This window comes from Cebus imitator, unplaced genomic scaffold (assembly GCF_001604975.1).
Source record: "Cebus imitator isolate Cc_AM_T3 unplaced genomic scaffold, Cebus_imitator-1.0 Scaffold11, whole genome shotgun sequence".
In the NCBI taxonomy this organism is placed as follows: Eukaryota; Metazoa; Chordata; class Mammalia; order Primates; family Cebidae; genus Cebus; species Cebus imitator.
Genome location: NW_016107326.1, coordinates 9,341,798 through 9,413,886, shown reverse-complemented (window position 1 = coordinate 9,413,886; position 72,089 = coordinate 9,341,798). Strand labels below are relative to the sequence as shown.

General features: G+C 45.0%; 1 long non-coding RNA gene across 1 annotated transcript; it reads left to right on the top strand.

Moving 5' to 3' along the window:
* The first annotated feature begins 30,843 nt into the window (after positions 1-30,843).
* Positions 30,844-63,427, top strand: LOC119466866. Its single transcript, XR_005195369.1, has 3 exons — positions 30,844-30,941; positions 41,482-41,658; positions 63,353-63,427. It is a non-coding gene; the product is annotated as an uncharacterized LOC119466866 (long non-coding RNA).
* The last annotated feature ends 8,662 nt before the right edge of the window (positions 63,428-72,089 follow it).

Genomic DNA, 72,089 nt, shown 5'->3' with positions numbered 1-72,089 from the left:
GCCCCTCTGATGCTAGTGTATTGGGATTCTTTTATTTGCAGTGATGGAGAACCAAATGCAAACTAGCTAAAACAAAACAGGTGATTAATTGGCTCTCATAATTGAAAAGTCTGAGGACAGGCCATGCTTCAGGAATTGTCTTGTTCAGGGGTGGACACACTCTACTTCTCTGTTTTCCTTGGCTTTATTCTCAGAGAGCATCTTTGGCCTCCATGAAGCTCTAGGCTTATATTCTTCACTGCTGTAGAGAGCAAAAAGAAAGCCTCCTCCTAGAGCCTATAAGTAAACAGGGTCAACACTGTTTGGAGCCTCATGCCTGCTCCTAAGGCAAGCACCCTTGCAAGGCAGTGCCAAGCTGTGATTGGCCAGGAAGAGTCATGAGTCCACTCCTAGAGCTGGGGTAAGGGCCAGCTCCACTGGAGCTGAGTATGGCAGGTTTCCAGAGGATTATCTGGGGACTGCTGATGAAAGAAGAGAATAAATACTGAGTTGAGAAATAAAAAACCTAGAAGAGCACTTCAGTGTTTGTAAGGTGCATGGAATAGAGTAGTTACTCCATCAATCTCTGATGAATGATTTAAAAAATACTGGCTTCCATGATATGCTTCTTCCATGCAGCTTTCACTAACGTTCTTACCAATGGTGCCAAAGTCGATGCTTGTGGTTGTCTACAAAAGATCCATTCTCCCTTTCTCCCTTGTGGATAAAATCCGATTGAGATGAGGTATTAAGGTGAGATTTGGATGGGGACACAGCCAAACCAAATCAGTGCTTCAACTCACATTATCATAAGACTGATTTGGGTGCTATTAATATTCCCAACTTACAGATGAGAACAGCAATAGTTAGCAAAATTAGACAATTGGCCTGAGGTTGCATAGCTAGTAGCCAGGGAGAGCCTGGTATTAAGGTGAGGAGCCCTCCCTGCACACCGGAAAAGAGGATGCCTGGGGGAAAACCAGAGTGATCTGAACTCATGGTTCTCAAACTTCAGTGATCTCAGACACACCTCGAGGGTTCACTAGAACACAGTTGGCTGCCCAGCACAGGGGGTTATATTTTGCAAACCATATTCTAGAGAGATCACCCTGATGCAAGGATGGAGGACAGCTGGAAAGTGGAGAGGGCTCTAAGTGGGAAAAACAGATAAGAGGCCATCATCACAAGGTTAAGGTGAGGGGAGAGAGGAGTGAACTGGAATGCTAGCCATGGCATAAACTGAGGGGCACATGGAAGATTTTTATCTTAGAGACAGGAGTAGTTAGGTTTGTCAAAGGATTAGCCATGGAAACTGAGAAAGGAAACAAAGATGACCCCCGAATGTCCATCTTGAGTAAAGGGGAATGAAGAGGCTCACAGAAGTAGGGAGCAGAGAGGGAAGAGAACTTTCCATAGAGGTGAGCTCAATTCTGTGTATACAGAATGAGAGGTGCTGGCAGTCACCTCAGTAAAGTTGTCCAGTAGACATTTGGGTAAGTGGAGGAGTGTATTAGTTTGTCCTCGTGCTGCTAATAAAGACATACCCAGCGCTTGGTAATTTATAAAGGAAAGAGGTTTAACTGACTCACAGTTCCACATGACTGGGGAGGACTCTCAATCATGGAGGAAAGTGAAGGGGAAGCAAGACACATCCTACATGGCGGCAGGCAAGAGAGAGCTTGTGCAGGGGACCTCGCATTTATAAAACCATCAGACCTCATGAGACTTGCTCACTACCATGAGAACAGTATGGGGGAAACCATCCCCAGCATTCAGTTATCTCCACCTGGCCCCGCTCTTCACATGTGGGGATTATTATAATTCAAGGTGAGATTTGGATGGGGACAGCCAAACCATATCAAGGAGAGAGGCCCAGGTCAGATAGATAGATGTGGTGCCAGCAGCCTGTAAATGGCCACTGGGAGGCAGGGATGTTTGAAAGACCAACAAAGGGGTGAAAGAAAAGAAGAGGACTCAGAATAAAGCACCAGCCTTTAAAGAGCAAGAAAGCACACCATACAGTATATATTATGCCTATGAGGGTGGCTTCAGCTACAAGCAGCAGAAAACAAGGTCCGAATGGGCTTGGACAATAAGGCACAATCATTGCCTCCCATGCTAAGTCCATGGGCTGAGGTTTGCAGGGTTGGCTGACTTCATGTCTCTATGCCACCATCAAGGATCCAGGTGCTTTCCATATTTTTGCTCAGTGAGCTGACTTGGTCCTGCTATTTCCCCTCACAGTGGCAAGGTGGCTTTAGCAGTTCCAGGTATCATGTCAGACATGATAATCTCCAGCAGGGAGAAAGCACCATCTCCTCCTGGGTTCTCTTCTTTAATATGGAGAGATCCTTTCCAGAAGCCTCCAGGAGACTTCCCTTATTGCATGTGCCCATCCTAATCTCATCACTGGCAAGTGGAGTGGGAATTCCATGTAGTATTCTCCAAAAGTGGCCACAGACCAGTGGTACCAGCAGCACCTGGGAACTTCGTAGAAATGAGATTTCTCTAGCCCCGCCCAGACCCACTGAATCAAGTTGCTGGAGTTGGGGCTTTCTAGGTGATTCTGGTGTAGGCTAAAGTTTGAGAACCTCTGCAACGGAAAAGTCAAACAAGCCAACAAACAAAAAAGCCCGAATTGGATGTTGGATGGTGCTGATATGTCTCGGCTAAGAAAAGCTCAGCAACAGCCCTTACGCAGTCAAAAAATAAAACCCCATTTTTCTTCATGGGGCTTTCTCAGCCATAGCCTATCTTTTAGCTCTAGCCTCCCCCATATCCCTGGCATATCTTTTTTCCTGGAAGTGTAGAACCATGTTTTCATGGACTTATTTATGCCTTTGCTAGAGTTCTGGCCCATCTTGTTCACCCACTTACCCTTCAAGGTGCATCTCTCCTGAGAGCTCCACTCCAACTTTCTGCAGCAGGAACCAGGGATGCCCATCTCCTGTGAAACCCTTAAATGGCCAAACCACGCACTGAAGCATCATGGTATGTCTCTCTGTCTGGGACTCAGCTTCTGGAGGCAGAAACACCTGTCCCTTCTCCTCATCATCCAGCTTCTAGGGCAGTGCCCAGCACTAGGCTAGCCCATACTGGAGATTACTTGAATGAATGAAGTTTCCCTAGGAATAGTCTTTCATCTGTATACACTTCACCCTCTTGAGCATAGAAAGTCCCATACAAACAATGGCTCATAAGTAAGGCAGCCAAATGGCCACCAAATACCTAACCTTATGCCAGGAATTCCAAGGCCAAGAGCATGATTGTAAACATCAGACAAAACAATGTTTGATCCTGGCTCTGCCTGATTACTAACTGTGCAACTTTTGTCCAATTGTCTAATTTTGCTAAGTATTGCTGTTCTCATCTGTAAGTTGGGAATATCAACAGCACCCAAATCAGTCTTGTGAGGTGCTGTTATGGTTTGGCTGTGTCCCCACTCAAATCTCACCTTGAATTCCCATGTGTTGTGGGAGGGACCAGGTGGGAGGTAACTGAATCACAGGAGCAGGTCTTTCCCATGCTGTTCTCGTGATAATGAATAAGTCTCATGAGATCTAATGGTTCTATAAAGGGGAGTTTCCGTGTACAAGCTCTCTTCTTTTGTCTGCCGCCATGTGAGACATACCTTTCACCTTCCACCATGATTATGAGGCTTCCCCAGTCATGTGGAACCATGAGTCTATTAAACCTGTCTTGTAAATTTCCCAGTCTCAGATATGCCTTTATCAGCAGTGTGAAAACAGACTAATACTGGCACTATGCTTGCCATACAGTAAGACTCTACAAATGCTGGCTCTTACTATTATTGGTTTCTGACAACCGTTCAAATATTGCAAACAAATAGGTGCAGTGACTCAGTCAGTTCTGGTTTCAGTGGCCTCGTTTCTAGGAGGAGATCAGCACAAGATGATAAGGGGGCTTACACAATGTGGCTGAAGGCATCTGATGCTGCCTCACATAGCCAGTTGGACCCAAACAAGAAATTGCTATGTGGTACTCAAAGCTGTTCTGGGCAATCTCCTTGTGTGTGTGTTGGGGAAGAGAAGGAACAAGCCACCAAGGAACAAAGACACCTGCTCTATGGAGACCCCTTCTGTTCTGCCTGCTTGACAAGCTCTGCTTTGTCCCTCAAAATGTAATCCAGACATTCTCTCTCCAAAAGCTGTCCCTGTGTCCTGAGTGGTCACTCAGCTTCAGTGTCTCCTCTGTCCCCAGTTCTCACACTTGCTTTGGCCTCATTGCACTGTGTGCCACGGTTGCTGACCCATCTGTCTTCAGCAGTAGGCTGTGAGCTCCTTGGGCCTAGCCCAAGGCCTGGCACAGAGGAGGGTACAAAGTTGGTGGTCTTCCTCCTTCTCTAAGGAGCACCACATCTCTTTGGAGGAGATTCAATTGACCTACAAAACAACCACAGCAAGCTTTCAGTGGTATGGTGCTTACGATCTCAGCCTGGGCTCAAGGGACCTCAATCCTGTCATCTGTTCCCTGTGGATGATGGGGCCACGACCTGGGTGGTCAGAGACGATGGGCAGCCAAAGGATGGATGCATTTGTGGAGGGATAGGAGTCAGCACAGCCAGGAAGAGAGGAAGGCCCAAGAGAGGGCAGGGAAGAGACCCATAGAAGGGTGAGAGCCTCAGCCTTGTGCCCCTGGCAAGGCTGTCCCAGACTCTGTCACATCCTCAGGGCAATCAAGGCTCCTGATGCTTCAACATCTCCCAACCCCATCCTACATGGCCAGAGCACAAGTCCTAGTTAAAAATCCCCATGGGCTTTGCTTACTGGGCTCCAGCCCTGGCTCTGGCATCAGCAGTTTGTATCTCTGATCGCCAGTGTTCTTATGATTTCTGTGCTACATCAGAAACGTAGCAGCAGTGTGGCAAGGATGGAGGTGGCCATGTCAGAAAGCATCCTCAGTGCTCAGTGATGTTGCTGCTTGGACCTGTTAACTCTTTATTCTACAGGTCTGGACAGGGAGAGCATGCATAGAGGAGGAGGAAGGAGAACCAGGAAGGAGTCTCTTATCACGGCAGTTCATAATATACCCACCTAAGCCTTTTGCTTCATCCTTCATGCCCTATCTCATCCTTTATTTCCATCTTTAATACTCAACTTACCCAACATGCCAGAGGTCCACACTGCCATAAAAACCAAAAAAAGGAAACGGAAAACTGGCCATTTCTTCTTTGTTATTAACTCAACAATACCATGATCCACTATATGTGCTTTTAGAGGAGGGATCACAGAGGCTAATCCAGGTATCAGTGATCCTGATGTTTCTATCAAATGACTCATTTGAAATGAGATCTTCAGTTTATTTGAGCAGAATCATGTCAGCGCTGCTCACAATGAAAGGTGTCCACGCCATGAGTTTGGATGTGAAGATTTCATCACAGCAGAAGTATAAAGGCTTGTATTACAACCTGGTGATCCCAGCGGCTTCCAGCTTTTGGCTTAGTTGGAATCAACTTTGCTTAAAGAGAAGAAACCTGCATATAGCCAACCTAATAAATGAAAGTAGCCCAGCCCAGTTTTCAAGGTGGTAAAGCAATACACCCACAAGCCACAAAACCCCACTCTGGGGAAAAAGGAGGCAGGCCTATTATGCTTTCTATCCTTTTCTTTCCACCCCCCCTTTCTTTCCCACACACCAGCATGGTGAAAGACAAAGTGTCATTTGTACAGATCAAGCTCTCTTCTTGTAAGTTTCCAGTTAAACATTCTTTTGTAGCTGACACCTATTAATAATTTAAAGTGCTTGCTCTTTTGAACAATGATCAAAATTAAGCTATTACCCACAGGGGGATATTTACATACAGTTAGTCGGCAGCTGTTTAACAGCCTTTTCCATTCAAGATTTCTTGTGACCCTCACGTATCGTTAGTAAGCAGAAGAATATTTGATGATTGTATGATTTTTTTTCCTTCTGTGTATTTGATAAATGACCACTGGGAATCACTTAGGAAGTAAATAAGGTAATTCTTTGTGATTTCTGCAGGCTGCTGAAGTTATGGAAGAATAGCAATTACTTTTAGATCCATCTACATGCAATTTACTAATAAGCCACAGAAGGCAGAAACATGTAATTAGTAATTACTATAGTATGTAGTGATTCGAGGCTTACCCAGTCTATGGGCCTATAATCTAGTAGCAGAAAATGAAATGAGTTAGTTCACACAAGCAAGCCCCAGTATATTTAAAGGGAGTTGCTGACAATAAACACAACTGATGTTTAGAGAGACCAGGGCAGCGTATCGCACGTTGCTACCTCTGGCCCCTTGCCTGACCCCCACCCTGGGCTGATGTGAAATAGCCTCCTTGCCTCCATTTTTAATGAGAGGCCAGACTCAAAACGTGTTGAGGGACTTCCTGAGATCACAGGCTAATGAGGGGTGGGCCCAGATCCTGAGCTCCAGGTTCCAGGCCCACTGCTGTCCACGACATTATGATGTCACCTAGTCATGCTGCCAGAGTGGTGACTCACATCCTAGGACTCAGACATTATACAGGCTCCAAAGCCAAAGGTGCATATTATGATGAAATTGGAGGCTGTGAAGAGAAGGAAGAAGGACAATGGACGTGAGACAAGTGCCTAGTTTTGAGGGAGGGACACTGGACATTTAATGCATATTATGTTCTTGACAATAGCTAGGCATTATCTCCTGTATTTACAGGGGAGGAAATGGAGTTTCAATGGGGTGACTTGGTCAGGATTGCTCAAAGTGTTAAGTGTCAGAGCTGAACTATGACACTGGGTAAGTCTGACTTCAATAACAGTAATCTCTCTCCCTCACACCTGGTGGATGTGACTCCTTATTCCAGCAAACTAATGTATCTGCATCAAATATCTCAAAAAGTGTAATTTGGAACAAATAACAAAGCTCACAGATAAGAAGATCTTAAAGCAGGTTGCTTTCTCCCCAAAATCTCAATTTTAGGAATTTCCTTAAAAAAAGGCAATCCAAAAAAATTGCAGATAAAAGTTTATATGAAGAGATGTTCAACGAAGATGCTATTTATACTAACAAAACCTGGGGAAAGAATTCAAACACCCAGCAACACAGTAATAGAGAATTAAGTTACAGTTATAACTGTATGATGGAATATTAGGCAACTGTGAACAATAATGTCAATGAAGTATTTGTAATAACATTGAAGAGCCTTAAAACCTAATGGAGAGTAAAGCAAGATACAAACGTCTGTGGAAGTTAGAACATATTTATGTAAAATAGTATCTATGGGAAGAGAGACGTAGACCAAAACTATATGGTAGCTTCATGTGTATCCATATTTTAAAAATAACAGCTTAATTGATGTATAATTCGCATACCCCAAAAATCTACCCTTTTGATGTTCAATATTTGTGCGTTTTAATATATTCACAGAGATGTAAAATCATCACCTCTGTCTAGTTTTAGGAAGATCCCATAGTCCTGTACCCATTCACAGTTGTTCCCCTTCTTCCCACACTCGGCCACTGGTGAATATGGACATATTTTCTCTCTATAATTTTGCCTGCTCTGGACATTTCATATAAATGGAATAATACAATATGTGGCCCTTTGTGGTGGCCTTTCTCCACTTAGCATGTTTCCAAGGGTCACCCATGTGGAAGTCTGTATCAGTACTTCATTCTTTTTTAAGGCTGAGTAATATTCCATTGTATGGATATAACACATTTTGGTCATTCATGCATAAGTTGATAGACATTTGGGTTGTTTGCACTCTTTGGATATTATGAATATTGTTGATATGAACATTGAGGTACAATGCTTCCAAATTCTCTTGGGCATATGCGGAGAAGAGGAATTAGTAGGAATTCTATGTTTAATATTTTGAGAAAATGCCAAACTGTTTTCCAAAGTGGCTGTGCTATTCTACTTTCTCACCAGTAAAAAATGGGGGGTACAAGTTGTCTATGTCCTCGTCAAAACTTGTTATTATCTTTCTTTTTCATTTTTGCCACACCAGTGGACGTGAAGTGGTGTGTCATTGTGGTTTGATTTGCATTTCCTAATACCTTACCACAAACCATGTTAAGCAACCTTTCATGTGTTTTTTGAAAATTTGTATATTTTGTTTGGATAAATGTTGAAATTCTTTGCTCATTTTTAAATTGGGTTATTTGTCTTTTTGTTATTGAGTTGTACAAGTTCTTTATGTATTCTGGATACTAATGTCTTATCAAATGTATTATTGCAAACATTTTCTTTCATTCTATAGGTTTTGTTCTCACTTTCTTGGTAATATTGCTGACAGCACATAAGTTTTTAATTTTGAGGAAGCCCAATTTTTTTTCCTTTTGTTGCTTGTGTTTTTGATGTCATATATAAGAAACAATTGCCTAATCCAAATTCTCAAAGATTTATTCATATAATTTCCTCTAAGAGTTTTACAGTTTCAGGCCTTACATTTTCATCCATAGTCCATTTACATATAATGTGAGGTGGGAGTCCAACTTCATTCTTTGACATGTGGATATTCAGTGGTCCTAGCACTCTCAGTTGATTTAACTGTTCTTTCCCAGTTGAATTGTCTTGACGTACTTGTCAAAAATTGATTGACCATAAAAGTAAGATCTTTATTTATGGAGTCTGAACTTTATTGCATTGATCTATATATCTATCCTTGTGCCAATACCACACTGTCTTGAATACTGCAGCTTTGTAGTAATTTTCGAAATCAGGAAATGAGAGTTCTCCAACCTCCTTCTTCTTTTTAAAGGTCTTTTTGGCTATTTTGAGTTCCTTGCAATTCCATGTGAATTTTAGGATCGACTTCTCAATTTTCACAAAAAGGTAGCTGGGATTTTGATAAGGATTGCACTGAATCTGCAGACCTGTTTGGTGGGGATTGCCATCCTATGAATGAAATGATGGCGGTGCCTACTTTAAATCCCATGGCTTATATTCTGCTGTAAGTGAACACCTTCTTTGCCTGGCAAGAGCAGTGCAGCTCCGTGTAAGGTTAAGGCGGGCTTGGAAATGATATCTCTATGGAGAGGACCTATTAGGGAACAGCAGCTGCTCCCCTGAGGCCAGTTCTGGGCCACTCCATACACCACGCGTTTTCTATTACTTAATCCAGCAAGGCTTTAAATACCTCCGGGCACCCTCTCTGCCATTTCCTGTGGAATACTATTTCACAGTCTAATAGATCTTCCTAAGGGAATTTCCCTGTTACTTAGCCCACATTTTCTTTTAAGTTTAAGTCCATTGCTTCCTCAGGACCACGCCATTCCAGACTGACCTGCCTACTTGGGATTCCAATATTTCATTGCCCCAGAGGTCATATTCTTTCTGGGTTGTTGGGTAAACTCTGAGTTTTACAGATGTGGGCTCGGAAGGGGGTTCTCTGGTGAAGACTGACATGGGCCCCATTAGGCTCATGAAGCCAAGAGCAAATGTGGCTGATCCAAAGAAACCCAGGAGCCAAGGCCCTCCTAGCCAAAAACTGGGAAAGCCCTCTCTGAAGTTTAGAGAAGAATGATGTGCCCCAACTTTTGCTGTATGAAAGCTGGGGTTCTAGTTCTCCCCAAGCTCCAGCAAGAAGGGCAAGAGGCAGGTGCGAGCCAAGTGCCTGCTTGGTAAGCTCACAGAAGAGCCAGCCCCCAGGGCCGAGGGGGCTTCCCTTATCACTATAGAGGGTAGACAAGGGAGAATTAGAAGGAACCTCAGAAGACAGAGGAGTCAGAAAGGGCAAGGGCAAGGAATGAGCATGTCTGAGTGCCTCCCTTGCCCAAGATCGATGCCTGTGTTTTTCTTTCCTTATCCACTCCATCCTGCATCAGCCCACCTGGGCCGGGGGTCCTAAGGAGAAGCTGTCATGCAGGGAGATGAAGCCACCAGCCTGAGCCATACGCAAGCAAGGGAGTAAGGCAGGGGCTTAGACCTACGTTGGTCTCCAAAACCTACATTATTTCTAGTGCATAGCTATGCCTCAGTTTCTTCATCTGTGAAATGGAGCTGATACAATATCACAGAGCTGCTTAGAGGACTGAGTAAGAAAGTCTAGGTAAAAAAAATCGGGCTTGATAAATGTTATATTGCTTTCTTCCTTTCTTGCTTCTGGATGGCTGATCAGGGACATTTCTCCAAGTAATTTAGCAAGGTGAGTGTCTGCAGTCCCTCTCCTCCTCGCCTCCTGCCCTGCACTGATAAGTTTTATTAGCAAAGAGGGAAGGGATTTTCTACTGCCAAATTTCCTCTGGGCTTTTCAGGAGAAATTGATGGAACTGCCTGGTCCCTTGGCTGGCACTTCATCCTGGCGGGATTGTCTGGCCTACGGGGGTGGGGGCCGAGGGCTATGGAAACCTCTCTGGCCTGGGGAGGGAGGGCCAGACAATGTTATTCTTCTGAAGGGGAAAATCATCATTTGGATTCTTGGGTTTATGTACCCTGGGCGCCGGGGAAGCAGCTGGAATTTGCCTGGAAACCACAGTGCTGTCTGTTTGGTTCCCAATGGGTGGCTGTGGACAGGACTGCGTTTGACAGTTCCTCACCTGTCTTTCTGTTCTGCATAATAAGAACCAGTTCTCGGGGTGTCTCAGTGGCTCTGCTGAGCTGGGGCTGCTGTTGGGTTTCCTGAAAAGGGGTTGTGTCGGGGGTAGACATGTGTGCACCTGTATATATGTGTGGGTATGTGGAAGTATGTGTGTGCGTGTGTGTCTGGATATGCATGTGTCTGTGTGTGTGTGTGCATTATGTGTTTGTGCGTGTCAGTGTGGGTGCATATGTGTTGAAGGCACAAGTATGTGTGAGTATACACGTGTTACCTAAATGTGTCGATGTGTGTGTGTGTGTGTGTGTGTGTGTGTGTGTGTGTGCATCGGTGCACACACATGCATTTGTTTCTGCTTCCACTAAACGCCAGATATGGATTCCAGGAATGCCCATTGGGGTGCCCCACTCTACCAGTGACCTCAACCTCCCTTGAGAATCAGTGAGTGCCCTGAAGCCACCTTCTCTGAGTCCTGTTCTGCCTCATATCAGTCATGCGTCCCAGGCAAGGCCTTCTGTGCCCTCACCCTGATCTCATGAGTTCACCCACTCATTCTTCAAGGCTTAGCTCATGTCATTGTCTACCTCTCCTGGAAGCCCTCTCATTCTGACTCTTCCCCCATGCCCGGGTTGAAATCCTTTCTCTAAGCATCCATCTGTGTCAGCACTGAAATCTACTGTCTGCAGTAGATTCTACCCTGGGTTAGCACATGGTTCTCTCTACACATCAGCTTCCCACCCGGACCATGAGCTCCCTAAGAAGCGCCTAGTCATTGGTTCTCTGTCATCCAGGGTCTGCTACTGTAAGACACCTCCTAGACATTCAATTCAAGTATGTGGAATGAGTAAATGAAATATTCTTGATGTTTCTGGTCTTACCTGTAAATTGCAGGAACAATATTTCACATGATTCCTGGGAGGATCACATGAGATGAACTATATGAAAGCATGTTTCAAAATGCCAAGCAACATAGCAATGCAGCTCTCTTGGGACTGGGGGCACCCAACAGTTGAACAGGATAGCAGGCAACAGGCACGGTGTGGAGAGAGCTGACTTTGGAGTCGCAAGGTCCTGATTCAAATTCCGACTCCACTACCTGGCATTTGATTGACCCTGGGTGAGTTACTTACTCTCAGCCTTCATTTATACAACTGCAGGAAGGGGCTATGTAGGCATAAGAAACAGCCTTTGCAAAGGGCATGGCACCCCGTAACATCCAATGAAAGCTGGTTAAGCAGAAGAATACTCACAGGGCCGTGGGCACCGACGGCGGAGGTGGTGTGTATATAGGAGGTCCCAGGACCTCGAGCAGTGGACGATGAGCATGCCCTAGAGGTGGGAGTCTGGAGCCAGGCTCAGGGAATGGGGCTTTGGCAAAGCAGGAGGGGTTCTGTGGGGCGAGTTGGAGTGGGTTTTGCTTGGGCCTTCTCCTTTTCCGGTTTTTCTCTGGCTGGGGCAGTTTCACTCATGTTGTCGGTAACAACAGCTTGCACGCCTCTAACTTCCTTCTCTCCAAAGAGCCTGGGACACTCTGTTTCCCCTAAATGTCAGATGTGGGTCCCAGGAATGGATGGAAGAGTGTGGCCATGTGAGTTGGGAGTTGTATTCTATTAATTTACTGTTGCTGCTTAACAAGCTATCAGAAACCAAGTGACTAGAAACAACATTCGTTTAGAAAATCTCATACTTACAGGTCAGAATTCTGTACAGGGCTCAGCTGGGCTTCCCAGACAGGGTCTCATAAGGCTGAAATCAAGGCATCAGTCAGGCTGCATTCTCCCCTGAAGGTGCAACTCGGGAGGGATTTGCTTCCAACCGCCCTTAGGTGTTGGAAAAAGTCTGCTTGCAATTCTGGAAGTGAGGTTCCCATTTCCTTGCTGGCAGCTGGCCAGGGATCTCGCTCACCTTCTAGAAGCTGCCATTAGATTCTAGTCTCATGTCCCTCTCCCAACAGAGAAGCCAACCTCTTCCTTCCTTCTTACTCATGTCCGATTTCAGGAAGGGCCAAGTCCTTCTAGAAGCACCTACGCCTGCTTTAGCCAGGCCTACCCAGGGTTGTCTACCTTTTGATTATCACAAAGTCAACTGACTTGGGACTTTAATTACATCTAAAAAATCCATTCACGTTTGCCAAACATAGCCTAATTGTGGGAGTCAGAGCCCAGGATGTTTGCAGGATCTCTTTTAGAAAGATCATACAGGTCTTGTGTACTGGGGCAGCGGTGGGGGAGAGGCGGTCCTCTTGTAATTCTGTGCACCAGAGGGTTATCAAGCTGTTTTTTCTGGCTGTGCTGTGAGACTAGAAATCCATGAAGGAGGTTTTTGCTGCCTGTTCTATACCCATCCTCATAGCTGACAAGACCAGCAGCGGAAGGGTGACCATATGTGCCTGTTGGCTTACATAGCCCTGGTTTATGCCTGGTTTTTGGGTGTGATTATCAACAGTACCCCCTTTCACTATCAAAATTGAACCAGATTGGAGGAAAAAGTATATTGTCACTGGGGTTAAAGGAAGCAGCTGCTCTCCAGAGGGTCCCAGGCTCTTTGGGGAGCAGGAAGTTGGAGGTGTGCAAGCTGTTGTCATGGGCAACATGAGTGAAACTGCCCCAGACAGGGAAAACCCTTAAAAGGAGAAGGTCCAAGGAGATCAGTGTGTGCAGAGGCTGTGCCTCATGCTAGGTGATTTAGATAAGGTCTCTTATTGTGTTCTCACAACAATCCTATGAAATGACAGCATTGCCGCAAACTTATGACTGAGGAAACGGAGGCTCAGAAGATAACATTGAGCAGAGCAAGGTCCCAGATCACACCATCAGTAAGTGGAGGGCTTGAAATTCAAGTTGACCTACCTGGACCTCACATCAAGTTAGTTGCACCTGACCCCTCCAGCCACCTCCCTTTCTGGGGCCATCCCAGAAACACACACTAGGTGCCCCTCTTCTGTTCATCTGTTTCTTTTCACAGTGATATTTTCCCCCCAGTGACAAACAACAAGTTACACGGCTGATTTCTGAGAAGTGATAAACTCATATCATGGTTCCTGGGATCTGTTCATCCATGGGAAAAAACCACCAGCTTTCAAGCACTTGATTTTCTCCTGCAAGTGAAGTCAACAGACTCTCTACTTTAGAATGGGTCTCAAATGCCAGCTCTACGGGAGGGAAAGGTTTGTGTTCTTCATCGCTGCCTTCCCGATGTCTAGTAATGCTCTGGTATAGTATGTGGTTCTCACTAAATATTTGTTCAAAGGATGAGTGAATAAACCCTTGACTCAAGGGAAACTTAACTTTAATATCAAAGTCAACTTATCTCTTTGAAAATGCATTTCAACAACGAATCAAGGGTGAGGTCTTGGAGTCCAGCGTGGGGGACCGTGCCCAATGATTCTTCTACCTGTCTAGCTAAACCTTCCTTTCATAAGGCCCAGTACTGCAGGAATGCAATAATACACATTTTAAAATAACATCTAAGACCATCTATTTATATGCATTCTCCAAGTCTGAGTGAATTAACCATCAATGACCACATCCATCAACTCACGGGGGATTAGCGTGAGAGATTTGCACAGTTTTCTGAACAACATACATGGGCATGCTAGGTTTGTACGGACTCAGAAGGCATCACAGTTTGTGCAATGAGATCCCAGTCAAGCTGGAAAACCTGATGGAGGGACTTTGTCTGGAGTGAAGCAATGGTGCTGATTACTCGCCTCTCCTTTGAGTTTGCACAGGTAGTCCTGATTGATTGCAGGATGGTGTGGGCCAGACCAAAGGCTTCCTCCTCTGCTGAAGGTGAGTGGCGGGGCATCTGATGACATTTGCCACAAAATCCCTCCTGACTCAACACGCTGCTTTCTCTGGGAGAGAAATCTGCCTTGGATGGAGTTATCCTAAACTCCAATGCCCAATGCAAATAAACTCTTCAGAAACTGGGGGCGGCTCCTGGGAATCCAGGCTTCTTTGTGCTGGGAAATACACTTTGTGAGAAGAAACTGGCTGTAGAACAAAGACAAGAAAGCAAGAAAAAAAAAAAAAAAAAAGCAAAAGGAATTCTACTTCCTGTTCTGAAAGACTAGGGATGCCTGTGGAAAATCTCTGTAGGTTTCTCATCAAGGTGATTTTAAGTCAGGGCAAAGGCGTAATCGTTGGGTTCTTCTAGGTCCAGGCTTGACGCCATTTCTACCACCCATTGGCTGCGTGACCTTACGGAGAGCTGTAAATGCTCTGAGCTTTTGTTTCCTCCTTTGTTAAAGGGGGAAAATAATAACTACTCCAGTCCTTAGGGTTTTTGTAGGATGGGATCCTACACCAAGGTGCCTGTGCCTCCTCCTTTTGGGGCTTGAATGAATGTTAAATTCTTGGCCCATCAGGCAAACTCAAACAGCAGTAACAAAAGGCATATGCAGTCTGACAAAGACTATTTTAGAAAATGGTTCTAAATACATTTGTAGGAAAAGTCCTATAGAAGTATACAGATGAACTCACATCGAACATGTCACTTTTGTCAAAAATAATAGAATTTAGGTCCAGGACGCTTAGCGCTTCCCAGCCCACATGGACCGCCCCTCTCATGCAGTGGCCACGTGCGCTTAGACCAGCGTCTCAGATGTAAGTGAGCCAGCCTTTGCTTTCAGCAGAGCTAGACTGGGGTGCAACCAGGCTCCAGGCGCTTACACCTGAAAACCTTGCCTGGCTTCAGGGAAGAGGCAGCAATCAGAACAGGTTCAGGCACCTTGGCGGGGCTCCCAGCCTTTGGGTTGAAGTCTTTTTTCCTACTGCTTCCCAGTCCCCACTTCTCAGCCAATTGCTGCTGTCTTCCATTTGTGACCCTCTGCCTTCTTGCCTTGAACGTCCCCTTCCTTCTCTGTACTTGACCTTAGCTCTGCCCCTTGGAATACTGCTGCCTCTGGTCCTTTGAGAACTCGGTCTCCTCCCTTCAAGGAGAATAATAAAAAAATCAAGGGATGTGTATCCCTGAAAAGAAAAAAAAAAAAAGCATGTTGCTTTCTGCATTGATCACAGGTCAGCACCTTCTCTTTCTTGATAAGATGGATGAATGCCAGGTCCAAAGCCAAGGGAACCCAGAGAAGCAGCGGGCTCTGTGAAAGGCAGGGTCCCTTCTGGCCGCAGAATATTCACAGCTAAACCACCCAGATGCTTGCCAAGCAACGGAGTATTTTTTAATGATTATTTCTCTCTTCTGGGTCAGGGGGAAAGAATCATTTGTAGCCTGGCAACAGAGATCGGCATGTTCTCTCTTCATGCCAAGCAGTAAACACAGCCTTCCCTCTGTTCAGCCTAATGATACTAAAAGGCCAGTGACCAGGAGAAATTAGGGTGGTGATGTTGATGGCTACAGGCGTGGGTGGTGCAAATAAGCCAGAAGTGAGCGTCGCAGAATTGGCACCGTTACCCAGGGGCTTTCAGCAGAACCGAAGAGCTCATTGGAAGAGTCCCACATGAAGGGCAAGGAGTTCTTTCTAGACTCAAGGCTCTGTTTCCCTGCACTGGTCAGGGATAAGGTCCTGGAGTCCAGTACAGGGAAAACGTGCTATGGGGAAAGGCTGTAGGTGGTGGGGGCAGCCTTGCTGCTCCCTCCTGGGGCACCCCCACTGGCTCCTGCTGATGCCACCTTCTGCCTGTCCCCTATGTACCTCTCCTCTGCATTTTCCTCTGGTCCGGGCACTAGCCCTTCTCAGTGTACCACAACAGGCTTGAATGGGTCCAAGGAACATGTTCTTGAAATGAAGAAAAAAACTAGGCCAGAAACACTAACTCAGGTGAGTGTACCTCCCCCTCCCACCCATTGGCGTTACCTTAGAAAGATTATAAGGAGGAGAGGCTAAGAAGCTGGCCTTGGGGACAGACTGCCTGTATGCAAATTCTGATTACCAGCTGTGTGGCATGGCAAATGACTGACCTCTGTGCCTCGGATTTCTCCTCAGGGAAGTAGAGGTAGAAATAATTTCTATAAAATAGAGGTTCATGTAAAGCACCGAAAACAGGGCCTGGCAATAGGAAATAAGTGCTAAGGGATATTAGCCATTATTATTATTGTTGTTATTATTATTGCTATTTCTGAAACACCTGACTGTAGGCGAGTAACATATTCAGTTTTCTCCTATCAGGGTTGTGGTCAGGTTTAAATGAGCTCATGCACTGGGCTCACTGAGTACAGTTCCCGGCACTGAGTTGGTTCTGTGATCACTGTTTTCTATGGGTTCCCTCTGTGGGCTAAGCCTGTGAGAGACGTGGGCATGCCTGCCTGGCAAACCACTGACCTCTGTTGCCCACACAGAGCCAGGCACACAGCAGGTGTTCAGGAGGACACGTTCTCACCAATAACTTACTCAGCACAAAGGGAGACATGGTTATTTCACAGTGGAGAGACCAAGCAGACACCACCCTAACCAAGGGGTGAAAGAAAAAGAACATCAGAACAGACCTGCATGGCGTGCCCCGCGGTGGGTTAACTCAGAAGAACGAATCAGAGCTCAGTGGGATTCCCTCCTGCCACAGACGTGGCGCTGGAACCCCAGCTTGAGAAACTCAGAGGAACCCAATGGAGGGACAGCCTACAAAGCAGCTGCCCTGGCCTCCAAAATGCCAAGATCAAGAAAGAAAAATGAAGACTGAGGAACTGTTCCAGATCAAAGGAGATTAAAAGACATGACAATGGAGTGCAATGCATGAGCCTGGACTGAACTTGGGCTGGATACACAACTGGGAAAAAAAAAATGGATGTCACCAACATTATTAGGGTAATTGAGGAAATTAGAATGTGGGCTGTGGGTTAGATCATATTATTATATTCATGTTACATTTTCTGATTTTGATCACTGAACTGTGGTTCCATAAGACACAGTCAGTCTTAGAAAATATACATTAAAATATTTAGATATATGTTGAAATACGTAGAGGCAAAGGGTCAGGAGGTCTCAAAATCTGAAATAGCTCAGAAAATTGCATATATGTACATATATATATATATGTCACACACACACACAGTTAACACTTGAACAACATGGATTTGAACTGTACGGGTTCACTTTTATAACCAAACACGAATAAAAAATACATTACTTTCAGATGTGAAACCTGAATATGTGAGGAGCTGACTTTTTGGACATAGAAGTTTTGTAGGGCAAACTGCATGACTGAGTATACCCATATTTTGGTATATGTGAGGGTAAAAGAGAGTCCTGGAATCAATCTCTGGCAGTTACTGAAGGATATAATTATGTATATATAATTTATATATACTTTTTTTCTAAAGTGTATATTTAGTTCAGAATATATATATGTATTCTGTGTGTGCATATGTATATATATAAATTTCCCAAACCATATATATATAATTTTCTCAGAACCATATATATTGTGTATATACGTGTGTGTGTGTGTATACATATATCTGTATGTGTGTGTATGTGTACACACACACATACAGAGAAAGAGACTATTTCATCCCAGCTATTATTTTCTTAAGGATATCTTCCTTCTTTGAGCTTTTTCAGTTCTGCTTTTTTTTGGACTTTATTTGAATGAAATCACATTGGATGTATTCTTTGTATCTCATGTCTTTCTTTACTTTCCTTCTTTCTTTCTTTCTTTTTTTTTTTTTTTTTTTTTTTTTTTTTTTTTTTTTTTTTTTTTTTTTTTTTTTTGTTGTTGTTGTTGTTTGTTTTGAGACCGAATCTCTCTCTGTCACCCAGGCTGGAGTACAATGGCATGATCTCGGCTCATTGCAGCCTCTAACTCCCAGCTTCAAGTAATTCTTCTGCCTCAGCTTCCCCAGTAGCTGGGATTACAGTTGTGCACCACCATGCTCAGCCAATTTTTGTATTTTTAGTAGAGATGGGTTTCACCATGTTGGCCAGGCTGTTTTCAAACTCCTGACCTCAAGTAACCCTCCTCCTGCCTTGGCCTCCCAAAGTGCTGGGATTATGTGCCCAGCCTGTATCTCATTTCTTGGCTCAACATTACAGTTCTGGGATTCACCTGTGTTGCTGTGTGGAGAAGTGGTTTGTTCATTTCCATTGCTATACAGAATTCCATTTTTTTTTCTGTATCTGTTCTTCCACTGGCATGCATTTTGGTTGTTTTCTCTTTTTAGCTATTATGAATGATGGAGCTGTGAACGTTCTTTCACATTTTGGTGAACAAGGTATGCATTTATGCTGTGTTGATTCGTAAGAGTGAAATTGTTGATTCATATGGTATGCATGTGTTTCGCTTTAGTAGATACTGACAATTTGCCAAGTGGCTTAGACACTTTCTACTTCCACCGGAGGTATATAAGCATTCCAGTTGCTCCACATCCTCAACAACACTTGGTATTGTCAGCCATTTGAATTTTAGTCATTCTAACAGGTGTATCTTATTGTGGACTTAATTCACATTTCTCTAATGGCATTGAAAATGAGTCCCTTATATTTATTGGCCATTTAGATATACTGTTTTCTGTAGTGTTTATTCTAATCCTTTGCCCATTTTTTTTCCTGTGGGCCATCACTTCTTATTGATTTGGAAGAGTCAAATCAACTCTTGGATAGAAGACCTTTGTCAGATATGCTTGTTGTGAATGCTTCCTCCTGCTCTGTGGCTTGTCTTTTCAGGATTTCCATAGTGTCTCTTGATAAGGAGAAGTTTATTTTTTTTAATGAGGTCCACATTTCCAATTTTTTTCATAAAACCTGGTTCTAACCTTTATTCTCTTAAAGAATTAAACTGAAAAGATTGTGAAGGTGAAGAGTAAAATCAGGAAGAGTCCAATTCTAGGTCCCAGCTAGAAGGCCCTACCCAGGTGATTCCAAGTTAAGCTAGATCACCCTCCTCCTTCTTCAGGCCCTCCCAGGTATGTGTGTGGTATTACAGAGTGAGGTGCTTAGGGAAGACTGGTGGAGAGAGGAACAACTTCTCCAGGCAGCACAGAAAATCCAGAAATCGGAATTCCAGCCTCCTTCTGCCCTCTCCCCCTATCCCAGAGCTCCAGGACCATTCTTTTCGGGCTCAGGCCCAGTCCTCCCAGAGGGATCCCTCAGTGTGGACAGAGATACAGTATTGCAGTTCGTGTCACAAGGTCATCTGCAAAGGTGGGTGTTAAATGTCTTGGGGCCCAGAGGATGAGGACTCTCTCTACGGGCAGGAGGTCAGGGAGAGGAATAGATCAGTGAAGTCTTCACAGAGGAGAAGATTGTTGGGATTGGTTTTGATGGGTGTATAGGAACCTGCCAGATAGGCAAGTTGAAGACGGGCATTCCAGGTAGACAAGCACCCAGGACTCAGAAGGAGTTAGAACACCTGGGGAAACTGGAGCATCTAAAACAGGGTGTGAGGAAGGGAGTAGCCATGGCCCTCAATTTCCTCATCTGCCCATGGGTTGTTTGAATCAGCTGATCTCCTTGCTGACACTTGGTTCATTCTTCATTGGTAAGTATGATGAACATGGAGAAGACTCAGATATAGGCCCTATCTTTGACGAGGAGAAAGAGAGTGGTACAGACAAGAGCTCTGAGAGTTGAGGAGGTAGAATCTTGGAAGGTTGCACTGGAGCTAGGCCTTGAAAAATCTCCAATCTCCTTGGCTGTGGAGGATGCATCAGGGGTCTTGCTACAGGTCACTAGAAAATTCTGAGCTGGTCCCCAGTATGGCAGTACGGGCTTGGGAGTCTCTTCCTGATTCAAAGTCCCCAAATGGAGACCCAGCGGGGCAGGGGAGAAGTCTGGGTAAGATAGGGGAGCTGACCTCTGCTCCTCACAGTGGACACATCCATGGACTGTGCAGCCCTCTTCATGTGGCCATGCAGAAGACACTTGTATAAATTGCCTGTGCAAAAAGGTAGCATAAGGTTCCAGCTGCTTGGTAGTGAGCTTGCTGCACGGACCCATTCTGATAGTCTCTCACCCCTAAGCAGGGAGCCTTGATGCAGATCAACAGAAGCAAGCCCTCTCTGTAAAAGTCAAATACCAAGTTTTCCTGCAGAACACAGCCCACCACACGTATATGTGCAAGCGTGCACAGACACAAATATGCACATGCACCTTGCACAGTCTTTCTTCTTCAAGCGTCCTTAAGCAAATAAAGCTTGAAATTGGAGTTGAAATTGAATGCTACAATGCTTTATCACCCTCTCTAACTCCTAACGATGTTTGGTTTAAAAAATTGTGAGTTTCTTTTCTTTTCTTTTTTTTTTTAGTGTTTTAACAACTCAGTTTCAGATGTACATCCTCCCATCAGAGTGTACTTGTCTGTTTCTCTCTCAGTGTGTGTGTCTCTGTTTCTCTCTGGTTTCATTCCAGGTAGTGGAGACAGGACGTGTCCCTGTTGCAGGTGTGTGATGGGGCTGGCTCATACAGATTTGCGAGAGCACTTCTTTCAACTCCATAGTCGGCAACATCAAGCCCAATAGTGAAAGTGTTTACACCACAGAAATTGGCAAATTCTACAAATCAAGACTTTTTGTTTTTCTGGGAGAGCTGGTTTTATAAACTTTACCACCTGGCTTGGCTGTCGCCCATCTCACCCTGGTTTGAGGTCCACCCTTTGGTTCCCTTGTGTGTTGCCACCCCAGATGTTTTGGGCTGGCCACAGACCTTCATGACATCTATTTACTGTAACCATGAGTCTCTCATAGGCAGAGGTTGAATAGGCGAGGGAGGGAGTCTGGGGGTGACTGATCTTATGGAAGTCCGATTCCCCAAACACCTTCCTAAGCCAATTGGGAACTCCAAACAAGCCATATGTAGTGTGATTTCACATTGCTTTTCAAATATTGGGAATTTGGAGGCAAGGCAGAGCTCTGCAGGGCAGAGAATGCAGGATGGGGAAGACAGAGGTTGCCTTAGTTTTAGAACCCTCTTGCCTCAAGTCTCAGCTCTGGTCCAAACTTGTATGTTCCCCTTAGTAGTCATAAGTTCTGCTGCCAATGCTGTGCCGGCCCTCCTTAGAAATTAGGGGAGTGAGGATACGTGACAACCCTGGGGGATCTCTCTGCTCCAACCCCCCACTGCTTATAGGTGCTCAAAGTTAGCTTCTCAAACCACAGGCACTAGTCCTAGGGCAAAGGCTAGGGAGCAGTAATTCATCTGTCTTGTTGCATTTCCAGGGATGGCTTAGGACTCCTCACAGACTGGCACTCTATGCTGTTGTCCAGCTGGCTTGGCTTTCAACCTCAGGCTGTGCCTTTCCTTCCTACCTCTTACTTCCCACTCCATCTTCCATCTACCCACTCTGCCCTGCCCATCCTCCCTGGATTTGTTGACAATATCCGACAAAGCTGAAGAAAGCTCCAATCCTGGCAGTCCCAGTCCTGATCAGGCCCTCAGGCTAGGCCATTTGGTAGATCCCTAAACTACATTTCCCGACCCCTGCATTGCCTTGGTGCCAGGGAAACAACTAAGTGTGATGAAGACATCCATAGGGATGACAGAAATTCAAGGATCACCATGGCTTAGATTTCAGCCCCAGGAGCTGACTGTATGCTGTGGGCAAGACACCTCACTTCCCTGAATCTCAGTTTTCCCATCTGCGAAGTGGGGCTGCTAATTCACCTCTTTGGTTTACCAAGAGTCTTAGATGAAATTATGGCCTAAAGGTGTCTGCTATTTTATTAAATCAATATTTTCGGACAGCTCCATGTGCCAGGCCCAGAGCCAGGAGCACAGTAGATACCTAGCTGATAATTTGTTTTCCTACGTCCCTTCCTTTCATACCAAGAGACTGCAGAGATTGCAAGAAGGGGCTGACAAAATGGCCCTGCATTCTGGTCTTCTGGGCAGTGCTGGAGGAGAAATTGTGTCCAGCATAGCTTTGGTGCCACTGTCCCAAGAGCAAGCACACAGAGCAAAGTCTCAGGCCAGCACTGTCAGGCAAGGCATCCCTTGGGTGGCCCAACCATCTGGTCTCAGCAGCCAGCCACCAGGTTGCAATAAGGCAGGGAAAACAGCCTCAAATTCCTTGAAAGTCTAAACTCTCAGGCAGTGCTTTACCAGCAGGTTAAGGTCTGGCCCAAGTTCAGAATGGAAAGTCCGGCAGGTTCTGGCTTGAAGGCTTGAGGGCAGGGCCTGGCAGGGCAGAAGGTAGGGAAGCAGGGAAATTGTGCATGGAACATATCAGCACCAGTCGTGGGGTTCCTGAACAGCCCTGGGATCCAGGCTGCATGGGGTGGGAACATTTACTGTGCTCTGTACTTTCCGCATGCTATTTTAGCTAATCTTCATAAGCCCATTTTACAGATAGAAAAACTAAGCATCAGTTGGAGTCAACAGCTTGCCTGACATCACCTTGAGTGGCAGAGATGTAATAACTCAAGTTGGCCAGCTATTCTTCCTGTTCAGCACTGACCCACTCCATTGGCAAGTGTTTCACTAGCACCTTCACAAAAACTGGACTCTGAGCCAAAACCTAGAACCATCCGTAGCTAGTGAAATGATGAGAACAGAACCAGCCCTTGTCCCCTCCCCACAGCCTAATCTGTACAGACATGAAACACTGCACATCACTTATTATTTAACTGGAGTGTAAGTACCATTAAAGCTGCCATAGCCTGGAGCAGTGACTCAAGCCTGTAATCCCAGCACTTTGGGAGGGCGAGGCAGAAGGATTGCCTGAGGTCAGGAGTTTGAGACCAGCCTGGCCAACATGGTGAAACCCTGTCTCTACTAAAAATACAGAAATTAGCTGGTCATGGTGGCCAGTATCTGTAGTTCTAGCTATTCGGGAGGCTGAGGCAGGAGAATCACTTGAATCCAGGAGGCGGAGGTTGCGGTGAGCAGAAATAGCACCACTGCACTCCAGGCTGGGTGACAAGAGCAAGACTCCATCTCAAAAAAAAAAAAAAAAAAAAAGGTAGTATGCTGGACTCCAAGGGGAAATCCACATCCCCTGCTCCCCAAAGAGCTGAGGTCAAGTTGGTCAGGCTGACATGAGCTCTTAAGAGAATGGTCCTGGGTCTGGGCTGGTGGAGAGAAAGCCCAGAGAAAGGAATGTAAGGGACAGTGTCCACAGGGCAAGGCTGCTGAGCTCAGAACTAACCAGATCTGAGCTCCACATTGGAGCACTGTTAACAGCAGTTTGAAACCCCTGTCGCCCAGGCTTTCTGTACCAAGTTGGGCACCAGCATTTTTGCTTAAACAAAATCACCAGCGTGGGCTGCTCCCCAAACCTATCCCCTAATGCACACTGGATCTCTGAGCCAGCCTGGGGCCCTTCTGTCTGGCCCACACCCGCCTAGGGCTGCAGTTTTCCTAGTCCCATTGCCCGCCGACGCTGGCACCACTGGCTGGCTGTGGCTCTAGAACTGGAAATCCCAGGAGGATCCGAGATCTGCAGCCTGAAGACAAAACGTTCTCAGGGCCGTTCCCTAGCAACCCAAGCTGCTCCCAACAGCCCCAGTTTCCACAGCTGACGCCCTTCCATCCATTTGCACCGAGACGTTTGGTTTTAGGTGCTCCTGGATGCTTCCTAATGTCCCTTCAATGATCCACGAAGCCATTTGCTTATAAAATCTTCCTTCCTCCCTCCTCCCTCCCTCACCCCGGCCCTTCTGCCAGCATTTAGTGCAATGAACCCTCTGCGGCAGAGGCAGCAAATGGAGCCCTGGGTGGCTTGTTGAACAAAGCCCTCATTCCATGGTGGTAGCAGCAGCGTGGGGTGACGTCCCTTGCAGTGATGCTGCCCGCCGTGGTCTGTGCAGGGAGGGGCGGGAGGGGATGGATGGGATCCAGAAGGCAAGAAGCAAAACAAGCCCAGCGCCAGGCAGAGGTGGAGGGGAGAGGGGAGGAGGGGGAATCAGGGAGGAGGAAGAAGAGAGGAGGAGGGAAGGGGGGAGGAGGAGGAAGGAGAGGAGAGGGAAAGGAGGAGGAGAGGCCACTTCATTTATTTATTATGATGCCAGTTGTAGTGTTGGTCTCATGTGTGGGGAGCAGACTGTATTTTATGTTTTAATCCTCCAAGCTGCGTGTGTGGGCTGGGGATAATTACATTGAGAAATGTGTATAATATGCGGAAGGTTCTTTTTGTGGGGAATGGGAATGCTCCAGTGGAATATCTTCCTCATGGCAACCAATGCCTTTTCCATAAGCCGCTCAGAAGGTGCCAGTAATTGGGAGTGCAGTGTAAGTGTCGGGCCGGCCCCCCCAGTCTGGCCGAGTCCTCCTCCACTGTAGGGGAGGCCTGGGCATCCGAGGAGCAGGGCAGGGCTGGCACCTTCCCCTCGCCCCTGCCTGCCCGCCACCTGGGTGGATGACAGGCAAGATACAAATGGGAGGCCTGATTGCTTTCTTGGCCGCAGCCTTGGGGCCAGCCGTGGAAGAATGTGGGGAGGAGCTGACAGGCAGGCTGCTAGGAGACAGAGCAGCCATGTGTGCATGCTGTCCTGAGTAGCACACATCCACACGTGGGCATGCACACACTCTCAGGGACACCAGCATGCAGCCCCTGCCCTCATACACACACCCTCACACATCTACACAGTACACATGTGCACGTGCGCACACCCCTTCACACATACAATATACCCACATGTGCGTGCCCGCACTTACACCCACTCATACACAACCCATGTGCACGTGCACACACTCACACCTTCACACACAATACATGAACAAAGGCACACACCCGAATGCTCACCATTCACATTCATACACGCACACACGTACATGCATTCACATACCCACTAACTCACTGTCACATGCACGCACATATAGAAACTCACAGATTATTTTACCCATTGTGCATGTGTAAGCCCACACCTTTCCATTCTCTCTCACACCCACACATCTTTGTATGTATTCACACACTATTGCTTGCATGGACTCACACTTGGGTTATCAGAAATATTGTCAATGACATTTTTATTTGGAATTAAAAAAAAAAGAAATTGACATCTCCTCCCTTAAAAGGCCACCAAAGAATATCTTCAACGCTGACATCTTAAATGTTTATTTTTTAGTACACATGGTTTAATGACTGCACCACTCACTTAATTTAAGCCACATGGCAAGTGTGCAAACTTTCCTTCAGTTCATGCCGAATGCTGATTTGATGTCTGTTTACCCAGAAACTGCAGATCCAGTGGAAAAAATACTCTGATCTGTGGAGATAACAATTAGTCTCTCTTCCCATGGTGGGCCAGCTTCTTCATAGGATGAAATCCACAGGACGGACAGTGAGGTCCTTGGAAACCCTGGCTGTGATGAATTGGGCTTCTGGCTCTCTTGGGACTTGGCTGGTTACTTTGTAGGATACGGAATTTCTTGGTAAGTTAGAAGATGTGCTAATGAGCCCTAATGTGGAGCCAAGAGGGCTAGGGATGGCTTCCAGCTTGGGCATCAGCTGAGTCAGCTTCCACTTCTGCCTCTGTGACTCCTGGATCGTCTTCTCCCTGTCCTCCGTCTCTGGGCTCTGACAGACAAACTGGCACAATTCCACAACCCAGGCACTACCTCACTCCAGTCCAGACCCTCCTGTCTCTCTCCACAGTCTATGTTAACCCCAAACTGCTCTTCCCTCCTCTGACAACACCCAAACCTTCCATGGGCAGAAGTATTTGAGACAACATATGGCTTACGGGATTCAGCAGGAATTTCTGTCTGCTGTTAAGGCCTCTTCTCTGTGGCCAGGTTGACTGCCTAGCATCAATTTCTACTAGTTCTCTGCTGTGCCCTCTGTGCTGATCCAACAGCACAGGTCACTGTATTCCTGAGCTGGCCCTGGTCCCACAACTTGACCTACTCACCAGTGGCTCTGAGAAGGTTCTGCCTTCTCCATTAGCTCCCATTGCAAGGAAGAGGGGTCCAGGTACCTGCGGGATGGGGCCCTGCAAGGCCTAGAGGCTTTGGCTTCCTGGCTGCTCTGAGTTGCCTCTGGTAGTGTCCCTGTTTATCCGTTTGCTCCAGCCACACTGGCTGCCCTCAGATGCTCCAGGCTCATCTCCAGAGCAGGGCCTTTGCACTGGCTCTTCCTAACGCCTGGAAAGTTCTCTACTCCTGTCCACATTTCTTGCTTCCGACCTTGCCATGTCATCCCTGAAATGTCACCTCCGTGAGGCCATGCGTGACCACTTGACTTAAAGTGGCACCCTGCTCCTGGTTCCTGGAACTCCACATCCCCCTCCTCTGGAGCCCTTGCCACCACCTGACCTTGACCCTGACCCACACCCACTGTGAGTGTTACTAGAGAGTGAGCTTCAGGAAGCCATGTGCTGGGGCTGTCTCTGTGGCTGCTGTATCTCCTGAACCCGACAGAAACCAGGCACTTAGAAACTGTTCCACTTCCCGGCCCATCTCCAAAGCAGCCTATTCCCAAGTCCATCTTAGGCTAGCAAAAGCTGCTGAACCTTTTTTTCTTTGCACTCCAAACATGTGTTGAGGGTTCTTGCTGCATGGTGACCCAGATAACAAATCCAGATTTCTTTTTTATTGAGCATATTGAGCTTCTTATGTGCCCTTAAAGTATTTTACATGCATTATCTGATTTGCTGCTCACAAAAATGCAATGAAGTTAGAAGATGTGCTAATTAACCCTCATGTGGGGCCAGGAGGGCTGGGTGTGGACTCCAGCCTGCGTGTGCTTCCACTTAGGCCTCTGTGACCCCTGGATTTGGGGGGGGGTCTACAAGGCCTTCTAGAGGTAAAAATAAATAGTTTTTATCCCTATTTGATAGATGAGCAAACTGAGGCTCAGAGAGGTAAAGTGACTCACCCAGGTCACACAGCCCCTGCCTTCCTGTGCCCTTTCTGCTACACCCCACCACCTGCACTATTTATATCCTCTCTCCCTAGCAGGTGGTGATCTCCATTTCTTAGCAAGCATCCAGCTCTTTGCAACCAACCTGGGCCATGTTTGAAGTATGAGCCATAATCACAAAGGTCCTGCTTGTCGGCCAAGAGAGCATCACCACATCTGACATCCAAGGAGAGAGTTCAATCCTACTGAAGAGTGGATTTTCACAGGCGGGTCTCTCATCCGGCACTTCCTGAGCACGTGACCTGGGGCATATTGTTTTACCCTTTGAGCCTCTCTATCCATATCTATAAAATGGGGTCAATACCTACCTCCAAGGTAGTTGTGAAACAACACAGTTGATTTGTTCCAGCCTACAAATAATCTTTCTGTAAATAATTTATAAATTCTTGACTCAGGAAAATCCAACTCACCAACTCCCCAGGATTCATTTTGCTTTACTAGGCAGTCACCCTGCACTACAGACCCAAGGAGATTTAGCAAAGAAAAGTGCCACACCTTTTGCCCAGAAGCTGTCCTGCAGCACGGTTGATTCCCCACGCTGGAAGTGGCTGCTAGGTTTCAGAATCCAATCAGAGGATCCCACAAGCATCCCCAAAGAGGACTGTGTGGGATGGTGATGGGGTTAGAATGAAATTCCAAAGGAGGGGGCTCCAGGACCAAATCCAAGCCAGAGTGGGAAGGCAGCTGCAGGAAAAGCTTGGCCTGGGCTAGCGGGGGCAGGCAAAGGGGCCCCCTCCAACAGAGAGAAGGTAGAGGGCTCAGAGATGAAAGCAGGAGGGAGATGTGCGCCTTGCCAGCCCGTGCCGGGTTCCCCGGACGTTTCCATGTGGCAGCCTCTCAGCCACTGTGGAGCAAACAAAGCCAGAGGTGCTGCTGCAGACATCGCTCGGCGGCTGGGAAACAGGGGCCGTCTGTACCTTTCAATGCTCTCATCTCATTAATCTTGTACCTCTGCAGTCCTTCTGAAGAGCGCACTCACAGGAGCTCATTCATTACGGCTCTAATAACAGTGGCAGGCATTAAAGCACCAGGCTGCGGAGGAGCTGGCCTCTGCAGCTGCAGAAAGCCAATACCTTTTTAAATACATTTACACAGCAATAAATAAAAGCGGTCTCAGTTTACCTCTTTATTAAACTCTATTTTCTCGTCAGAGTTAAGGGCGGCATTTGTGTCTTGCTATTCAAATTTATTCGTACATGTCTCCTAGGCTGGTCACATTTATTCCATCATGCAATAATGGTGACTAGAGCTTAAGGGGACCTTTCATCACCAAGCAGCCCTCATTAAGGGCTCTGCTTCAGGCTCCTGGGCTCAATTTGGCCACCATGAAGACCACCCCCATTATCCAGAGGGAAAAACGAAGGCAGAGAATGAACATGCCTTCATTAGTCTTGCTCAGCAACCAGCCAGCTGATGACTGGAGGCTGATGAGTGATCAGTGTCCCCCAAACTCTAGTGCAGAGAGATGGCCCCCTAAAGGGGTTGCTGCACCTGGCATACCCCCTCCCAGCCCCAGCTCCAAGTATTGAAGAGTCACAGGTATATTAGCATAGTAAAGACCCTGAGAAAGCAGGGAATCTGTTCAAACTGGTTTTGACCTTGGATCTCCTCTCTCTCTTTCTCAACACCTGGTCTGTTTCAAGGAGTCAACATTTGTGTTTTAATTTGTGCAAAGTGTGGGATTTGCCAATCTGGAAGTTTTCCTCCATTTGCTGTATCTTGACTATTCCCATTGTGGGCAATTTCTTGCTTCCACAGGCCGTTCAGAGTTTGAGATTCCACCTGCCTTCCTTTATTAAGGGCTTGTCTTCTTTGAGTATCCTAGACTTTCTAAGAAGGCCCCAGTGGATGGGCAGGCACAATTGCTGGAATACACACCAGTCCCGAAGCTCAGAGGCTGTCTGCACTCTTCTGATTTTTGTACCCAAAGGCCTCAGGACCTAAGCCACTGTCCTTAGACTCAGGCTAAAGCAAGTGGGTAGTAGAGTGCTGGTTTGCTGTGACCAGAAAACCCAGGTGGGATGGGAATCCCTGGACAGGTATTGGTCATAAGGTTTTGTGGCAGCAGAGCAGTAAGAGGGTCACCGGAGGGTGCCTGGATATGTGGACCTGGCCACCTGTGGAGACCAGTGGTATCTTACCCCCCAGTGAGAGCCAGCAATGAATGAACTGCTCCCCAATTCACCTGGGGAGTTATTACTCACCACTGTTCACTGCAATGGCTCACCTGTACTGAGAATGCACACATGCCACGAAGGCATTACCTCCCATGGGACAACAGGCTAGTGAGGCAATGGGATTTCTTCTGCATTTCATGGATGGACAAAGTAGGTACAGAGAGGTTATATGGCTTGCCCAAGGTCACACAGCTAGTCAGGATTCCAATTCAGGGAATCCACTCTGATTCCAGCTCTCTTTACTGCTGTGTCAGGAATAAGCTTGGCACAAATGGCCTCCAGGAGCCTCTAGAGGATTCCTGTGTTAGAGTGAGGGGTCCTCTCTGGGGTCAGAGTGCTGAAGGGCCCTCAAAGTCCAGCAGCCAGTTCATACCTCCAAATTATACTGAATGGTAGAGTCCTCTTTCCCCAGGATTTTCTACTTCCTGCCCCTTCCCTTCCATTCCTCCTGCATCACATTCCCAGGGGTGACCCATCCTGGGCATGGTAGAATGAACAAGGATCCGGACATCAGCAGGAGAGGATTCTGGTCTATTATTTGTGCATCTCAGGCTGCACCACTCTGAGCCTGTTGGAGTCAGAGCTTGAATTCATTTCTCCAACATTATCCCAAGCCTGGTGCTATGCTCTCTTTTAAAAGAAAGCACGGGGGATAGTCGCAGGCTGGCCTTGAGTCCTGGCTTGCTGGCCTACAAGCTGTGTTGTTTGAGGCAGGCCACTTCTCCTCTCTGGATCTCAGTTCCCACATGTGGAAAAAGGCTGAGAGAATGCACAATTCACATACCACTCAGCATCTATGTAAAGCCTAGACACACAGGAGACACCTGGCAAATAACAGGTGCACAATAAATGTAATGATTTCATTCCCTTTCTTCATCTTAGCTTCTGGGCAGCTGGGGCAGGGGAGGGAGTCAGTTCTTCTAAGTTCAGGGAGGTAGGAGGGCAGCCTATCCGTTTACTGACAGCATCAGGACCCAGATGTAACCAGGTCATGCCAGCTAAGTGGCTGAGAGTACTGAATGCTAACTGCACGATGAGAGAAGCCAGGCTCTCTGCTCACACTTCTCGCCCCAGTCCTGGAGCTTTGGGCTGGGAGAAACTATTCAATAGCTGCTCAGATCCACTCTTCGTCCCCTTTTCCCTTGTGTGCTAGAAATCAAAGTCCTGACTTCCCCATTTGCCCTTGCAGCCATAAGTGGCCACAGGATCAAGTGTTGGTCAATGAAATATAAATAAAATTTTTAAAAAAAATCTGCAGGGTAGGGGTGGGATTCTGGAAAAGATTTTGTGGAGGTAAAGAATGCACTCACCATCTTGATTGTGGTGATGGCTTCAGGTGTGCATATGTGTATCAAAACTGATCAAACTGTGTATTTTAAACATGTGCAGTTTGTTGTATGTCAATTATATCTCAATTATGCTGTTTAAGAAAAATCCTGCCCCAGTCTCTGGAGAAGAATGGTTTTTCTAATCAAAGGAAACTTCATGGAATGCCTGAAGTCCGGTGGCTCCCTGATAACCAGGAGTAACAAGTATGTTGGCAAGTTCAAGAGAGCTCCTGAGATGTTGACTCTAACCCAGCCCCGAGTTACCTTCTTGCTATAGGACGAAAATAAACACCTATTTGTTTAAACCCCGGCAAGTGAGGTTTTTGGATTCCTTACACTCCAAAGCTTGACTACATTTACTTGGGTGCTCAATCAATATTTGTTGAATAAATGCATTAAGGATTTGATAAACCAATGAACTGAGAGGAAGGAGCAGTCTCTCTGGGCTGGAGTGACCAGGAAGTCTTCTCATTTGGGTTTGGGACTAGAATTTGCCCTAGCAAGATGGGTGGACTTTGGCTAGCAAGAGGAGGTGCAAGGAGGGGTTCAAGGCAGGGAGAGTGGCAGGAGCCAGGCACCCCTGCTCAGGTAGACCCGCCCTCTGAGGCAGTGGCAGGGGTCCTACCTCCTACCTGCCTCCATCTTGGCTAATAAGCCAGCCCGTAGTTTACTTTCCTCCCCACATTCTTTTTTGTCAGTGGCAGAAAATTACAGCTGACAAGTGGCAATTGATCTCTTCACATTATTTTGAAGCAATTTATTGAAACGGAAAACAATGCTTCCAGGAAAGAGCCCGATAACAGAGTCGAACACAAAGCTCCCTCTAAGATAGATAGGGGAGGCCAATTTGCACTGCATAGAAACTGACCAAATTTCCTTCCCCGGAAACTAGAGTTAATTACTACCTGGAAATCTTCAAAGATAACTTCTACTTCTTTCTAGGGGATAGAGAACAGCCTGAGTCTGCAGGTGGCCTCAAGAGGGGTGAGCTGCCTTGGGCCTGCCAGCACCCCCCAACAGGAAACCCTTAAACTCTCACATACCAAGAGGGGCTCTGTGGACTCAAGTCTGGGAACACAAAACCGACTTGCTCAGAAGGCATTATGCTATAATTCCCCAAACTTGGAACAGCTTAGGACCCTTAAAAGAAACAGATTCTTGCAGACCCCAATATTGACTTAACGATTGTATTTGAATGCTACTTAAATTTTTACAAACCAAAGATAGGAATAAACTTTCTTTGCTTATAGTTTATATATGATGGGAAATAAAAGCATCATTCCAGATATAAAAATAAAAATATTCCAGATATAATGTAAAATCACAAAGGCATATTAACATCAATTTAATGTAAAATATGTAATGCTGCTTTGCTGCACCAAATTTGCACCTGTAACCTGGGCATGATGCCATCAGCCACAGAACCAATCTCTGTGTGTTTTTCATGGCCTGTCATTGTGGCAGTGTGACCAGGGCAATTTCTTGTTACCTCTCTCTTCTGTCTCCTGGAACTTCTGTTCACATGGCATGCCTGGGGAGGGAGGCTTCAAAGAGCCTGTCTTGACTCTTTCCTCATGAGTCTGCAGCAGCTTATCTGGTGCCAGCATGACTGGCACGAGCAGGACATGGATGTGTAAGCGGACACTTTGGGGCACGGTGTCCTCTAGATGAGTGGCTCTCAGACTTGGCAGTACGGTGGAATCACTTGGAAAGACTTTACAAATGCCCATGCTCAGCCATACTCCAACCAATTAAGCTGGAATCTTTTAAAACACTCCCTAGGTAATTCTGATGGACAGCCAAGTTGAGAACGAATGATCTATGTCCATTTCTCAAGGCACACTAGACACATTTCCAAGTGTGCCTCAGAATCCATGGAGAATGTGTTAAAACTCGGAGTGCTGGACCCCAGCCCCAGAATTTCTGATTGTGTAGTTGTAGGGGTCAAGGAGCCTGCAACTCGTGTTTCTCACAGGCTCCCACGTGATGTGGATGCTGCTGGTCAGGTGACCACATTTTGAGAACCATCAACTTAAATGATTGGAATAAGCATATATTCACTGCTACTGGTTATCATAGAAATTAAAGCATTTGCATCATGAACTCAAGGATTCCAGAGAATGCATCTGAGAACCCCAGCATAAGAAATGTCCACGCAGTGACCCTGGCAGGACTCAAATCCCTCCTCTACTCACATGCAGCTATATGGTCTCTGGTAAACCATTCACCTCTCTTTGAGCCTCAGTCTTTGATGTGGTGAGATGGGTATAATGTCCATCTCACAGATAAGCTTGGGAAATGCAGTAAGGTGCAATTCAAAGGCAGACATTGGTAGGTCGGGAAAAGGCTTGGGTTTTGGTTCCAGCTCCACTACTTGCTCACTGTGTGGCCTCGGCCACTGTGCTCATTAGCATGGTAAAGATGAAAACATGGCTAATAATGGCTGGCAGGCTTGTTATGGGGCTTAGATATATATATGAGACCGGGCGCGGTGGCTCAAGCCTGTAATCCCAGCACTTTGGGAGGCCGAGGCGGGTGGATCACGAGGTCAAGAGATCGAGACCATCCTGGTCAACATGGTGAAACCCCGTCTGTACTAAAAATACAAAAAATCAGCTGGGCATGGTGGCGCGTGTCTGTAGTCCCAGCTACTCAGGAGGCTGAGGCAGGAGAATTGCCTGAACCCAGGAGGCGGAGGTTGCGGTGAGCCGAGATCGCGCCATTGCACTCCAGACTGGGTAACAAGAGCGAAACTCCGTCTCAAAAAAAAAAAAAAAAAAAAAAAAAAAAAAAAAAAAAAAAAAAAAAAAAAAAAAAAAAAAAAAAAAAAAAAAAAAAATATATATATATATATATATATATATATATGAAAGTAACTTTTTAAACTGCAAAGCACTAAATGGCTTATTTTATAAATTAAGACATATCTCAGAGGTAGAGACACTGTGAACCTGGCTAGAAAGGAACTGGCCACACTTATCCATCTCCTCTCCACCTTCAGGGTGGGTTTCCCTAAAGGGGGACCTAACAAGTAGTTTGCTGAGAAGCCCCTGTGTTTGCAAAGCTGGAAAATGATCTGAATCCCAAAGATGGGTGCTAGTAGGTGGCCCAATGAAGGGAGTCTATTTAATCTTCCTAGCATTTACTCTCAAAGAAAGCTGTTGGAATGAGCTCCTCTTCACTATCTAGCTTTCAGAGGAAACACAACCTCTAGTTGGCTCACATGATGTCAGAGGAAAACAAGATTTTTTTAAATGAAGAAATGTAGAAGGTAGGCAAGGAGAGAGTTACTGGAAGGAGACTTCCCTCAAAGAGCAGAGCTGCCAGCTACTCCCTTCTCTGCTCACTTGCAGTCCCTGTCCATCTCCGTGCCATCCCTCATCCAGGTTCATAACAACGATAACAGCTTTGCTGTCCCAACACCACAAACTCTTTGAAGGCAGCTCTACACCTCACCCACTCGCAGCCCAGCTCCTTGCCTTGTGGTTGATTTGTAACTGACGCTCTGTACAAGTTGAGTGAACGCTTGAATGGATGAAACTAACACAAAATTTTAAAGACATCCCTACATAGTGCAGTTAACTCACAGCTTCAGCATTCTAATGCTTCAGCATTAGAAAGATAGCAAAGGGGAGGGCATTTTATGAGGAAGCCAAGAAGGGGCTTGGAAAACCAAGCAACTAAGTAACATGACAACTTTTGCATTTTGGTCTAAGAAAATTTATTTTTCTTCAGCTTTTATTTTAAGTTCCAGGGGTACAGTGCAGGAAATGCACAGGTTTGTTACATGGTAAATGTGTGCCGTGGCGGTTTGCTGCACAGATCAACCCATCGCCTAGATATTAAGCTCAGCATCTAATTGCTATTTTTCCTGATGTTCTCCCTCCCACCACGCTCCCTGCCAAGGCCCAGTGTGTGTTGCCCCCCTGCCATGTGTCCATGTGGTCTCATCATTCAGCTCCCACTTATAAGTGAGAACACACGATATTTGGTTTTCTGTTCTTGTATTAATTTTCTGAGGATCATGGCTTCTAGCTCCATCCATGTCCCTGCAAAGGACATGATCTTGTTCCTTTTTATGGCTGTATAGTATTCCATGTACTTGTACATTTTCTTTTTTTTTTTCATATATATGTTTTTTGTACTTTAAGTTCTGGGATACATGTGCAGAACATGCAGGTTTGTTACATAGGTATACACGTGCCATGGTGGTTTGTTGCACCCATCAACCAATCATCTACATTAGGTACTTCTCCTAATGCTATCCCTTCCCTACTCCCCCACCTTCTGACAGGCCCCGGTGTGTGATGTTCCCCTCCCTGTGTCCACATGTTCTCATTGTTCAACTCCCACTTATGAGTGAGAACATGTGGTGTTTGGTTTTCTGTTCCTGTGTTAGTTTGCTGAGAATGATGGTTTCCAGCGTCATCCATGTCCCTGCAAAGAACATGAGCTCATCCTTCTTTACGGCTGTATAGTATTCCATGGTGTGTATGTGCCACATTTTCTTTATACAGTATATCCTTGATGGGCATTTGGGTTGGTTCCAACTCTTTGCTATTGTGAACAGTGCTGCAATAAACATATGTGTGCACGTGTCTTTACAGTAGAATGATTTATAATCCTTTGAGTATATACCCAGTAATGGGATTGCTGGGTCAAATGGTATTTCTGGTTCTAGATCCTTGAGGAATTACCACACTGTCTTCCACAATGGTTAAACTAATTTACACTCCCACCAACAGTGTAAAAGTGTTCCTATTTCTCCACATCCTCTGCAGCATCTGTTGTTTTCTGACTCTTTAATGATCACCATTCTAACTGGCATGAGATGGTATCTTGTTGTGGGTTTGATTTGCAGTTCTCTAATGACCAGTGATAAAGAGCTTTTTTTCGTGTGTTCATTGGCTGCATAAATGTCTTCTTTTGAGAAGTGTCTGTTCATATCCTTTGCCCACTTTTTGATGGGGTTGGTTTTTTTCCTAGTAAATTTGTTTAAGTTTTTGTAGATTACAGATATTACCCCTTTGTCAGATGGATAAATAGCAAAATTTTTCTCCCATTCTGTAGGTTGCCTGTTCAATCTGATGATAGTTTCTTTTACTATGCAGAAGCTCTTTAGTTTAATTAGATCCCATTGGTCAATTTTGGCTTTTGTCGCCATTGCTTTTGGTGTTTTAGTCATGAAGTCTTTGCCCATGCCTATGTACTGGTTTTAAGGTTTTAAGTCTTACTTGTAAGCCTTTAATCCATCTTGAGTTAAGTTTTGCATAAGGTGTAAGGAATGGGGTCCAGTTTCAGTTTTCTGCATGTGGCTAGCCGGTTTTCCCAACACCATTTATTAAATAGGGAATCATTTCCCTGTTGCTTGCTTTTGTCATGTTTGTCAAAGATCAGATGGTTGTAGATGTGTGGTGTTATTTCTGAGGCCTCTGTTCTGTACCATTGGTCTATATCTCTGTTTTGGTGCCAGTACCATGCCCTTTTGGCAACTGTAGTCTTGTAGTATGGTTTCAAGTTAGGTAGTGTGATGTCTCCAGGTTTGTTCTCTTTGCTTAGGATTGTCTTGGCCATACAGGCTCTTTTTTGATTCCATATGAAATTTAAAGTAGTTTTTTTTTCTAATTCTGTGAAGAAAGTCAGTGATAGATTGATGGGGATAGCACTGAATCTATAAATTACTTTGGGCAGTATGGCCGTTTTCATGATATTAATTCTCTCTATCAATGAGCATGGAGTGGATTTCCATTTGTTTGTGTCCTCTCTTATTTCCTTGAGCAGTGGTTTGTAGTTCTCCTTGACCTTCACATCCCTTGTAAGTTGTATTCCTGAGTATTTTATTCCCTTGGTAGCAATTGTGAATGGGAGTTCACTCATGATTTGGCTCTCTCTGTTTGTCTATTATTGGTGTGTAAGAATGCTTGTGATTTTTGCACACTGATTTTGTATCCTGAGACTTTACTGAAGTTTCTTATCAGCTTAAGGAAATGTTGAGCTGAGACGATGGGGTTTTCTAAATATACAATCATGTCATATGCAAACACAGAGAATTTGACTTCCTCTCTCCCTATTTGAATACCCTTTATTTATTTCTCTTTCCTGATTGCCCTGGCCAGAGCTTCCAATACTATGTTGAATAGGAGTGGCGAGAGAGGGCATCCTTGTCTTGTGCCAGTTTTCAGAAGGAATGCTTCCAGCTTTTGCCCATTCAGTATGATACTGGCTGTGGGTTTGTCATAAATAGATCTTATTATTTTGAGATACGTTCCATCAATACCTAGTTTATTGAGAGTTTTTAGCGTGAAGGGGTGTTGAATTTTATCAAAAGCCTTCTCTGCATCTATTGAGATAATCATGTGTTTTTTGTCATTGGTTCTGTTTATATGATGGATTACATTTATTGATTTGTGCATGTTGAACCAGCCTTGCATCCCAGGGACGAAGCTGACTTGATTGTGGTGGATAAGCTTTTTGATGTGCTGCTGGATTCGGTTTGCCAGTATTTTATTGAGGATTTTCACATCATTCTTCATCGGGGATATTGGCCTAAAATTTTCTTTTTTGTGTGTATGTCTCTGCCAGGTTTTGGTATCAGGATGATGCTGGCTTCCTAAAATGAGTTAGGGAGGAGACCCTCTTTTTCTGTTGTTTGGAATAGTTTCAAAAGGAGCGGTACCAGCTCCTCTTTTTACCTCTTGGAGAATCCGGCTGTGAATTTGTCTGGTTCTGGGCTTTTTTTGGTTGGCCTCAATTTCAGAGCTTGTTATTGGTCTGTTCAGGGATTCAACTTCTTCCTGGTTTAGTCTTGGGAGGGTGTATGTGTCCAGAAATGTATTCATTTCTTCTAGATTTTCTAGTTTATTTGCATAGAAGTGATTAGAGTATTCTCCAATGGTAGTTTGTTTTTCTGTGGGATTAGTGGTGATATACTCTTTTTCATTTTTTATTGTGTCTATTTGATTCTTCTCTTTTTTCTTCTTTACTAGTCTTGCTAGTGGTCTATCCGTTTTGTTAATCTTTTCAAAAAATCAGATCCTGGATTCATTGATTATTTTTTGAAGGGTTTTTTTGTGTCTCTATCTCCTTCAGTTCGGTTCTGATCTTAGGTATTTCTTGTCTTCTGCTAGCTTTAGAATTTTTTGCTCTTGCTTGTCTAGTTCTTTAATTGTGATGTTAGGGTGTCGATTTTAGTTTGTTTCCACTTTCTCCTATGGGCCCTTAGTGCTATAAATTTTCCTCAAAACACTGCTTTAGCAGTGTCCCAGAGATTCTGGTACATTGTATCTTTGTTCTCATTAGTTTCAAAGAACTTATTTATTTCTGACTTAATTTCATTATTTACCCAGTTGTCATTCAGGAGCAGGTTGTTCAGTTTCCATTTAGTTGTGTAGTTTTGAGTGAGTTTCTTAATCCTGAGTTCTCATTTGATTGCACTATGGTCTGAGAGACTGTTATGATTTTCATTTTTTGCATTTTCTGAGGAAAGTTTTACTTCCAATTATGTGGCCAATTTTAGAATAGGTGCAATTTAGTGCTGAGAAGAATGTGTATTTTGTTGATTTGGAGTGGAGAGTTCTGTAGATGTCTATTAGGTCCCCTTGGTCCAGAGCTGAGTTCAAGTCTTGAATATCCTTGTTAATTTTCTGTCTCATTGTGCTGTCTAATATTGACAGCAGGGTGTTAAAGCCTCCCACTATTATTGTGTGGGAGTCTAAGTCTCTTTGTGGGTCTCTAAGAACTTCCTTTATGAATCTAGGTGCTCCCTCTATTGGGTACATATATATTTAGGATAGTTAATATAATTAATATAATATAATTAGTTCCTCTTGCTGCATTGATTCCTTCACCGTTATTTAATGCCCTTCTTTGTCTTTTTTGATCTTTGTTGGTTTAAAGTCTGTTTTATCAGAGACTAGGATGGCAACCTCTGCTTTTTTTTTTTTTTTTTTTTTTTTTTTTTTTTNTTTTTGCTTTCCATTTGCTTGGTAAATATTCCTTCATCCTTTTGTTTTGAGTCTATATATGTCTTTGCACCTGAGATGGGTCTCCTGAATATTGCACACCAATGGGTCTTGCCTCTTTATCCAGTTTGCCAGTCTGTGTCTTTTAATTGGGGCATTTAACCTGTTTACATTTAAGGTTAATATTGTTATATGTGAATTTTATCCTGTCATTATGATGCTAGCTGGTTATTTTGCCCATTAGTTGAGGCAGTTTCTTCACAGTATCAATGGTCTTTACAATTTGGTGTGGTTTTGCTGTGGCTGGCACCAGTTTTTCCTTTCCATATTAGTGCTTCCTTCAGGAGCTCTTGTAAGGCAGGCCTGGTGGTGACAAAATCTCTCAGCATTTGCTTGTCTGTAAAGGATTTGATTTCTTTTTTGCTTATGAAGCTTAGTTTGGTTGGATATGAAATTCTGAGTTGAAAATTCTTTTCTTTAAGAATGTTAAATATTGGCCCCCACTCTCTTCTGGCTTGTAGTGTTTCTGCAGAGAGATCTGCTGTTAGTCTGATGGGTTTTCCTTTGTGAGTAACCTGACCTTTTCTCTGGTTGCCCTTAACATTTTTTCCTTCATTTCAACCTTGGTGAATCTGATGATTGTGTTTCTTTTGGTTGCTCCTCTCAAGGAATATCTTTGTGGTGTTCTCTGTATTTCCTGAATTCGAATGTTGGCCTGTCTTGCTAGATTGGAGTTCTCCTGGATAATATCCTGAAGAGTGTTTTCCAATTTGGTTTCATTCTCCCCATCACGTTTAGGTACACCAGCCAGCTGTAGGTTTGGTCTTTTCACATAGTCCTATATTTCTTAGAGGCTTTGTTTGTTCCTTTTCATTCTTTTTTCTCTAATTTTGTCTTCTTCATCCTTTTTTCTCTAATATTGTCTTCATGCTTTATGTCATTAAGTTGATCTTCAATCTCTGATATCTTTTCTTCTGCTTGATGGATTTGGCTATTGATACTTGGGTATGCGTCACAAAGTTCTTGTGCTGTGTTTTTTCAGCTGCATCGAGTCATTTATGTTCTCTAAACTGGTTATTCTAGTTAACAATTCCTCTAGGAATTTTTTCAAGGTTCTTAGCTTATTTGCATTGGGTTAGAACATGCTCCTTTTGCTCAGAGAACTTTGTTATTACCCACCTTCTGAAGCCTACTTCTGTCAATTCATCAAACTCATTCTCCTTCCAGTTTTGTTCCCTTGCTGATGAGAGTTGTGATCCTTTGGAGGAGAAGGGGCATTCTGGTATTTGGAATTTTCAGGCTTTTTGTGCTGGTTTTTCCTCATCTTCATGGATTTCTCTACCTTTGGTCTTCGACGTTGGTGACCTTCGGATGGGGTTTCTGGGTGGACATTCTTTTCGTTGATGTCGATGCTGTTCCTTTCTGTTTGTTAGTTTTCCTTCTAACAGTCAGGCCCCTCTGCTGCTAGTCTGGTGGAGTTTGCTGGAGGTTCACTCCAGACCCTGTTTGCCTGGGTATCACCCGTGGAGATTCAGTTGAAAATGCAAAAATCACCTGCCTTCTGCATTGATCTCGCTGGGAACTTCAGACTGGAGCTATTCCTGGGAACTTCAGACTATTCCTGGGAACTTCAAACTATTCCTTCTTGGCCATCTTGCAAGCCACCTATCTGTACCACATTTTCTTTTTTCAATCTACCATTGACGGACATTTGGGTTGATTCCATGTTTTTGCAATTGTGAATTATACTGCAATGAACATAAGAATGCATATATCTTTATAATAGAATGATTTATACTTCTTTGGGTATATACCCTGTGATGGGATTGCTGAGTCAAATGGTATTTCTGCTTCCAGATCTTTCTGGAATTACCACACTGTCTTCCATGATGGTTGAACTAATGTACCCTCCCACCGATAGTGTAAAGCATTCTTTTTTCTCTGCAGCCTTGCCAGCATCTGTTATTTCCTGACTTTTTAGTAATCATCATTCTGAGTGGCATGAGATAGTATCTCATTGTGGTTTTGATTTGCATTTCTCTAATGATCAGTGATGTTGAGCTTTCTTTCATGTTTGTTGGCTGCATGAATGTCCTCTTTTGAGAAGTGTCTGTTCATGTCATTTGCCCATTTTTTAATGGGGTTGTTTATTTCTTGTAAATTTGTTTAAGCTTAAGGAAACAATTCAAAGTGTTTGCAAGAACTGATGGATTTTGAATTAGTTATAACCTTTGAGGGAAAAAAAAGAGAAAAAAATCTTAATGTCACTTAGGACAACTCACAACTCAATGGAGAAGCCATAACACAGTGGCCAATTTCATAATTAAAATGCTCAGTCTGATTCAGGAAGGGAGAAAGAAGATGGAAATGATTTTAATATCAGCATGAGAAGTCTATTGAGGGGGGGACCCCAATCATCTCCTCCCAAAGATACCAGGACCCTAAACCAAAAGGGAAGAGAGTCAAGTCCCAAGTTTGTCAATAGCAGCAGGTTCAAAGAGTTTCCCCTTTTTGGAAAACTGAGAAATAACAGCTGGGAGCAGAGTGAGGGGAACTCAGATCAGGAGCTCCCATTTATCTTATTCCATTGGGCAGAAGCCAACAGTCACTCAGCATGAAAAGCTTAAAATTTAAGGCAGAAAAAGGAAAGTTGCTTTTTCTGGGCTATGTCTAATTAACCCTTGGAGCAACATGGCAATTTTGTTTTACTGCAATTTCTCGCTTAGGAAGACTCAAAAATAAAGATTAAATATGGGGTGTTCATGAGTGGTTATTCTTACCAGGATGTAACAGCAGAGGCCATCAATCCTCCTGCCCAAAGGAGCCAACTGGGGCCAACCAGAACATCTCTGCTGCTTGCTAAGGAAGTGAGTGTGTTTTCTGGAGCTGCTGCTATGATTGCTGGAGAGAAAGATGATCTAAAAAGTCAGCTGTGAATTTATTGCTGCCCATTCTCCAAGGTAAATAACATTTTCCTTTGTCTGATGTATCCTGACTATTGACCCTGAATCTCCCAAAACTAGACCTTGTAAGTAGGCACTCACTTTCTTAAGGTTGTCTTTCTGTCATTCTTGAGGTTTAAGGAAAGATTTCTTAAATTGTTAGAAAAGCTATTTGAAAAAAAAAAAGGAAAGAAAAGAATGAAATCCTTAGCCTGCAGGTGATCAATTACCCTGGGTGAAAACCCATTTGAAAGTTTTCTCAAATAAGCTGTGGAGCTGGTTTGAATGCTTAAACAGACATGACAGCCCAACTTTCAGGTGAAAGATCTGCTTTGGCTCCTAGGATAAATAGCTGCATTAGCACCACAGGCAGAGAATAACACAATCTCCACCTTGAATATGCTAAATGTCCTCATTATTCAAAAGGCATGCAAACTGGCCAGGTGCTCTGTTTAAATGAAGAGACATTGTGCGAGCCAGCTACGCAAGAGTCAATGACAGGTGCCTCTTGGTTTAAGCAGATTAGTTTTACAGAATGTCTAATTTTCAGATGTGATAAGGCATGGAACTACTTATAAGGCTTATTTGGACAAAATGATCTCAAAGACCTCTTCTACCCTTAGTATTAGCCCATGATTATTTGGACTTGAGGCTGTGTGTATCATGCATCAGAAAGTGGCCTCTACTGGTGAGGTGTGATATTGCAGCCCAGCTCAAGTAGCCACTGTAATAAGAGCAAGCATGTTAAGGGAATACTACATATGATATCAAAATATTTGGTTGAGAATGAAAAGTAAAGGCCAAAATGGCTATGCTGAAACAATCCTTAAATGAGAGATATGCTAAGGTCTGTGGAGTTCTGAAAAGGTGTCAAAACATAAACAGCACATGTTGACTCAACTTACCACAGCTTCCCACATACCAGAGAGAGTAAATGCTGATACCTACACTTAAAATATCTTTGATTCAGTATTTTGAGATATGCACCATATCTAATTTTATAATGGAAAATGATGGAAAGTGATTCGTTTGGTTATATTCTTATACAACCAACTTAAAAATGTTTCTATTGCATGTGACAATCACACTGTGTCCTCTGAGCTTTAAAGCACATACAGTTAGTTTCCAAAGAAAAAAGGCTGATCTGTTCAAGGTACTTTAAAACTTTGAGTCAGAAGGATGAGGTTTGATGCACAGAAACAGCATGTCAGAATTGGGAGGATCTTAGAAGGCTGTCTCACCCAATTTCCTCATTGTACAGATGGAGAAACTGAGGGACAGAGAGGGGTGGTAATGTCCCAATGGCCTTTCAGTGAGAGGCTAACCTAGTAATGAGTAGATTCAAAGCTTATCGCTACCAGCCCCTGGCTCCTTATAATTTCATAGCCCATCACCTGGATTTTCCAATGAAGTTTCTATTTAAATGGACTGCCCTATAATTCCTTGAAAAGATAATTTTCTATTGGAAATTCCATAAGTTCTGCACCAAATGATATTTCCCAGACTTTTCCCTACACTCAGGAAGTGGAAATTGAGGTTATGGGAACATCACAACCTTCTAATCATATTAATCTAGGTAACTGTGTCACCATGATGAGATGGAAGACTAGGCACACAAGAGCACTGGAAGGATAAGCCCATCCCAGCCCACCCTGAACCCTTTTGTAGTCGGAGGAGCAGCTACTGCCACCCAGCCCCCAGAATCTCTTCTATGAGAGAACTTTGGTGCCCTTCAAGAGACAATTAGAGTCATCTTAAGGAAAGCAGAATTACAGGGAATGAGCCTCCATGGACTCCAGGGCTTCTCCCCTCCCAATATCCCTTATGTTCCTCATAATGAATCCTTTCTTTAAACATTACACCCCTCAATTAGCTCATAATTGCTGTCCATGCCATATGAATTATGCATTGTGCAATGCAAATTCAGGTTCCCTGGCACTGGACAAATCACAAGCTGTTGAAGAAGCTGGAGTAATTACCAAAACAATCCCAGGAGCCCTGGGGAAAATGAACATTATCTGGTCGACAGCCCGTTCTTCTGCCTCGCCTCGTCTTCCCCACTTTCAGCCTGGTTCACCCCCACCTCACTCAGCTTCAGTACATAGTTGCTGGGTTTTGAGCAAGCACTGCATGGCAACCAAGGTGCTAGCAGACATATACCATGCTTTAACATTTATATTCTTCACAGTCCTGCGAGGCCGGGGCTACAATTTTACATATCACATGACTTCGCTTGAAATACCCTCTTCTCCTGGAATTTCTGAGTTTCACCAGGCTGGGGCTTGGGTATGGTTCACCTTTGTGGTATAAATGGAAAAGAGGGCTTGTTTCAGCAAGTGACAAATGTCAAGACAAAGGATGGCTTAAAATTATAAAAAGAAGAACAAAGAGGGCACTTTGGAAGCACTCAATGTGTTAATTACAAAGCAAATTACATTTATTAAAACTACTTCTTGAGGACCTCTGAGGCAGGGTTACAATATATATCCAAAAGCATTAAAATCACACTTCTTCCCATATATTCAAATTCGTGCATGCGAATTCTCAGCAGTCTAACCTCTCATGCAATTTTCTCAAATCATTCAGTTAATACTGTACATACACACCATACACACACGTGTGTAGTGATTATATCGAGTTTAATGGTTATATCAACTTTAATGGTAAGAAGAGGACATGTGTCCCATCATGGTTCCCACCTTCCTTCCACCGCCATTTCTAGTTTCTAATTTGGAGAGTAACACGTCACTGCCATTATGCTCATATCTAGGCTGTTTCAATAAGACATATCCAGATTTTTATATCCTAAGCATTTGCAGCAAAACAAATTATTCTCTTTAAGTTCATTCAGCTTATGGAGGTAAATGTTTATCTCCAGCCACTATGAGTTTTTGAGATAAATGTTTAGGCTTGTCTTCTTTGCCCTGGCCATCTTTCATGAAAATCATGCTGTGGTAACTGCTGCTTCAAACTTTTAATTATTTGTGAATTTTCTCATTAATGTATTCATCCTTTAAGTGTTTATTTAGGGCCTATTATGTGCCAACATACTGAGCTAGGAACTGGTGCTGCCAAAGATAAATAAGGTGCACGTCATCTTCTTTCTTTCTTTCTTCTTTCTTTTCTTTCTTTCTTTCTTTCTTCTTTCTTTTCTTTCTTTCTTTCTTTCTTTCTCTCCCTCTCTTTCCTTCCTTTCTCCTGGAGTGCAGTGGTGCAATCTCGGCTCACTGCAACCTCTGCCTCCTGGGTTCAAGTGATTGTCTTGCCTCACTCACCATCCTGAGCATCTGGGATTGCAGGCACCAGCCACCATACCCAGCTAATTTTTGTACTTTTTAGTCGAGATGGGGTTTCACCATGTTGGCCAGGCTGGTCTCAAACTCCTGACCTCGGGTGATCCACCTGCCTCAGCCTCCTAAAGTGCTGGGATTACAGGCATGAGCTACCATGCCTGACTGTGATCTTGTTTCCCAGTAGCTCATTGTCTAGAGATTACAGAAGGCCACTTTAGCTTGAACCATTTACATGTGTTTAAGGTTCAATAAAGTAAAGGACTCTGAAGTGGCAGGCTTGACTTCAAGTCCCAGAGGCATTACTTACTAATTTTATGATAACTATAAGGCTCAGTTTCCTCATCTGTAAAATGGGAGTAAGTTACCGTATAAATATGTGGTGTGATGAACATTCTTTGCATAGCATTTTAGAATCCTTTTATGCTTTCTGAAAGACATGCATGTACAAACTTGAATTTTTACTTAAAAAAATGAACAAGCAAACACTGGTTTGAAATGAATACTGACATGGAACGGATCCCAGGAATTCCTTTTTTCTCCTGATCTCTGTCCAAGGACAAGTCACCTGTCTTGTCTTATTCCCACTCTCTTCATCGGACAAAAGGTGAAATTGAACAAGTGGCCTTTAAGGTAGCTTTGATATTGAAAAGTCAACGATTGTATTTGTAGGTAACAAATCATAAACCCCTCTGGTGGTCTTGCTATCAGCAGGAAATATGATTGGGGTCAGCCCAGCGGGGTGGGAGGAGGGTTGTGATGGGTGGGCGTTGCCTAGCGGTTCATGAGTGATGTGTCCAAGAGAGGCGGCAAGAGAGGGAGCCGAGGCCAGGCGTCGAGAGACATAAGATCATGTATCAAACTTGATGGGTGAAACAGAGTTTAAATAGAAGACCAGCATCACAGTTGGTAGCACAGGAGCTCAAGAGATGGCTGCAGGGCCCAGGCAGATGAAGCCTGTCTCTTCGCATGGAAATTTGCTCATTCATTCACTCATCCAACAAACATTTCCTCAGTGCCTACTTAGCCAGTCCACGCAAAGCGTTTGGCAGGTAGCCTGAGCAAATAGTCACGGCCCTTGTCCTCATGAGGTTGACAGTCTAGTGGGAGAATCAGACATTTACAAAGAACCACTTAGGGGCTGTATAATTATCAGTCCTGCTGATTGCTCTCACAGACTATCCCAGGCTGTCCTAGATCTAGTCTTCTGTCAGGGAACCAGTTTGGGAGAAAGTGACATATAAGCTGGGATAGAGAGGATGCACTGGAATTAACTAAGTCAAGTCGAGGGAACAACTTCCATAAATGACAGGTCCAGTGAGACTCTATTGTGTATAGATTTTGGTGTTTCCAGCTTAGAGTGGGAAGGAGTGGAGAAATTCCTTAAAAGGGCTGATCAAGACAGAAATATGACACATTTTGCTTTCAACAACAAATGAGCTTATATACAAATATACACAGAGCATCAAAATATTTATTGTATCAAAGTGTCCGAGACCGCTGGAGCAATGACTGTTTCTTGTGGAGAAAATCAGGGTTGATCCAAGTTCTTGCTTTTCATGAGTGGGCTCTCCCAGCGTTTTACGGGCAGCGGGTGAGTCGTTCTTCCAAACCGAAGCTAGACATGAGCCCTGGTTAGCCTTAAATGGACTCTCTCCCCATATTTCCTCTCTCTGCCCATGACCCTTCCTAAGGGACACTGTTTCACTGCTCATGAGAGGATAGAAGGCAAAACATGAGGAAGAGGCAGTTTCATAAACTTTGCAATTATTCTAGTGCTTTCCAAGTGTGCTAAATAGCAAAGTCGTTTCATTAAATGTTAAGTGTTATGTGGGTTCAGAATGCAGTAATTCTGGCAGATAGATTAAACAGCTATGCAAGCTTTAGTTGCAGGCCTTATCAGAGCCTTTGATATTTTGTAATGTGCACTATAAGTCTCTAATTGAGGATACAACTTGTAACATTTTCCAAACCTATTTAACCACAAAACATGCTTTCCCTGGAATATTTCTTGGGTGTCTTATGCTTCAGAATTCATTTTGGTAAATACTATTCGAATAAGTAACTCAGATTTAGGGTTTAAAAGTGAAATGGATCTTAGATGCCATCTTGTCTAAATTTCCACCTGGAGAGGAATATGAATAAAAAACTCACTAATCTAAGTTCATTTCTTTGACATCATTCCAGGCATATCTCTTACACTGTGAATGTTGTTAAGTTGTAGGAGAGAAAAGTGCTGTAAAGGAATAAGGAAATCCCTCACTTGACCAGGTAACTATGGGGAAGTCCCTACTCTGGCCCTCAGTCTCTCTAGAGGTTCAGTGAATACCATGAACCTTTGGGTTGCTGAAGATTCAATGCTGTATGAAAAGCACCTGGTACTGAGCAAGTTACTGCTCTCCCCCTTCCCACCCTGAAAAATAAGCATCATGCTTTACATAAATACTGTATGCAAATATTCCATATGCAATATGCAAATATTCAAGACTTTTTTTTATAATGACGGGTTTTGTCCTTGTCCCTAAGGGAACATATTAATGCAAAGTAAAACACTCTGTTCAATTCTGCTGGTTTAGATGATGCCTCATTCTCCCAGGAAGCTCTTCTATTTTATAACCTGGTGTTAAACTTCATTAAATACAAATACTCTGGAGTTTATCAACCTTTATAGGAACCTAAGCTTCAGAATTAGAATATTTCAAAGTTTGGGCTCCCTTATGTTTTAGAAAAGTAGAAATAGACTCTACAAGGGAAAGTGTCTTGTGAAAGGTTTCCACCAGAGCTAGAAGCAATTGCAGCCCCAGGTAAGCTAGTCATGTCTAGCCTGGGGCCTTTTCTCCAAATCAGCAACTCCTGATTTCTTTTCTTGGAAACTTAAGCTCCAGCCTGCTGAAATATTTGCTCTTGGATTCTCTTACCTCTGGAAACCCAGGAAACTCTGAGGGATTTTTGTCTCCTCACTTATTGGAGAAGATGCAGTTTGTTGAAAAGAGAATACCTGTCAACCATCTGAGTTGGGTGTTTTGTGCCAAACAGAGGGTTCAGCATGTTTTAGTGTAGTCTGAGCTGGAGTCTAAGCTGGGCACAGACCCCTCTCTTTCTGCAGCTAAAGAGAAGGGAAGTGAACGTGCTCGACTCTAGGAGAAAGTCTCCTTTCTTGATGTACATATGGGGGAAGAGGTGCCAGGCCACGACCCTGACAGTTATGCAAATCAGTTGTGCAGATTTTAAAAACAAAAACAAAGGTAAACGGACTCTATCCACACTACTCTATTTTATGCAACATGAGCGTAAATAACAAGACTCTTTGCTTCTCACTCTCTGCTACTCATCCAGGGACAGCTTGGGCAGTGCTGTGGACGGAGCCATAACAGACTTGACCTTGTGGGTCTGGCTTCTAAAGTTGCTCCTCCTGTGACCTTGGACAAGTCACACTTCCTCCTGTCTGATTCCTCATCTGTCCTGTGGGGATGTTGCTGCTTGCCTTTTTATAAAAATTAGATGAAACGACTGGAACGGAACGTTCACGCCAATATCTTATTGCTTCTCCAGGGCAGGAGCCAGGCTCAGTACCGTCGATGAATGTGATGGTCCTTTGCCCACAGGGGAACCCCCTTCTGGACTGGGTATTCTTATTCCAGATTCTGTGATGGGTGCGCTCATCACGAATCCCGGAAAAGTGCTTGCAAAACAGCACAGGTGTGCAAGGCAGGCATTTGTGACTCACCGAGATGAGGTGTTTGTACATTCTGAGCCCACATCAGAGACCTGGATTTTGCAGCCATTGTGTTCTGGGGCCCATGAGCTGAAGAAGGGATTCTGTGAGCGATAGTCTGGTTTGCTTGAGCAAAGATCCGACAATCTGCCAGGTAAGGTTTCAGACAGATTCCTGAAACCATTTTTAAGAAGCTACCCTGGTAGTTGATGCTAAGTAGGCATGTCTCCGGTTGGTAGGTCTTGGGATTGGTCTCCAAATGTGACAAGGAGACTTCAAGAGGCTGTCAGGGGACATGGTGCTACAGTCAGCACAAGCAGTACAGTGTTAGAGGATCTTGAAAGGCCCTGGCCTCCTCACTTCTATGGTGGCACCATAGAAGGCAACCAGGTTTAATCTTCTCAGAGATCAGATGGTTCTATAATCACTCCCAAAATGTGTCTAGAATGTTTTCTTCCAACCTGGAAAGTAAAATCCTAAATTCAGAAAAGACCCCCTCCAGAGGCAGCAGAACAGGCTTGGGATGGGCTGTGGATGCCATCTGGACCATCTCTAACGTTTCAGGTGAGGAAACCAAGGCAGGAGGATTTGCAAGAGGACATGCAGTGAGCTGGTAGCCGGGCTGGTTCTGAAACCCAAACGTGATTCTGGAGACAAGCTGGAGAGGCTCAACCCCTGGAGATTGAGCTTTCTGAACACCAGCCAGTAGAGGGAGCTCCGTCTCACGGGTGGTGCTCAGAGCCTCTCCTGGCAGGGGACACAGTGCCCTGGTTAGCAAGTGGGTTGAAGGCGCATCTGTAAATCCAAGGCTGACAGACGAGGCCCTGGTGTCTCCTATTTCTCTTCTGTCAAGCTCCCTGCCCACCAAACCCAACTAGCTCCTCCTGGGTGCCTGGGAGCCATGAAAACAGTCCTGTCCAAGTTGAAGGCATAGGAGTTTCTCCGAAACTTGAACATGAGTTTGTTACTCTCGGCTGGAACCATGGTGGGGCAATTACCTGTCTAAATACTCTCAGGGAGTGCATTGGCAGAGTGGCTTCTTGGGTAAGGGAAGGTGGAATTGGGAGTGGAGATGGGAGGGCATTTTTAACCAGAGAGATGTGTCCATTCACCTTGGCAGACCTTTACTGAGCACCTACTGTGTGCTGGGCACTGGATGTTCACTATCCCAGACATCTAATCAATGCCACAGGGTACAACCTTCTTTCTGAATGTCAGCTGCCCAATCCTGGGCTTTGTGCTGGCTCTCTTTCTTCCTCACTCTCTTTCTTTCTTTCTTAAGCCACCAACAAAACTCTGACCTCTCCCCACACACACAATGCAGGCAGTCACTCATGCATTAACAACCACCGGGCCCCAAAGGTCGTTTCTATGACAACCCCGGGGTCCTTAATGACCCTGGCAGGCCAATGATTTTGTTTTGTTTGAGAGTGAAGGAATAATAAGTCAGTCCAGCTCGCTCGGGCGCTCGCCCCTCTCCCCGTTGCCCCCCTCCGCCGCTTGTGCTGATATACTGTTCATTATCTGGCTGCCGCATCAGCCCCAGAGACGGGGCGGCAGCCAGCTCTGAAAGACAAGGGGCTGGCTGCAGACAAAGAGCTGTAAAGGACCGAGTGTGCCCTGCGTACAGGGCTGCCCGGGCTTCATTAATTCTATCGCCTGCCAGAAAGGGGAGAGGGAGCAAGGGCCCTGGGGTCCTTGGTTCCTAGAGTCCAAGGGCACCCACATGAACCCCAAATCACCATGCAGCTCTTTAAAAAGAAGTGTGTGTAGGGCCCTGTTAGGAGACCTCTCTACCCAGGAGGTGTGCCCAACTCACCGCCAGCCAGCACCGCTCCCGATGGCGAGACCTATCATTTTAATGATGGGACGAACAAGGCAATTAATGTGCAGCCCCACCAGCTTCCATATGGATCATCGGTAACTCGGGAGGCTGGGCCTGATTGCCCAGACAAAGGAGGCAGGCATGGTGTCACAGCTGATTCCCATCCACTGGCCCCGGTGGGGCGTTGCCCTCTCTGTTCTCCAGTTCTGGATTTCTGGTTCTGCCCTCAGAAACTTCCTGGGGAGGAAGCTTTCATTGTCTTCTGATCTTGGGGCAAACGGGCCTCCAGCCTGTCACATTAATTTTCAAACGTGATGCTCGGCAGCATGGGATTTTGCTAGCAGACACTTGGAATTATTTTTGTTGTGTGTGCATGACTGAAATCCCCTAGAATAAGTCATTATCCTCTAAAAAAAAAAAAAAAAAATCAGCTCCTACTGGCTGCCTGGTGGCCCAATCAGCTGACTCATTTTCCATGCTATCCCTGAAGTAATTAGCGTTTTCATTTTTCCCAACCTGCCTGGTGGATAAACTCCAGGATCCCATTCGGTGGAAGCACATTTTTGTGAGTTGACTTGCCTCAGCCTCTCCCCAAGAAACAAAAGGAGAAATCTGCAGAAGGACAAAAAGAGACACATGATTTAGGCTCCTGTGCTCCGACGTGGACTGTTTATTAATCCAAAAGATCAACAAAGGGGGGTATGCTGTGGCCAGGGTGCGGGGCACAGTGGGTGGCACCAGCATCTGCTGTAGACCCTAGAGTGCAACATTGGGCAAGGGTATTTGGTCGCTCAGTCAACAGTTCCTGAGCACCGCTTGAAGCTCACAAACCCCGGGATCACTCTTAACAGTGACAGCACCCGCGCATCCCATGTCTTCTCTAGGGTTCATTGCTCCTCTGTTGAGTGAGGGGCTTGCTCTAGATCAGGAGTGGAAAACTCTGGGGTCATGCAGGCCAGCAATGTCAATGGGGGTTTGCGGTGGGCCTGGGCTTGAGGACTTGGGCAGGCTGGAGGGCACTGGACTTGTCTTAAAAGCTGCCTTGGGTCAGCTCCACCACGTGCTCTGTGCCAGCATGTAGGGCCAGGGTGGCCAGAGTTCCTGAGGGTTTCTAGAGAAGACAGAATTTGGAATTATTAAAATGTAAAATCTGCACATTTTTAAATGTTTTCAAGTGAATCTAATTTTTTAGAACATTATGCTGGTCAAAGAAACACATTTGCATGAAGCAAGGGGTGCCAGAGCCGCCAGTTAGCTGCTGCGCTCTAGACTTTTGTGATTCCAAGTGCGGTTGAGTGAGCATGTATAGCAGCTGCTAGAAGCTTGCATGGCGTGAGGACTCTCAGGTCTTGCCCCAGATCCTCTAAGTCATGAACTGGATTCCCCCACTGCATGTTAAAGTTTGGGAGGTGATGCAGTGAACCCTCGAGGCCTTTGAATTGGGTTGAGACATCGCTAGCATTTTCCCTGAGTACAGATTTGCTCACTGTACCTCCTGTGCACACCTTTCCTTGCATTCCAGGAAAGAAAAAAGTCCCTTCAGAGTATGAGAGACCAGAGTGTGTGGGCTCAGCCTAGGGTCCCTGGGGGCTTGTCTGTTCAAACCTCTCCCTCAGCATGGGAAGAGTTCAGCTGTCCAGTGCACATAGCTGTTTATTCTCTTCTCCAGGGATAGGGCTGCTGAGTCTCATCATAAATGTAATATGTCTCCTTTCCTGTTTCCTAGAATTTGCAGTAATTGGCACAACTGAGGTTGCCTCCTCCAATGGCTCCCTCCTCCAGTGGTCCCTAAACGTCATCCTGGTTTGTTTCCCAATTATTCTAAAGCCTTCAGTCTCCTATGCTTCTCCTTCCTTCTCTAACATTCTAATCGTAGGCTGCTTCCCAGGTCTTCTGTTGTCTTTTTCTGTCTCCATCACAAGAGTGTTCCTCTAAGCATTAGGACCTCCAAATCCACTCTCTCAGCTTCCATCTCTGAGAGGCAGTGGTACTTTTAAGCTGCTTGGTGCCACTGCTTGCATCACCCTTGCTCCAGAGCTCATGCTGCTCCTGGTTGAATGCTCACTTTTAGCAGCTCCGTCACTCAGGCTCCAGACTGGACAACAGCCTGGCATAACAGAAGGAAGCAAAGTTTTTGCCTGGTGCCAGCCATTCAGCCCAAGCTTCACAACGACTATTCCAGGAGTAAGTGATCTACAAATTGACAAGTCAGCAGGTGATTTTATGAGCTTACCTTGTTTTCAACTCTGCTGTTATTAACAGTGATTTTCCACCTTTCTTGGGTCCAAATCCAAAAGTTGCCAACTGTGGTTGATCTGACCTCGTGGATCTCCCTTGCTATGTGCCACCTCTGTTGCCCTAGGCTGCATCCTCACCTGCATTGCTGCAATCACTTCTAGGGTTGAGCCGGTCCAGGGACCCCCACAAGGCACAGTGCGAAATGAAACTCTGCTTGTTTAAAACCACCAACGTGCCCTCATACCTCCTCAAGGAAGCCCAGAGCCTTCATCCTGACTTTCAAAGCCCTTCACAACACGACCTCAGTGTGTCCCACAGCCTTCTGCCTCACACAGGCCAGGTCCTCTAGACAAGTGAAAGCTGTGTGTTTCTGTCCTGCCAACCAGCCCGGGACACGTCCCACAGCTGGAATGCTCTCCTACTATCAAGTTCACCTAAATCCAAGTGCTTCCAGGTGTTTCAGGCTCAGCCAGAGTCACCTCCTCCTGCAAGTTGGTTCTGGCTCCCCCAGGCAACGGGTATCTCCACTCCTCTGAGTTCAATGCTACTTCGTTCCTTCCCCTGTGTCACATCGTGGTTATTGGTATTAGTCAGCTTGTGCTGCTGTAACAAAACACCACAGACTGGGTGAGTTAAACAACAGGGGTTAGTTTTCTCACAGTTCCAGAGGCTGAGTCCAAGAGCAAGGTTCCAGCCAGTTTGGTGTCCGGTGAGGCCTCTCTTCCTGACTTGCACACAGCCACCTTCTCACTTTCCTCAGTTTGGAGTATGGGTGCCTCTTCTTACGAGGACACTAATCCTATGGGATCAGAGCCCCACCCTTATGGCTTCAATTCATTTTATTTACTTCCTTAGAGCCCCCATCTCCAAATACAGCCACACCGGGGGTTAGGGCTTCAACATAGGAATTTGAAGGGGAGGGGCATAAACATTCAGTCCATAACAGGTATCTTGCATTGGTTGTTTGTGTGTGCATCTTATTTCCCCCTCTAAGTCCTAAGGTTTCCAAGGCCAGTGTCTGTGTCTTGTATATTCAATGATACTATTCATATAATAGGTGCTCAGCAAATATTTGTTGGATGAATTTGCCAACAAAATCTCCACCACCTTCATCAGAACCCCAATGGTCACCTGAATTTACTTCAGTGCCTTTCTCATTATGCACCTTCTCTGTTCACCTGGAATGCAGGAGTTAGCTCATGCAGTACTTCTTTTAGAAACTCTACCTGACTCTGTCAAGTACATTGAGGGGTTCTCATCAGCCTGGCGAGCACCTGCATCTCTGTATTTATTGCTCATGTGCAATATATGATCCACCTCTCCAGGTGAGTTCCTTAAGGGCAGATATTGGGGCTTTTTATTCTTGTGTTCCAAGCACCTGGCATGTTGCTTGACAACGAATAATAGCACAATTAAATATTCATTGAAAGAAGAAGTGAATAAAAACAGAAACTTTAAAAAAGATTTTCCTATCATTCCTATAACCTGCTTGAAATTGTCTTTTAAAAGCAAATTTATTATAACACTTCAATTACTTTACCTGGATGTTCACAAGATACTCTCATTTCAGATCCCATGACAATGGGAAAAATGATTCGTATACAGAGAAGATGAAAGAAGGGAAATTGGAGATGTATATTAAATTTGAAAATAAAATTTCCCAGTAACAGTAGTTCCTTGCCATTCATGAGAAATACGTTATAAAACCATCATAAATACTCAAGCTCACTTATCCCAGTACACATGTAGTTTGCAACCAGAAGACTGTGGGTAAAATGTGTGTGACTCCATCAGCTCCGTAACAGCTCTAATAAGAGTAACCATAAGGGATAGTATTAACACTTGTGCTAGGCACTCTGCTAAGCCCGATTAACATATTTCCATTTAATGTTCACGACTGTCATGAAAGGTCAAAATGATGACTGTTTCCATTTTCCATTTGAAGAAACTGAGACCTGAAGAAGTCAAGTAACTTCCCCAAGAACATGAACTTATACATAGCGAGGGTGGCTAACCATCCCAGTTTGTTCAGGATATGGAACTTTCGGTGCTAAAATTGAGAATGTCACCATGTAGATTACAAAGGATGAGTTAAAAGCCAGTGTCTGATGTCAGATCTTGAGCTATTAATATCTATTGAATATCGAGTAAATATTTCAGTTACCATGGTTATAAACTAAGACGAAATTTTTGAAGAGGTCAGTTCAAAAGTGCCATCTAGCATTGTAAGTTATAAAAGTTTACTTGCTGAGACTGGAAGCTCCCTGAGGGCAGGAACTCTGTCTTGTTTCTCTTCCTTTATCTCATGGTCCCAGTATAAGACCTCATGCAAAGCAAGTGTTTTAGAAGATCTTGCCCAATGTGAAGTTCTTTCCCTATCACCAAAAACCAAAAATCCCATCCATCACTCGGCTCATGTGCCATACTTCATTTCTGTTCTTTCTCCCTCTTGACTCTTCCTTCTCTCAATGTGCACACTCAAACTGCTGCTTTTCTCATTATTCCCCCAGGTTCCCCAGCTTCTCAGCTACACTGGAGAACATATGCCCCAGAGCATGATTCCACCCTGTCTTTGCCCCTTTCCTTTTTAACTCTGTCCTGTAAACTTCCTTTCAAGTTATAGCTTCCCCTTTGCCCTCCCAGACCCTTCTAATGGAGAATTATTTATTTGGTGTGCATGCTCTGGGTGCCAGAAACTTCATGGCAATTGCCAGTTGGCATGCAGGTCAATACATGATGATGTCTTTGTGTTCTCCCTAATTTAGGACTTTGTGACTGATTAGTCAACATGTAAGACTACTAGTTGTCCAAGATCCATTTTCCTCTTCTCCCACTGGATTAAAATGCTTATTAGGGTGCATAGCTGCTCTGAATCAGAACTACACTTCCCAGCCACCCTTGCATGGCCATGTGACTAAGTCCTGGTCAGTGGGAGGTTAGTGGAAGTGTCTGTCCTGTGATACCTTCAAGACCTTTCCTTGAGAGACCTGGAGTGTGCCCTTTACCTTCTTCTTCATCATTTTCTCTCTGCTGGAGCATAAATGTCTTGGACTAGGAGAGCAAGGACCACACTGCAGAGATGGTGAGATAGAGATCTACAAGGTTCCTGGGTTCCTGACCCAATGGGACCCAATATTGGCCTTCGATCTGCCTGCCCAGACTTTTATATAAAAAATAAACAAGCTTCTCTCTTATTAAAGCTACGGTCTTATTTTACCTTCCAGTTAGCTGCAGTTTTAATTCCAACTAAAACAGAGAACGATGGAGGATGCTGCATGAGATGGAGTATGTGTTCCCTTGTGTTCAATTGCACAGAGGAAACGCAGAGACATTGGCAGCTCTGGGGTTAATGTGATAGAGATAGAAAAACAAAGGACCTCAGGATGGCCACGGGATTGTCTGCTTCCCATCTTTAGTTTGCTGTTATCTTCTCATCCCCTGCACCCCTTGCTGTCCCATGTTCCCCAATGCCTTGTGTTGGAATGGCCATGTCTGGGTTTTAATTCCAACTGCAGATGGCGTCTTCAGCTGTGATCACACACAGTTTACACGTTAGGTGAAAATTCTCCAGCAACTCAGTGTCTCTAACTCTGGCTATCCCCATTCCTATCGGTCGGCATGCATCACAACCATCAGATGCTGGAATGGAGAAGACTCACCCTTTGCTACACAGTTCACTGCGTGTATGAGGAGCAATTTCTTTGGCTGAACCCCTCTCCACTCACACTCTGCTGCACTTCTGAGCTGCATTACAGCAGAAGAAAAGATGTTTGTAGCCCCTGATTTTTTAATGTTTCCCCTTGGGAAAGAAGCAACTTCCAGGGTAAGTACCACCTGAAAAGGGCTTCCAAAGGTGCTGCAGTAAAAAAAATATCTGCCCTCCTTCCACCAAATCGTTGTGGACTGGTGGATTCTGTTCCAAGCCCACGTAAGTGACCCAGGTTCCCGATGACAGCAGCCTGGCCTCGAGGAGTATCGAGTACGATACTCCTCAGCCAAGTGAGCTGCCTCGGAGTCAGGGCTTGGATACTGAGTATTATCCCATCTCTCATTTCTCCTCTCTTGGGCACATGCTGTCTCTTACCCTTTATAATATAAAGCTTATATTAGCTTTAACCAGTAGTTTGTTATGTAAAATGTTCCACATGACAGCTCAGCTTTGCCCTGATTCCCCCATTTCCTGCAACCTCTTAAAGATCTTTCTTAATGTCCTTGCTCTGTAATCCATTAATTTCTATTTTATGAGTAGAGACTTCCCTTGATATTTCTTTGCCACTAATCTTTTATTCCCCCTTCTTTCTCTGTCTTCCCCCGCCCCCCCCACCACCCCTTGACATCCTCTTTGTCAAGCTCTTTTCTATATTTGATCCAAACCTCTCTTGTTTTCAGTGAGGTCTATTGCTCAACATTTTATCCTCCTTGGAAAAAAAAAAAAAAAAAAAAAAACCAAAAAACAAATGATCAGGATGGCCTTCCCAGAAACAAACCAAAAGCCAAAGAAAGTTTTCTTCCTAGAGATAGAGCTCAGGGTGGGACCCAGCTAAAAATGCCCACTTTACTTTCTTATTCCCTTTTCCTTCCATTGCCTCCCATGAACTCCATGACCCTCTTTGTCCCTCTCTCCTGGCGGCAGTAATGTGGATGGAATTTAATCAGGTACTCCCTTCACCTCCCCTACTGTGCATTGAGCTCTGTGTAATCAGGCGTCATGTCTTGCACTTTTTTCTCCTTGGACCAAGCAGCTCCTGGCACGTAGTAGGCTTGGCATGAATGTTGAAGCATTAGATACTGTAAGACACTCAGCTTTCTTTGTCTTAAATCAATAATCCTACAATTGTGAAGTAATAAGCTGATAAATGGGACTTCAGCAAAATTAAAAACTTCTGCTCTTTCTCTCAAGAAAATGGAAAAAAAAAAAAACAGCAAGGCACTCACTTTGAGGAAATACAGGACTTGTATCCAAATATTTGAAGAACTTCCAAAAATCATTAATAAGAAAACAACGCAATAAAATACTGAGCAAAATATTTGACTAGAGTCTCTACCAAAGAAGATGTATGGATGGAAAACAGATACATGAAAAGATGCTCATCATCATTAGTAACTAGGGAAATGCAAATTAAAACCATAATAAGATGCTGCTGTTTATTGGAGTGGATAAAACGAAAACACTGTCGGTGACTATGGGAATGAACCGGAACCCTCACACACAGCGGTGGGTAAGTGGCACGACCACATTGGAAAACAGTTTGTAAGTTTCTTGGAAAGCTAATCATACACATACCATATGACCCAGCCATTCAGTCTTCGGCATTCACCCAAGAGAAATTAAAGCACATGTTTATACAAAACTTGTAAACTGATGTTCATAGCAGCTTTATTAACTATAGCCCCAAACTGGGAAAAATCTAAATGTCCATTAACAGATGATTGGTATATCTTTGCAATGATATATCTTTATAATGACCTGCTACTCAGTTATAAAAAGAAATGAATAAGTGATACACACCACAACCTGGATGAATCTTAAAATAATTACGAGGGGTAAAAAGAAGCCAGATGAAAAAGTAGTCTATAATTACATGTGTATACAATTCTAGGACATGCAAACTATTCTGTAGTCCCAGTACTTCAGTGGTTGTGGGGGCTGGGTTAGGAGGGCTGTGGAGGAGCAGAGGAGACTTTGGTGGGAGGACAGTGGAAATATTCACTATCTTGATGGCTTCACAGTGTATACATCTGTCAAAACTTATCAAATTCTTTACTCTAATTCTGTGTAGCTTAATGTGTGGCAATTATACCACCAAATGGCTGTTAAAATAAATAAATAACTTAGGTAGGTAAATAAGTAAAAGCCTTTGATTACCATCCTGCATTCTTGAATTTTTTTTTTTGAATCTTCTCTAGTCTATCCACATTTTTCTCCATAAAGTAAAGGTATTACTCAGAGAACTAGAGTTGAGGGGCAGATTTGGCCTTTTGTGAAACTGGTGGAAGGGTTTCTTGATTTTGCTATTAAAGAATATGTCTGGGAAGACATATTACTGCAGTCACGTATCTCTCACATTTTCTTCAACTGTCCTGTCTTTAGCCACAGTTAGGAACAGGAAGGTGGAGGGGAGACAGCCTGCAGCCAAGGCTCATTTTGAGATCCTTGGTGCTTGTAATTAATACATGAATAATTCTGATTAACAAAGATTGCTATTAAGTCATAGCCTGGAACAAATAAATTGCCCAAAGTGAGGAGAGCCACCTCTATGGCTTCTTGGCCCCTTTTTGGGGCCAGGTTACAAAGATGAATGAGCATCGTCCGACTCTCTGGGTGCTGGGTGTGGCTGAGGGGTCAGCCCTAATAGAGTCGCAGAGGCAGGTGTGAAGGAGTTTGAGAAGGGCATTTCCTTTTCTATCACAATGGGCCGGGTGCTGCACTGGAAGCATGAACACAGGGTGGACAGAACTCGGGACAGGCAGGGATGGCAGTGAAGATGGCATCTGCTGTGAGTGTTGACAATGAGTAGGGTTGATAGGGAGGAGGTGCTTTCTGGGCAGAAGGAACAGCAAGGCAGCAATGAGCGGTGGAATGATGAACCCTGGTTAGCAACGCGAGGTGGCTGGAGAGGGGAGGGGTTCAGGAGTGGGAAGGTCTTCCTGTGGCCTCTGTGCAGCCTTAGGGTGTGGAAGGTCCTTCCGCTGGTAAGTGGGAGGAGCCTGTCTTTTCTGAAGCCCTGCCCACCAGCCACGCTGCCAGGACCACTCAAGGCTGCCCAGGGGCTGCTTCTCTAGTCACTGGCATTTGACTGGAGGCCTTTGCCAACAAACAGTGATAGCAGAGTCAGGAGATAGAAGGAAACCTACGTGGAAGGAGGAGTGTTTGTGAATGGAACAGGGTGACAAGTGCCAATAACTGAAGTGAGCATGCAGGGACTTCTGTCCCAGCCATCCTTTCTGAGGTCTGGTGATGGGATTGCATGGAAACATGTCCCCAGTCCTAGGGCTGCTGCTGACTTGTTTCGTGGATTTGAACAAACTGAGGAAATGCAGATCCTACTTCCTCATAGGTGGAGTGGGAATTGTGGGGTGGTGAGGAGAAAAGAGACTCACAGTAGCTGTGCTTTGAAAGCTACTGGTGGCAGAGACCTTCCTCCCCACTCTGCCCTTTGCCCCCGCCCCCATGCACACACCCAGGCAGGCACAGTTTGCACTACAGAGTGGATCTAGTTCTGATTCCAGCTAAGCTGAGGTCAATACATGTTTGGTGAGTGACTTGCAGGAGGCTCTGCAAAGACAGCCCCCAGCCAGTCGACAGATTGCAGTAAGGCAGTCAAGGATCTGGATGTGGTTATGTTGCTGAGGGGTGGATCAGTGGGGACTGACAGTCAAGGAAGACTTCCTGGAGGAGGTGGGAACATAGCTAGGCCCTGAAAAGGGATGGAGCATAGGGGAAAATGGAAACGGAACAGGATCTACCAAAAGCAGGCAGGAAGTTGGCCCAGATGGGGATGTGCCAAGCATGGCTCATCAGCTGAATGAATGAGTCAGTGAGTGAACAAATGAATGAACCCAAGCAAGTCGCACTTTGGAGTCCCTTGAAGACTGTACTGAGTTGAATAGTGCCCCCACCCAAAAAATATGCCCTTCTAGACTCTGTGAATATGACCTTATTTGAAACAAGGGTTTTTATAGATATAACTAAGGTAAGGATGAGACCATCCTGATGGGTTCCAAATGCAATGACAATCCAATGTCCTCTTAAGAAAAAGAAGAGAGAAGACAAACAACGGAGAGAAGGTCATGTGAGGATGGAGGCAGAGGTCAGGTGATGCAGCTGCGAGCTAAGGATGCCAAGGATGGCCAGCACCCCAGAAACCAGGAGAGCGGCCTGGAGCACTCTCCCACGGCGCCTCCAGAAGGAGCCAGCCCTGCCGACACCTTGATTGTAGACTTATGGCCTCCAGACGTGCCTGAGAATACATTTCTGTTGTTTTAAGCCACCCTACTGGTGGTCATTCATACAGCGGCTGCAGGAAACTCACACGAAGACCTCAGTTCAGCTGAGATGTCTCTTGCAGAAAGAAGGGAGCCATTGAAGGTGTTTGAGCTCCAAGCTGAGGGACTTGTATTCTGAGATTGGAGGCAGGATGGACTGCTCCCAAGCTCTGAAGGAGCCAAGACAAGCTGGAGGTCAGATCGAGGGTACCTCTCAGAACCGAGAAGCCATGCTGATTACATGTCAGTCAAGCATGACCCCCTTTATCTGCTCCCCAGGCTCTGATCAGGGTGTGTGGCTTTGTTTTTCATTTTCATTTTTTCATGCCAACACTGAAAATAGCACAAAAGTTACAAAGGTAGGTGTGAAGGAGATCTGAAAGGGCATTTTTCTTTCCTTTTCCCCCAATCCCTATATGGTGAAAATGGCATCCCTGCCAGCAGGCCTAGCTCTTAGGGGGAAGGAGAACCTGTGACCTGGGTAACTTAGGGGACCAGAATTTCTGAGAGTTAGGCCCAGCAAGAGCCGCATCCCCATCCCCATGGCCTTCTTGTCTACTTTGAGTTTCCTTTGGTTGTTTGAATGTCCTGCAAGTGTGTCTGCATCCTCCCACTTCCCCACGTGCTCGTGGTTTCTTCTTTCTAGCATCCTCTCTCCACTGGCTTCTGTGCTGACATGGCCTCAGAGCAATGCTGCTAGCAGGTAGGTGGCCTAGGAGGCCCTGGTTACAGCAGTGCGGGCCTGTCTGAAAGAGCTTCAGATCCAATCATATGGGCATCGGAGGAGTGGCGGTGGTACGTGGGCAAAGCTTTCCTGAGTAACAGGGGAGGAAAGAATGATCAGATAAACATCCGGAAGGACCTTATTTGCCCCCCAGGGGACATTTGTCAACGTCTAGAGACATTTTTAGATGTCACAACTTGAAGTTTGCTACTGGAGTTTAGTGGGTAGAGTGCACAGGACAGCCCTCACAAGAATTCTTCAAGCCAGTATGGCACTTATTCAACCCAATAAGAAACCTGTACAGGTTTCTTAACCAGAAGGTAAGAAACAACAGTTATAAAGCCCATGCATGTGACCAGATAAGGGGTCAGATGTTTCTTCCCATGAGCACACAGTTGTTGCGAAAAATACGAAAGAGCCCTGAAGGTTCACCAGAAGTGACGGCTAAGAGCAGAAAATGTGGGATAATTATTCGTAAATATGACTGTGAAGGAACTAACTACGGTGAGTGGTCTGAATGTGTTCCCCTAAGTTCGTATGTTGAAACTTGATCACCAATGTGATGGTATTAGGAGGTGGGGCTTAAGGAGATGATTAAGTCGTCAGGGCGGATCCCTCATGAATGGGATTAATGACCTTATAAAAGAGGTCGAGGGAGCTATCTGTCCCTTTGTCCTTCAATCTCTTCTGCCTTGTGAGAACACAGCTCTGTCCTCTTCAGAGGATGCAGCCACAAGACACCCTCTTGGAAGCAGAGAGCAGACTCACCAGACACTGAATCTGCTAGTACCTTGATCTTGGACTTTCTCGCCTCTAGAACTATAAGCAATATGTTTCTGTTCTTTGTAAATTACCCAGTCTAAGGTTTTTCATTATAACAATAGGAGTGGAATAAGACAGCCACTATCTAAGGATAGAATGTCTTCTAGAAATAACTGATATGTGCACAGTACTTAATAGCTTTTATGAAGTACTTTGTTATACCTGATCAAAAACATTGAAAACATTTTTAACCAAAATAGCAGCATCAACAACAAAACCCACAGGCTGTGGCATGTAAAAGTTTAGTTAAATTTAGCTGGAACATAACTCAGACAAATACTATATAAATATGTTGGGTTATCTGCATTGTTAGGTGATAGAAATGACTGTAAAAATCATTTTGTTTACTTGAAAAACTTTTATTTATTGTGTTCTTTGGCAAGTGGCGCAGGATATTAATGGGGATGTGGCATAATACATGCAAGAAAAAGAAGGAAGAAACCCATCATTTAAATATCTAGAGAGAAATGCTGCTAACATTTTGGTGAATATAATCAATATCTTTTTTATACACGGCTATCAATGACACATATATCTTGTGATGCTTCAATATAAACATATACATATATAAACATCTTCCCACCTGACTAAGTATTTATATACAGCATCACATCAGTTTTGATGGCTAAATGGCAGTGCTATACTTTGTAACCATTTTTATTGTAGTCAATGGTGTGGTGAACATCAGGTGTTGTCTTTAGATAATGTAAATGTGAGAAACTGCCTGTGGTTTGAGCAAGGCTTCCGGTAGCATTTTTATTGTTGTTCGTGGCAAGAACATCTCAAGTCCCTCCTGCATTTTGTATGCCCTGTCACTGGATAAGAGGCTTCCTGGGTGTGATGGTTAATTTTATGTGTCAACTTAGTTTGATCCAGATATGTGATCACGTTATTATTCTGGATGTTCCTGTGAGGGTGTTTTGGATGATATTTACATTTAAACTGGCGGACTTTGAGTAAAACAGACCACCCTCTATAATGTGTATGGACCTCATCCAATCAGCTGAAGGCCTGGGTAGAATGGAAGACTGATCTCCCCTGAGCCATGGGGAACTATACCAGCAGAGGCCTTGATTCCTCATTGGCAACATTGCCTCTTCCTTCCTCCCCAGCAGACTGCCTGTGGACTCAAACTGCCAACCTTACCTGAGTCTCCAGCCTGCTGAGCTCCTGACCAGATTTTGGACCCACAATCACATTACCCAATTCCCTAAAATGAATCTGATTCTGTATACCCGCACGTGCCATTGCTTCTCTTTTTCTGAAGTGCTCTGACTAATGCACTGAATAGAGGCTCCTCCTTGGTCTTGGCCTACTCTGTTGGGCTGTGACTTTTAGGAAGGGCAGGTCTGTAAGACTGGCCAGCTCCGTATTCCTGGCACTGTTCACAAAAACATGGTTTTCTTGCTCAACAGTAGTCACGGGATCCTGGTGTTAACAAAGTCACTGATATGTGCTTAGACTCACCCCCATGCTGGTCATCTCACTTGAATTATGTCACTGAGAGTGAGTGGACCATTTGCTTTCCACGTGGAGGGACAGGCTGAAGAGATGGATGGCATAAGAAAGATTGTGGGCATCAAAGCTGCCTTGTCCTGCTCCTTGTCTGACCATCTACCTGCCACATGAGCCTCCATGGTGCATTTGAGTGATGTTATTTTCTCCTGAAACATCTGCAGAAGGGAGTCCTGGGTTCGGCAGACCAGAAACCCTGCCACAAAGGACGATGCAGGTAGCTGAAGGGACTGGAGCTATGTGGCTTAAAGAAGTCAGGTAGGTGGTATTTTCACCAACGAGCTCTTTAGAGCATTGGGATTTGGTTTATGTGGTTGCAGGAGGCAGAGGTGGGAACAGTAAGTAGAAGCCGTAGGAAGGATATTTTACATCATGATAAGCTGTTTGGGGCAGGTCATGAGCTTCCTTTGATAGGAGGAATGTAAGAGAAACAGTTTGCAGAAAAAAATCCAGCCTGCATTAGATAAGACGGTCTTTCACTTTCTTTCCAGCCCTGGATTCTGTGACTTCACACATATAGCCTGGGTGCAGAAGAAGCTACCCACTCCCAGACCAAGCTGGATAATGAATAATTAAATAGCCACTATGGAAAAGGCATGACATTACCAGAGCTGTTTCTAAGACAAGAGGGCTATCTTTGGCCAGGCAGTCGCCTGGGTTCCTGGTTCTAGGCCACTGGGACATGGGATGCCCACTCACCCACAGGCACTGATGATGGCTTCTGTAAACAAGCCTCCGCTTGGCTTGTGGGCCAAATGGCCTGTGCCTTGTGATCCATGGACCGCCAGTGCTCGGGGTCTGCACACATTTACAGTGCTGCCATGCTCCAGCCAAGTGGCCAAGTAATTGATGACGAGCCCTGAATGTTGAGGATTAAACTGAGAAAACTTCTCCCTGAATCTGGTTTGAACTCATTGCAGCTTAACTCTCAAGCTCGAGCAGGTCCTAGGAGGACCCTTCTCCATCAGTTCGGGGGCAAGAGGCTCTGAGATAAGTGGTGTATAACTGACCTCAGAGGGCCCAGCCTGGCTCCCACTTCCCAGGGACTGGAGGGCTCCTACATAAATGGCTCAATCTCTTCTGCCTGCTTTGAAGCCAGTTTCCAACTGTTTCCTACTCCTGGGGATGCTGGCAGATAAGAGTGGTTAGAAGGTGTAGACTTCTGTTTCTTCCAAATGCCTTGGACACTTGGGAATCTGAAATTTCAGGAGGGCAGAGGCCTGGTGCAGTGACAGTATGTGTGAGAATGCCTTGGGTTTGTTGTCCAGGGCCAGCTCAGGATCAACGTGATCCATGTTCTGGTGGTCCAAAGAGCTTTCATTACATGGGACATCAGCAGTGTCCAGGGAGAGGGCAGGGACAGCCCTCTGCTCTGCTTTGTTGGATGAACCTCTGTTATTCTGTTTTTCTCTGAGCATATGAAGCAGGAGAAAGATGGAGCCGACCTCGTTTGGTGGAACTGCAGGAATGGCCCGGGGCTGGGCTTTCTAACAGGAGTGAGAGACGGCCAGTGACAAGGGGATGTTTAGCACAAACAGCAAAGATTTGGGAGAATGTCAGAGCACTTTTCACACCTCTGAACAGCTGTCAGGAAGGAAAGAGGAGTATTCAATTCTGTGTGGCCCTGGGAGCCAAGAAGCAGAAGTTAAGAGTGAGTGACTTGACTCCTTATAAAGAAGTTCAGGAGTTATATTTTCAAAGGTGCACTGGCTGCCTCAGAAAACAGTGAGCTCCTCATCCATTCAGGCATGCAAAGTGAGGTCAGCAGACAGAATTACATGTGGGATTGGTGATGTGGTGGAGGGACTGCCAAGATCAGCACCAAAGCTTATCTGGGTGTGAGAGGCTGGATTATAAATACCTTTCTAGGTGTTCATATCAGTGAGCTACTGCCACTAAAAGGCTGAGTAACAAACCATCAGACATTCTCAGCCATGAATGACGAAGCACTGATTTATCTCATGCATCTGCAGGTTGGCTGGGGCAGCTGGTCCAGGCTGGATTGGCTAGGAGTAGCTCTGTGTCATATGATGCTCATCCTCCTCCTGGGATGAGTCAATGAGTCTGGGTTTATTTGTCTCATTGTGATGGCAGAGTGGCAAGAAGGCAAACAGAAGAGTGCACGGCCTCTGGTGACACCTTCGCCTCTGCCCACTGCCCAAAGCAAGTCCCATGGCTGAACCCAAAGAGAAAAGGAAGCCTGCCCTACTCATGGACATAGGGAAGGGCAGAAAATTAGGACCAGTGCCGTGGTCTACCACATGGTTATGATGTCAGTTTTGTTGCACATATATCCACAAAATAGGTTTGCAAAGACTGGAGTAAGTGGGAAGCTTCCAGGCAAACAACATGGCTTCAAAAGCAGGTTCCTAAAGAAACCAGTGCTCCCCGCAGACTGCAGAAGTTTTGGTTGTGTTCATCTTTGCCGGGCACAGTGTCAGGTCTTTGGCTTTTATGCTGTGCCTAAAAATTTATAACCTACCTGGAAAAGGACTCAGGCATCATTCAGTCCAAATGTTACCTTATTTCACAGTCTCAAACTCCAGGCCCAGAAAGGAGAAAGGCTTGCCCAAGCTCACCCTGCCTGGATCCAGCTCTTCTGAGACAAAGTGCAGGGACTACAGTAAATGCTAATCAAATGTAAATGAAGCTTAGGATGACTAACTATGGTTGTTATTAGAATTTGAGAAGATGACAAATTTGTAATACCTGGCACATAGTAGCTATGCAGTGCCCGATGGATAGTGCCAATATGAATCAATAAAGTACGGTGGCTGCCCAGAGGCAGGAAAGGTGGCATGATCGGGGGAGCAGGAACCAACACTGGCTTTAAGAAGACTTTCACCAGGTGCTAGGACAGGAATGGCTTGTAGGTGGCCTGTGGGGTCACATAGCTTTCTCTGCCCTCTTTCAGACTGGCTCTGATTTTGTGCATTGGATAGAAACAATGTGGTCCTAAAGATGAGGCAGATTTTGTCTAAGTGGAAGGACTGGTGAGCTGAGTGCCAGGGCAGCAAGCAGGCAGCAGGAAGGGCCTTCCTCACAGCACCACTCACATCTGCTCCCTCCCTGGGGAGGGCAGAGTCCCTGCCGGTTACATCCAGAGAAGTGACTTCTGTGAAATTGTTAGCTGCATGTTTTCCAGGCCTTTCCAGGAGGTCTCCAACACATCCCACGTCCTGAGTGTTATGCGAGTTGGGGGTGAGGATGTAGAGCATGCCCTCAGGACACCCACAGTCTGCCAGGGCAGAGAAAACTGCCCAGCCCTGAGGTCAAACCAATGGCTCCTGGGTTGCAAGGACACAGAAAAGGAACTTGTTTGTTCAATTTTACTATTTCCTAAGTTCTTTCAAAGCACCTAACAGGGTGTCCTGCACACAGAAAGCGCTCAATAAATGTCAGTAAAATGAATGAGCATTGGATTGGTCTGAGAGGTTACTAAGTCTTTATGGAGGAGATGAAACATGACCCAGGCTCTGATGGATGGGATGAAATCCTCGATGGGGTGGTTTCTTTGGATATATACTTGCTTTCCCTACACTCAATGCGTCTGCACAAACTACCATGCATGGACTTAGAGACAACCTTAACCTTTATCATGGTATTCCACACAATTGTTTCTGGTCAAGGAAATCACCTCACAGCAAGTGAAGTACAGGTGTGGACCCTCACTTGCAGAATTCACTGATCTTGCCATATTCCTGCCATTTTGAAGTCTCTGGCTTGATATTAGGTTGGTGCAAAAGTAATTGCGGTTATTGCCAAAAAGTAGATGAGGTTTTTACCATTAAAAGTCATGGCAGAATTACTGTAAATCAGTATTCAGTACATGGTGCTGTTTCTTCCATTGCCAGAATCCACAGGCCCAGGGGTCAAGGAGTGGAAATGTGATAGGAAATCGGACTCTAATGGTAATGCGTGCCGCCACTGCAACTCTGTGATCTCCGGGTCCTCTCAAAGAGATCTCCTTGATCCCTAGTGACTCTCTAGCATAGCTTTTGCTTTCCATCTCTGTCCCTTTATACTCTGTTGACCTAGAGGTCTTAGTTCCAGAGGGAGGAATGCTTCCTTCAGGAGAAGCAACAATGATTCCATTGAACTAGAAGTTAAGAGGGGCTCCTCATGCCTCCGAATCAACAGGCAGAAAGAGAGTTACAGGGCTGGCTGGGGTGATGGATCCCGACTGCCAAGGGGCAACTGGGTTGCTCCCACACAATGGGGGTTAGGAAGGGGATGTCTGGAACACAGGAGATCCCTTGGGATGTCTTTTAGTATTACCATGTCTTGGAATCAAAGTCAATGGAAAACTACAACACTCAATTCAGGCAGGATTGCTAACAGCCCAGATCCTTCAGGAATAAATATTTGGGTCATTCACCAGGCAAAGAACCATGACAAGCTGGGGTGCCTGCTGAGGACAAAGGGAATGAGTGATGAAAGAAGTTATAAATAGCAGCTAAGATCATGTAGCCAGTTGCAGAAATGAGGACTATAATTATATTTCTTCCCTTATTTTGTTATGAATATGTTTTGTGTGTATATATATGTATTAATTAAATGATTTTGTTTTCTCCTCTTGCTTATCCTCTTATCATCACACATGTATATTAACAGCATCCAGGTTTATGTCGTAGTAGTTAAGTTACGGAATATCACGAGAGAAGAGTGGGCATCACCCAAGTACATCACCTCTTCTTCTGTAGAAGGGTTAGCAGGTTTTCGGTTGTATGCAGGACAGTTGTGTTATGTTTGATGGGAGTATGACTTTGTCATTATCTTTATTTAGAGATTAAGCATGGGTTCAGGATATGTATTTAGATTCCAGGTTGACAAGGAGTAGACTGTTTTATGTGATGGTCAGTTTTATGTGTCAGCTTGGCTAGGTTAGTGTCCCCAGTTATTCAATCAAATGCTAATCTAGGTGCTGCTATGAAAGGCTTTGTAGATGTGATTGAAGTTCATAGTCAGTTGATTTTAAGTAAGGGAGATTATAATAGATAGTCTGGAGATACCAGGCACAGTCTGAGGCTGTAGTCCAGAGACAGAATTCCTGGATAGCCTGACCTACAGATTTTAGACTTCTCTGGCCAACCTCCAGAATTGGTTTTGCCTTTCCCCTTTCCTTCCCCTTCTCCTTCCCCTTTCCCTTCCCTTTCCCCTTCCCCTTCCCTCCCTCCCTTCCTTCCTTTTTTCTTTTTTTTTTTAGATGGAGTCTTTCTCTGTTGCCCAGGCTGGAGTACAATGGCGTCATCTCAGCTCACTGCAACTTCCGCCTCCTAGGTCAAAGGATACCTCAGCCTCCCAAGTGGCTGGGATTACAGATGCTCACCACCACGCCCAGCTAATTTTTTGTATTTTTAGTAGACACAGGGTTTCACCATGTTGGTCAGGCTGGTCTTGAATTCCTAGCCTCAGGTGATACTCCTGCCTCGGCCTCCCAAAGTGCTGGGGTTACAGGCATGAGCCACCGTGCCTGGCCAGATTAGCCATTTCTTTGCAATAAATGTTTTAATATGTCTCTCTTACTGGTTTTGTTTCTCTGGTTGAGCTCCATGATACAGAATATATGGACCTCAGCCAGTGTAAGGGGGGTCTGGGGAGAAAGGCATGACATACTGTGGGGTGGGTCACAGAGACCAAAAGATGCAGACAAATGAAGGATACTCAGTCCAGTTAGGCCCGGACAGTCAGCACCTAACAGTATGGAATAGTTGGACCAAGCAGTATAACGCTTTAGGATTAGAATGTCAGGCTAGGCCATTAAAGCTCAGTGTCGTGGGTAGTGGAAGTCATTAAAGGCTTTCACACTGGTAAGGACTGATAAAAATCTAGACCTCAGAAAGATTCATCTGGCTTTTTGGCCATGATGGGCTGGAGCTAAGAAAAACTGAAAGCAGGGAGGAGCCCTTTCATTGGTTCTGTTCTAAAAGGAGCCCATTAAATGCCGCGTGCAGGAGTTTAACTGAGACTCACTCACAAGAAGCAACTTTGTGCATCTCTGATGCAGGGAGGTGGAGGCAAGCTGTAGGATGACGGCAGCACATTGACTCAAGAATGGAGATGGGACAATGTGGGGAGACTGAAACTTCACACGGTAGATTAGATGTCTGTCCTCAAGTCTTTCTCACTTCTCTACATGAGAATACATATCCATGCTCTTTCTCATGAGACGTTTGCAGTTTCCTACTAGAGATGGAGTCTATTCTTCTGATCCATTATCATTGGGATGACTTTCTTCCACCAACAAAATGTAGGTAGAAGTGATAACATGCTTGTTCTGAGCCTCAAAAGGCTTCAAATTTCCTCTCATTATTGTGTGCTTCGTTGGTTTGCAATAAGAGGCTTGTAAGCTCTAGCCTGAGTTATAGATCGAACACATGCTAAGTCACTTGCAGTCCAACCCTCAGCCTGGTGCCAAGCTCGGCCAACCTGCATTCCAAAGGAGGCCAGTCCAGCCAAGTCCAGCCCGGGTCGCCCAATTCTCTGCTCATTACAGAACCACGAACATGAGGTTATATCCTTGCTATTGTAAGCCCCTGAGTCCCAGGGTGGTTTGTTACATAGCACTGTTGTGGCCATTACTGACTAATGCATTTTGTCCTTTTTAAGAGGGTATGGCTGCCTCCACCAACACGGTGCATTCTCCTATAGCGCCGATGGTCTGTGATGACCCAAGAACTCCCGGATCCATGGGAAGAGTCTGTTCAATTGTGGACCAGAGCTAGGGGTGAGGTTTGAGAAGCTGAAGGGGAGCAGAAGGAACACTCCACTGGGAGTCAGGAGACCCAAGTTCCAGTCTCAGATCTGCCATGAATGCTCTAAGTGACCTTTGGCTGATTACTTTCCTTCCCTGGGCCTCAGTTCTGTAACCTATGAAACATGGTCACACTAAATGCCTCCTTGTTTAACTCCTTCCCCAGTTCAGATATTAGAACCTCGAGTTTATTGAATGACTGTATTAAGTATTACAGTGTTTCACATCAGAATTCCTTTCCTAAAGCTGATAAAAATATTTAACCACACTTTCAAACTCTCAATTATTGGTTATGGTGGTCCAGAGCTGCCTTGAGAAAGAGACCAAGGCTGTCCAAGCTTGGCAAGAACAAGTGCTATGGTTGATGGCCCCAGGGGTTAGGGAGTGGGGGCACTGTGATTTGGCCCCTTGAGGTAACTGCTGTCCACTGGAACAGGTGCATGCAGTGTATGTGACAGTCATGCTTGGGGGTTGCCTGTTCAACAGGTATTCCTGTAGAGCTGAGGCAGGTGTCCTTGGCTGCTCCTGGCACTGAGAGCTTTCTGTCCAGGTTTAGGATACTTTACACCCAGGAGCGGATCCTCTGTACTTTATTGCAATCACAAAAGCATGAAGAATGTGGTTTCCTTGGGCTTCCTGGAAGGTACCTGGGAAGCAGGCTGTGTGTATTGCTCTCTTCAAGTTTCTTGCAGTTTTCCACGGAAGCCCTTATAATACTATTACCACTCTGTTTCGCTGAGACCTACAGCTGTGATGGGGTATGTGTGCGCCCACAGTCCCCTCAAAGGCTCAGGAGAGCAACACAGCTCCATCCTAGAGACACTCCGTCCCAGCTCCAGATATGCAGCTCCCTGTGTGGTCTTGGGAGGTAAGAGCCAGGAGGATGGGCTCGATTCTGGGGTCTGTTATGGCTGCTCCAAGATGTTCAGTTTCTGTAGAAAAGGAGTTCAGCTAGGAGAAGTCTTAGAACTGGAGGCTGAGGCAAGTCTAGAGTCTTTGAGTTACAAGCGACAGAAAAGCTGAGCCAGACTGATTTAAGAGGAAAAAACATTTTGGGTTATATAGCTAAAAAGAACAAGCATAGGATCTGGCTGCAGATTTGGCTGGATCCAGGCTTCAGACACCACCACTTAATAGTAACACATCCAACACTCTCTTCATATCTTGACTGTTTTCCCAAGTAGTAGCTCTGCTTTCAGGTAGAATTTCTCCACGTGGTGGCTATCGGCAGCTCCAAAATTCCTTACCTTCTAAAACAAAGACCAGCAGGGAGAGACCTTTATTTCTCCCTTTTTGTCTAGCAAAAGTTCCAGGGTGGTATTTTGTTGGACTGCGTAACTCCTCTGTCCATCCTGAACCAATCACTGTGACCAGGAGTGAGACTCAATCCCTAAGCCAGGGTTGACCCCATTTCATTGCTAAACACATGGACAGAGAATGGGGAAAAGGTTTTGAAAAAACAGGGGCATGGCTGCTAGAAAGATAACAACTCCAGCTATCCGTGCCACGAGACAAGATCTCTGTTTTTTAGCTGACAGCTGACCCAGCCAGGAGACATTCCTGAGGCTAGGAAAAGCAAC